The following is a 72089-nucleotide window of genomic DNA, read 5'->3' as shown; positions in this document are numbered from 1 at the left end:
TTTTGGGCAGAGGCTATCAGTTGTGCCACACACATCTAGAATCAGGTTCCTCACGAACCTTTGCAAGGTATTACTCCTTTTGAAGCTTGGGCTGGTAGGAAACTGATTGTGAGACATTTGAGAGTCTTTGGGTGTCCAGCATGGGCTCGTATACCTCTGCAAAAATGCAAGGCATTGGAACCTCAGAGTCGGCCTTGCATATTTGTTGGATATCCTGAGGGTGTTAAGGCATATAGATTGATGGATCCTGAGACACATGAGGTCTTCATTGAGAGGAGTGTTCACTTTGAGGAAAGCTCTCCTAACTTAGCCTCTCTACCTCCTCCACCTTCCTCCATTTTGGATAGTGATGTTAGTGATTCAGATGATGAGACTCCTTCAACTCTAACTCGCAGGGTTACACCTCCACAGGGTCCACTTGCAATTGAGGAGCCTCATTCTCCACCTCCACCTAGACCTCGTTGGGCTCGAAAGACACTTGAGTCCATGGGTTCTCTTGGTGGGGATCCTTCAGATACACGGAGAACTCGATCACAGCATCAGGATCTACCACATGCATTCATTGCTATCGCTTCCGATCCACAGACATTTAGGGAAGCATCAGGGGTTCCTAAGTGGGACCAAGCTATGGAGGAAGAGTATAGTTCCTTGATGAGTAACAACACATGGGATTTAGTCCATCTCCCTAAGGGGAGAAAGATGGTTTGATGTAAGTGGATCTATCAGACCAAGTTTGCAGCAGATGGTAGTGTGGATAAGTATAAGGCTCGACTTGTTGCGAAAAGTTTCTCTTAGGTTGTAGGTGTTGACTATACTGAGACCTTTGTGCCTGTAGCCAAGATGAACTCCATTGGCTTGACACTTGCTATTGCTACGGCTCATGGTTGGGTTGTACATCATATGGATATGAAGAGTTCTTTTCTTGATGGTGATCTTGATGAGGGATTTATATGGAGCAGCCATAGGGTTTCATCCAGGATACTTCCTTGGTTTGCAGACTAAGGAAATCTCTCTATGGCCTTAAGCAGGCCCCCAGGGCTTGGTACGCCAAGATGGATTCCTTTCTTCTCTCAGCAGGGTTCACTAGGTGTCATTTTGATCCGAATGTCTACATTTTGTGACAAGATGACTCTCACTTGATACTTGTGCTCTATGTTGATGACTTGATCCTTATAGGGAGTACCGCATCCATCATTAGCAGGGTCAAATATGCTTTGCATGACAGATTTGCTATGACTGACTTGGTCTTTTGCACAACTTTCTCGGGATCGAGATTTCATAGTCACCTTCCAGGATTACACTATTGCAACCCAAGTATGCTCTTGATCTACTTGCATACTTTCATATGGCTGATTGTAAGCCTGCCCCGACTCCCTTTCTTTCAGGAGTCAAGCTTGAGACTTAGTATTCTTCTCCACCAGTTGATGCCACTTTGTATCATCGTCTTGTGGGTAGTCTCATCTACTTGACCCATACACACCTTGATATTTCATTTGCAGTTGGCATGGTTTCCCGCTTCATGCAGGAAACACATGAGCTTCATTGGAAAGCCTCCAAACGCATCCTTCATTACATCCAGGGTACACATCACTATGGGATTCACTATGCAGCAGGCACAAGACTTCGCTTGGCTGGTTACACAGACTCTAATTGGGCTGGTGATCTTGATGATCGTAAGTCTACTTCCGGTTATAGTTTTCACCTTGGTTCAAGCCCCATTTGTTGGCAGAGCAAGAAGAAAAATGCTATTGCTCTCTCTTCGACTAAGGTTGAGTATCGAGGCACTGTTAATGCAGTGACTAAGACCATTTGGCTCTAGCAGATTCTCACAGAGTTTGGATTCACCACTCCACGGTTGACAGTTCTACATTGGGACAATCAGAGTGCTATTGCAATCTCGAAGAACCTGGTCTAGCACCAGTGGACCGAACACATTGAGATTCATATGCACTATATCCGAGAGTTGATTCAGAAGAAAGTCATTGATTTGCAGTATTGTCCTACAATGGAGCAAGTTGCTGACATATTCACCAAACCTTTCACCGAAAGTAAGTTCTAGCAGTTGTGAGCTCTCTTGGGTGTGTGGGATGTGTCATTAGGGGGGGTCAGCTAACTTCTCCTTCGTCTCTTATGGGGGGGGGGGACTTTTTCCTCTTTGAGGTTTTGTCCTTCTTCTTTGAGAGTCCTTTGTACATTCATCTCTCTTTTGGGGGGGAGTTTTTTCCCACTGGGTTTTCTCCCTTTCTCCATTTGTGAGAGATTTATTTGCATAGTTTTGCTTGCATTTGCATATTGTACATGGGTACCTATCATGGCCTAGTAGCCGGGACCCATCTTGCATTATTGACTTGAGTCTTTATTTCCCTAAGTTGCACTTAAGGGGGGGTGTTGGTGTAAATAAATATTCATCATGGATATTATTACACTTTACTTAAGTTAACATAGGATAATGCATCTCTTCGTAGTTTGGATTTGAGACACTTAGGGAAGTGTGCACATAGGGATAGAGCTTGTAGGAGAAATTCCACCTTTTGTGGTCTTGTTTTGTTGTTACACTCCACATTTGGTGGGTCATCCACCTCTTGTGGAATATTATATTATTTCTCCTACCTACCCCTAGTATTTCTTACCTACCCTTGTTTCTCATTGAGCCACATGTCATAATTGTGTGCTCGTACATCCATATGGCCTTGCCTATATAAGCAGGCCTATATTCATTGTATTGGTATAAATCCAGTTGATCATTTGCATATTGATGAGAATACAGTTTTATTCTTGTCATTCTATTGTCTCTCTTTTTATGCTTCACAAGGAAAATCTTAAAAATCCTAAAAATCAACAAGACAGACAGAAGAAGGACAAATTCGAACCAAATTGGCTTGGTCCTTACATCATTATAGCAGCCTATGGATCTGGTGCATATTAGCTTTCCACTTTAGATGGTAAACCTTTGAAGGATCCTATCAACAACATGCACCTTCGTAGGTTTTACACATAGCTCTTCAGAGTATCCTAATTCAAAATACAAAAAAATAAAAAAAATTCAAAATACAAAAAAAAATCATAAACACAAAAAATAGTTACTTGGTGAAAACCTGGCAAACAGGCACCTTGTGACACAAAAAAAATAGAAAAATAAAAAAAGTAAAGAAAAACAGTTTCGTCCAACAGTGAAAACCACTTTGGTGGCGTCCTGGACAAGTACCGTGGTGAAAACTGGGTAACCAACACCATGTGTAGAGACATTTCTCCTCCCTTCTTCAAGATTCACTCTCATCCTTTCACTTTGCACACACTGACAGCCTGTCTGTTCATAATAAACTTACCCATTCCCATCATGGCTTGTTATTGATCTACCCAAGAATGGTTAGCCATTCATAATAAACCTCCCTTTTCACCCTTTCCATCTATAATAAATTAGATCCTATCTGTGGCTAAGGCAAATCCTATATCTAGTGATGGGTGTGGAACTGAGAGCATCACATGTTTCGAGGAGTACAATTTCTTCCAACTTTCTTCAGTCTATCCACACACAATCCACAATAAAGCAAAATTTGCATCGCCAATCCGCAATAAAGTTCCATCTTCTCCACAATAAAGTATCAGTTTCATGGATTCAATTAGTTTCAGATGAGACACAACAACAACAATGGGCTTCAACAAATCAAATCTTTCAACAGACTCAAACAACATTATGGTTCAATGCTATCTATCCTTTTGTGAAAGTAAACATTGTGACCACAATCAAATAGACTTATACAAGTGACAAGAGACACTAAAGTTGAGGACTATAGTGGATGTTGGTGTCGAGTCTTGGTTTTCTTTTGATTTTATCTTTTGGGTGACATGTCTTTTAGCTTTTATAGGATGTCTCTGACTAGAGATTTTATCTCCAGGATGTCTTTGACTAGAAAGGCGAGGATGGGGTATCGTCACCTATTTTTGATGTCTGTGGATTGTCACTTAGTAATGCTATGACTTGTCCAAGGATATGAGGACATTGTGAGTCTAGTATGAACTGGGGCATTCTTTGTTTGCAACTATCTTATCTCCATGCAAACGGGTACAATGATTTTCTGGGTCGAACATATGCCTAGATTTTCATAACCTATTTTGCCATAATAAAGCTCAATGATGATAACGCACAAGAAGCTCTTTCACTTTCATATCTTCTATCTTCCATCCCCCTTTCTTGATTGACCTCCATAGTCCTTCTTGAGTCTGTGTAGCTTGCTATCACATGATTGAGTACAATGACACACCAAAAATATTTTCATTTCATGTAGTTGCATCTGCATTACCACATATTAGCATTTCATACATACATATAGATATCACAATTGCATCACATCCTACACACACAACACATATTAGCACATTTTACATTTTCATCATGTAAATAGTCATTTGCAGTATCATATTCATCTGCATTTCATACATTCACATCGGCATAACATATAAAACATAAAAGAACAAAAATATTGCATTGTATCATATACATATTTGCATCCATATCATAAGCATCACATAGAAACATACATCACATAGGTACACATGCATATAGCTGCCACAAAAATGATTCATCTCATATATATATATATATATATATATATATATATATATATATATATATATATCAAAATCATAAGTGTTATGATACAATAATGTTAAAATACATATGGCTACACAGCCAATCCTCATGTCGCCCTATCTAGACAGAGGAACCCACTGATCACTCCTACCAGTACTACTTGTAGTGCTAATCCTATCCATGTCATGGTATCCCAAGCCACGTGTCCATCCCTCATCTCCAATCTTGAATCCTGGAACACTTGTCTCAATACATCCCTATCTCCGTCTCGATCGTAGGGTACTAACTCCCCATTGATCGGTATCCACAGTATCCTGTATACATCCTCTAAGGTGACTGTCATCTCACCCATCGGCAAATGAAAACTACAAGTCTCTGAGTGCCATCTCTCAGCCAGCGCAGTCAGCAACCCCATGTTCGCCCGAAACTCAGGCACATACAAAATATGTCATAGTCCCATAGCCTGAACCACTGCTCTCTCATCAACTGTCAACTCTACTCGCAAACTCTTAGTCGATGGGAATCTCTACCATGACTCCAGCATAGGTAGGTACTCCTACAGTCAATCAATCATGTCAGTCAAAATGGCATTCCCTATTCATCATAAAATGATGCTTTCTATCCTAGTGCTTATATTTATCATATGGCGCTCTATCCTAGTGACACTCACTATTCATCACAAAGTGTTGCTTTTTATCCTAGTGACACTCCCTGTTCATCACAAAGTGTTGTTGTTTATCATAGTGGTACTCCCTGTTCATCACAAAGTACTACGTGTTTTGCACTCCTTGTTCATCACAAAGTGTTGCTCATATTTAGTACTCCATGTTCATCACAAATTACTATGTCTTGGTACTCCCTGTTCATCACAAAGTGCCTTAATCTATTCTAGTCTTCCCTAGAGGATCTGCTTGATTGTATCCTCTCAGCAACGTATCCAATCGACAACGTATGTTCATCACAGAACTATCGATTTGGCCTAGAAGACATAAATGCACTTACATACTGCACATACGTGCCTGCTTTGCACAAACACGCCTGACATACATAGACGTGCCTTTGTTCTACGTAGACGCATCCACATAGCACAAACGCGACCATATAGCACAAAAACACCTGCACAACACAGATGTGGTCGCATTTGACACAAACACCTTTTCTTGAACAAACGTGCCTGGCACAAACACAGACGCGCTTGCCCAACATAGACGCGCCTGGCATTAGCATAGACATACCTTAGCCACAGATAGGATCTGATTTATTATGGATGGAAAGGGTGAAAAGGGAGGTTTATTGTGATGATTTCCTTCTTCTGTCTGTCTTGTTGATTTTTAGGATTGTTCCTCTTTAGCTTCACAAATCAATTTAACCTGGCTCATGCTCTGACAGAGGGACCCTAGGTATTTGGATCCTCAAACTACCTCTCGCTATTTAAATGGAAACCGAATCTCGACCCTTGGTCTGATATGTGTGCTATGGCTCCAACCTAGATTCGCCTGTCGAGGCTTCCATTGGAATTTTGGAACATTGAGATTCTGAAAGGGATTGCAAACTCGTTTGGTATGTATTTGTATATTGGTAGTATTACAAAAAGTAAATCCAGGCTCTTATTTGCACATGTTTGTGTTGAAATGTGGCAATTAATATGGTCTTACCCACCAAAATTACTCTATAGTCCAGAGTTGGCTCTTGGGTTCAACAGATAGAATATGAGAACTCAAAGGCTTTTTGTCAAAATTGTGGAAGATATGGTCATCTAAGTACGTCATGCAATAGAAACACTACCAAGAAATAGCAACTGACCACTAACCCTGATAAGTTCCACCAAATGGAGAACAAAATTTTGAAGTAACCACCTCGAGTTAATAATGATCCAAAGGGAGTCTCCTCTCTGATTGATGCCACCCAAAATCTGGTAGTTCCCTTGCAAGAGGATATTATGGCTACTCTATTCAAAGAGAAGAAGAAGAGTGTGGATTACCTCTCAGCTTCTACATCTGGTGTTGAGTTTCCTGTGGTGGATCATTCTACTTCTATCCCCTTGGAGGAACCTATGAGTTTGAATCCCTCGGCTGCTAATGAGATTATTATATACTTGAATCAACAGGAATGCAAGGAACAAAATAAAAAAAGAAAGAAAGAAAAATGTAACCTTACCCAAGGAAAATGTGCTCTATCTTATATGATTCAAGTATGGAAGTGAGGAATACCTTGATGGTGACTCCCAAGAAAATGTTCAATGGTGGTTTTGGTAATCTAAAAGAAAATTTATAGATGGTGGGTTTTTCAGCTACTCCACAAACCAAGACAAAACTTTGGTTTGAGGAGGATGAAAAAGAAGACAAAGGATGGGAGCAAGTGCCTATCAAGAAGAAGAAGAAGAAAGGTGATGTGGGGAGTAACACCAAAATGGTTTGACCAACTAACAAAGACTCTAGACAGAAGGAAGTGGACTAGGAGATAGCAATAGGAAAGCAGTCAACCTTGGATGGAATACCAGATAATAAGAAAAAGAAGAATCAACCCAAGGGTTGGGGATTATCCCCTATTCAGGTGAATAGGGTTGTTAAGACTTATATTTTTATGATTATTATTCCTTGGAATGTTAGGGGCCTTTACAACCCTTTAAAACAGTATATGCTTAAAAGTAAAATTGTGGAACAATAGATGGATATTCTTATGATTCAGGAAACTAAGATGAATAAGGATAATTTTAAGAAAGCTATTAACTCTTTTTGGCCTTCGGCTCACTTCTTGAGTAATGAATTTGATGGTACCTTGGGGGGAATAGCTACCCTATGGAACCCCAACCTATTTTAAGGAACTTTGGTTTCTTCTGAAATAAATTCGCTTATTGCTAAAATGAGAAACATTAAGTATAATTTACAATGGATTTTGGTTAATGCTTAAGCCCCAAATGTGCACAATATTAGAGACAACTTATGGAAATCCATAAATTTACAAATTGAAAAATAGTTTTGATGAGTTATGGATGATTTATGGAGACTTCAACTCTCCCCTCTACCCCTCAGAGAAAGCTGGAGGAAATGCAGATTTTTCAGACAGTATGAATGAGTTGGCTAAGTTCATCTCTTCCTTTGGGCTCTTGGACACCCCTCTCAATGGGTCATAATTTACCTAGGCCAATAGAAGGCAAGGGGTTATATTGATTCAAGTGAGACTGGATTGGGTATTGGTCTCCTCTAATTGGAATTGTCTTGATTCTTTCTATTTTTGGTCTTCTCCTCACTCAAGATCTGACCACGATGCTATTCTCCTTAGATTGGATGATCCTGGGATTAGAAAGCCTTACCCTTTTAGGTATGAGTTGATGTGCTCTCAACATGAATAATTTAGAAGGTTGGTTGAAGAATGGTGGAATACTCCTATGGTGGGCACCTTGATGTTTGAAATTACCAAAAAAACTCAAGATCCTTAAAGATAGAGTTGGAATAGGTATTCCTTTGGTAATATCTTTGAGAAAAAAAAACACATAATTAATAATCTATAGGTTATCCAATCTAGAATGGAAGATCAACAAGATAAGGAGGAGGATTCCAAGGAGGAATTGGATCTGAGAAACCAGCGGCTTACTTTCAATAGAAACGAAGAATTGTCCTGAAAACAAAAATCGAGGCTTCAGTAGCTAAAAGAAGGGGATAAGAATACAAATTTTTTTCATCAATCCACTCTGAAACATAGAAGTCCAAATAAAATAAGATATATTCTAAGAGAAGATGGTACTAAAGTGGAAGATGAAGAGGATATTGCTTCCCTCTTCATTGATTCTCTTAAATTAAGTCAACTTTTTGACTCAGAGTACCAATGATAATATGAATAATATGCTAGATATTATACCTAATGTCATTGAAGACTCCGATCTCTTGGACCTCAATAAAAGATTAACCATGTAGGAGGTGAAGGTGGCTCTCTTCTCTTTCTCTCCTAATGAGGCCCTGGGCTCAGATGGATTTATGCTTTCTTTCTTTCAAGACTTTTGGGATATAGTTGGGAGTGACTTATTGAATTCCATCAAAGACTTCTTCAGAATAGGCAATCTCCTTAAACAACTAAATGCCACCTTTTTTGCTTAGATTCTGACGAATGACAGTGTTGAATCCACCAAAGAATTTAGGCCTATTAGTTTATGTAGTATTATTTACAAAATTATTTCCAAAACCATGGTTAATAGGTTAAAACCTTTGCTTGATAAAATGATATCCAAACATCAAAAAGGTTTTGTGGAAGGAAGACACATTTTAGATGTGGTCATTGTGGCCCATGAGCTTGTTCATTCCATGGATAGCCGTAAGAAACCTTCAATGGCTTTAAAAATGGATATTTCTAAGGCCTATGATAGAGTGTCTTGGGATATTCTCTTTGAAGTTCTTAAGAGATTTGGGTTCAAAGTAAAATTCTTAGACCTAATTGAGAAATGTGTTTGCACCCCTAAGTTCTCAATCCTCCTTAATGTCTATCCCAAGAGCTACTTTTCATGTGGCAAAGGGCTTCGTCAAGGTGATGCCCTCTTCCCTATCTTTTATCATTGTTGCTGAAGTGTTAGGGAGAAATATTGAAAAACTTAGATGTGAGGGTGTTATAAAAGGTTTCAAAGTTTCCTCTTGTCTAAACCCTACTACCCATCAACAATTTGTTGATGATACCATTATCTTTGGTGAAGCTTTTATTTCTGAGGCAAAGCAATGGAAAAAGACCTTGGATAGATATGCTATCATCTCAGGCCAGCATATTAACTTTGTTAAGAGTAAACTATTTTTTCTAAATGTCAAACCCACCCTCCAAATTAAAATATATATATATATCTTTCATTATTGGTTTTCAAATTGCCACCCTCCCTGTCTCTTATCTTGGGTTGCTCCTTGTCTCCAAAAATCCTAATCTAAATTTTTGGAATAGTTTGCTTGAAAGATTTCAAAAGAAGTTAGCTCACTAGAAAGGGAAGCTTCTTAGCTTGGAAGGAAATATACATCTGGTTAAATCTTGCCTTCAAAATTTGACCATTTATTACCTATCTTTGTTCAAGATACCTAGGGTGGTTGTTGAAAAAATTGAAAGGATCCAAAGGAAGTTCCTATGGTCTGGTATGGTAGAAAAATTAGACTCTCCTTGGTCTCTTGGGATGTTGTCTACAGACCCTAGAAGTGTGGCGAACTGGGCATAAGAAAGATTAAATCTTTTAATAAAGCTCTTATTTCTAAAATTGTTTGGCAATTTTTATAGGAGCAAAAAGATTGGACTGAAATTTTGAAATCCAAACACTTACAGAGTAACCAGGGGGACAAATTCTTTAACCAAGAAGAGATTCCCTTTGGTTCTTCTATTTGGAATAGTGTGGTTAAAATCAAACATGACATCAAAAGAAATGGCAAGATGATTATAGGAAATGGAAGAAAGATTGATTTTTTGAAAGACATTTGGTTGTTGGATCATTCTTTGGATTTCTTCCCCCATTTGGTGAATATCAAGAAGTTCCTAATTAGACATTGGGGGGAAAGGTGCATGATTTCATAGCTTGGGATAGGGGACATGCTTCTTGGATTGATCTAAGTGGTTTTGTCTCATCTAGACCGGAGGTTCAACCCTCCACTAGAAGGCTAATTTTGAAGGAAGTTGTTGATCTCACTAGCTTGCTTCCTAACTTTTCTCTTTACACTCCTAATGGGAAGGATGAATTGATTTGGGAATAGAGTGTGTCATGGAATTTCACTGTGAAGTCTTCTTACCACCTGCTAGAGGAAAACAATGACATAAATTTATTATGGAAGGCAATCTAGATTAAGGGGCTAATTCCAAAAATCAACTATTTTTGGTGGGCGACTTCCCATGGTCATATTCTTACTATTTATAACCTAAATAAAAGGGTGTTTTCTATGGTGAATAGGTCTGAACTCTGTTACATTGAAGAATAAAGCATTGATCACACTTTTCTACATTGTATCTTTGCTCAAGAGATTTGGGAAGAAATATGGAAGAAGCTTTATAATAATTGGGTGCAACTCAATTACTTCAAAGACTTCTTGGAGGCATGGTAGGCTTCCCCTTACTCCCACAAAATTTCCAAGAGTATGTGGCATAAAAATCTCCCCCTCCTTGCTTGGAACATATGGAAAGAATGAAACAACAAGATATTGAGAGAAGAGTTTAGAGAAACAGTAAGATATTGGCCACCATCATTATTCAATAGAGTAAGGAATATATTAATGCAGAGTCTACTGGTTTCTCTAAAATCCTTCCCTCTATTCTAGATCTCAGATTAAAATAAGTTTGCAAAATTTGACACAACTTTTTGAATATTAATTGGCAAAGAATGATCCTGAGAAATTCATGCATGTTTATGGAAATCTTTTGAAATTGGATTGATTAAGTGCAATTTTGATGGTTTCTCTAAAGGCAACCCTAGGATCTTGGGGGCAGGAGGTTTAATTCATGATCATAAAGGCTTCTTGGTTGTTGGGTTTGGTTCTGGTCTAAGGACAACTACTAACAACAAGGTGGAAGATTGGGTGGCCTAGATGGGTCTTTAGAGACTATATGATATCACTGAAAAGAATGTAATTTTGGAAGGAGATTCCAAACTAATTCTTGACTACCTCAATTATGTCATCCCTCCTTGGTAGATCAGAGAGATAATAGACTAATGTAAATGGTAGATTGGACTATTTGAAAACAACAAATTATAGTATACCTACAGAGAAGGTAATAGGTCGGCTGACCTCATTCCCAATCAAAATTTTCGTATGATGGATGGGCAGATCTTTAAGTTTGAAAATAACTCTAGATAGTTGAAGGAAATCCTCGCACAAGAAAGAGGAATTTTAAAAAAGAAAGCGAGAAGTGGGATTACTGACCTATTTGAATGAGCTTTTTAATTTTATTATGCTTGCGTTTTTTGTAATTTTGAATTGTCAGTTGGGCCCACACATGTGGTGGGCTTACAAGGAGATGACTCAACACCTTGATGACTGGGGTTACACTAATAGTTGGATGGCCTACGTGGATGATGACCTAGAAAGGAGCTTTCTCGATAAAAGCATGATGGTGATGGATGAGATCTATGCGCAGATTTGGGATGATAAAGTATTTATTAGAAGGGCTGTGAAAAGGACTCATTTTTTCACTTCGAAGAACACAAAAAGGAGTGATTTTTACATTGCTTTTATGGGAAATGATGATCCCAAGTGTCACACATGTGAGAAATATCATTTGAGGGCTATCAGGAAAGGCATTTTTAAGTTCTTCCCTTCCAAAAGATGTAATAGTTATCATTTTTGTTACTTTCTGCTCAGTCGCTTTCATAGAGTTTGTTATTGTTGTTATTTTTCCTTTGACAAGATGGGGGGCCCTTTGAAATGCACTGAATCAAGTAACTATACAGATTTGAGATATAACAAAGACCTATGGGAGCTCTTTCAAATGACAGGATTCACTCCTTTCTTCTTGGCTATGAAGGGCTACAATAAGGAGCTCTCAGCCAGGGTTTGTAATTCCTAGTAGAATGGTGTGGTTACGATGGGAATTATTACCTTTACAGGGTCACCTGAGTACATAGCAGAGGTGACCATATTGCAGAATGAAGGAGATAAAGTCGAGAAAAAGAGCACGAGAGACTACAGAGGCTTCATGAAGAAATTATTTGAGAAAGGCAAAAAATCAGTTCCCTTCCAAAATGGGTATATGATCATTTGGCCTTTCCTAAGCCTTTTCCTTTGGTCAGTTATCATGTTATGAAATATTTTATCTTAGAGGGTCATTATCCTACCGTCCATGGCTATAACTTCCCCATTTTGAACCACATTGATGTAGAGTATTGGTATAGGTATAGGATAGGTTCCCCTAATCCAAGAACACACCAAGGACCCTAGCAATCACACAACACTCCTAGGGGTTAAGGAATATCAGTTTGACAAGTCCCACATCCCTTTCTTCCAAACAAAAGACTACTGGTACAAGGTCTCTTTCATTGATCGGTACAAGGACCCTACGGTCAACGATGGTTTGGTCCCTTCTCCAATGTAACAATGGCTATTTAAGGTTTCATTTTAAGTCCCCTAGGTCAGGGAGACCTCCTTCAATCATTGAACTTAGGTTCCCTCTACTGGTTTGGGTAACTGCTGCAACAAGGCCTACAAAACCTAGTAGCCTTGCTAGACTAGTTTTCCACACTTAACTCTTTATTTCTCCAAAAGACCAAACAACAAATCTCAGTTTTGGATACCATATTGGAAGTTACAAAACATATCCTAAGGGTTCTTACCGGTAGGGAACACAAGAATCCAAACCCTACTTTGGTTAGGAGACCGGTATAGCCCAATTAGACCTATTTTACAAAGGAGTGTGTAGACACAGACCTTAACTCACCAAAAAAACTCAAGGAATATTCTTAAGCCATTGAAAATACACCAATTCCTAAGTCTTAGGCCATGATCAGACCTTTAACCCTTGATGTGAGACTTGTTTGCTTACACTTGCACGGTGGCCACATGGAGTTGCCCACCTTAATACATCAAACCCTCGCCTACAACTGGTCCTAACCTAAAAAGGGCCTTTAAAATCCTAAAATAAATTGGCCATACTTGCATCCCCTCCAAATCCTTGAACCACCAATGAAGGATCGGGAAGGTAAGGCCATTTCTTTGCAAAACCCTAGACAAAGCTGTCAAATCTAGAACACTTCCAGAAATTTGTCGATTTCTTCCTTGTCTTGGTGAATTAGGACCTTAGACTTGATGCATTTGAAAGGTGATTGGCCACTCTAACACATCCCAATGGTTTCCTAATTCTTAAATGATCGTACAGTACGGTACACCGCGTAGAATAACGAAATTGCAGGAAATTCTCAAAAATATATTACTTCGATGATGCCAAAAGTTTACAAAGTCATTCTCTCCTCCAAATGATGATTCAAGATGAAATTTTATACCTTCCTCAATGGTTATCAACCATCTTTTGAACCGAAGTGACCATTGGAAGGAAGTTGCTATTTGCAACCAAAAGTTGTAATTAAAAGTTGTCAAGTTTGAGCAACTTTTGACATATGTTAAATCCACCTACCTAGAAGTTCTTCAACATGCCCTAAACCTTCCTAAGACACATCCAACACATAAACACCTAGAAAAATACTCAAGGGTGGCTGCAAGAAGTTGAGACCCACTTTTGGACAAAAAGTGGAAGTATTTTCTCTATTTTTCAAATTTTTTGTTGATTGATGTCAAAATTTGATGCACTTAGAGATTGAATCTCAAAAAACTTCAGTAATAGAAAATGTAGTGCTCGGAGTCTAGTTTTCAAATATGTAATTTATTTTAATACCCAAATGCTAGAAATCCCTTTTAAGTAGGCATGTTTAAAAACCAGTTTTTCAAAATGCTTGTTTCAGGACCATACCACACGTGTACGACCACCCTTTTTTGATGCAAATAATTGAATTTTTGCAAATCCTTTCGCGAAATGATACCTAAGACACCAAATATTGATGAGAATATTTTTTCTTATTTTTTTATTGAATATATTTTTTTTATTAATGTTTAACTGACAATAAACTATATTTTCAAAACATCGGGTGTACGACCACTGTAATTTGATGAAAATTTCATATTTTTTAATTTTATTTTTTTAAATATTCAAAATAATTGTATGTAGATCGATGTCATATAATTTATTTTTCTAAAATCCTAAAAACAAAAAAGTTATTAAAGTTTTAGTGAAACTTGGTATTTTAGGTTTAGGTTCCACTTTTGATTAATAAATAATACAAAATAATAAAAGTAATCTTATCACTATGAAATTTACATTTCTGAAATCAGGACGCCGAAAACTCTAATGGGTTTTCGTTTTGTCAAAAAATTCAATCAGAAAGGCCCTCAAAAAATTAGGCCAAGGTAGAAATCTAATGTCATTTTACCTTGGTCATTTTTTTGGAGGTCCAAGCATAGGCTTGGTGGACCAAGCCTATCTTGAAGCAAAAAACAATGCTAAGGGTTGTTTCTCATCCCTAATTTTAAGAAACGGGCGCTCGTTTCACTTTGTACAGTTGAAAGAGAAACATGCGCCCGTTTCTAAAAAGATCCGTTGGGCTAGAATCTGGCCCATGAGCACAAATCCCAATGGTTAAATGATTTTTCAATCATTGCCTGATAGGTACGATCTGCAAAGAGAATGTTTTGATTAATCATTCTCTTTTTTTGTCTTATTATCAATTTGGTAAGGAGATCGATTAGAATTCAAAATTTGGTGCAGCCATGGGATCAAATCAATGTAGGAAGAGGCAAAGGAAGGTTCTAACAACTGAGGAGATTGCAGCAAATAGGGAGAAGGAGGCAATATGTCAATGAGAGAGAAGATCAAGAATGAGACAAGGAGCTTCAAGTTCCACAATCATTTCAAAAGAGGACAACATCAATGAGACCATAAATTCTGACGAAAGAAACACAATAGAACCATTTAATTCAGGTGCATCTTCTAATCCATTATCGGATACATGTATGTCTTCACAACCCTATGTTTTTTCTCATGAAGAAATTGGTGATTTAGTAGAAGCAGGTTACTTATTAAATTAAACACCAATTGAAAATAAAACCCCAAATGAAATTAGAACACAAGTTGAAACTAAAATTGAAATCCAAATTGAAACCCCAAATGAAACTAGATCTCAACTTGAAACTGAAATTGAAACCAAATTTGAAACTCCAAATGAAATTGAAAATCCACCTGCAACTAAAACCAATAATATGTATGTAGACATGGAAACACCAATTGAAAATGAAACATGTTTGAATGATAATCAAACGAATGAAAATTTTGAAATTAAAAGTGATGTACTAGACAACCTTCCTAGCTTGGTTTTATGGAGACAGATTAGGACACATGCAAATAGATTGTTTAGACATTTTTTTTATAATAAGAAATTTGGGTTTCAATGTCAATTAATGGTACAACTAATTAAAATGACTAAAATTTGAAAAGTGATGAAGAAGTTAGACTTTTATGTCAAACCCAAGAAGAAGGACAAGTCTTTAAAACAAGTTGTATCGACTGTTGCTAGCGCCTTTCATACAATCAGAAAGAAAAGTCGTTCTAAAGATAAAACTGTGGCACGACGGGCTATAACAACATCTTTAGTAAGCCAAACAACTTCTAATAAAAGACTGATGAGTAACATAAGTGGATATCTTAATATTCATCGTAAAACTTTGTCAAGCACTGTAAAAAGAAGAGTTAATTTTGAAAGTGATCCGACAAACAAATTGTGGACTTTTAGTGGTAGACTACCAAGGTCTGATATGAAACTTACTTGTAAAGTCAAAAATTTGATCGAAAAATTCTGGCACGATAATACGAGAGTATCACCTAATGTTAGAGATGTTCTTAAATTAAGAGTTGGGTCAAAAATTTGTGATCTACATCCAAAACACCTATTGGACATGACTCAAACTGAATTGTACAAAAAAAATTTGGATGATAAGGTGTTGACTATTAGCATTTGTCAAAGGTCTTTTGAAAAGTGTAAACCTTGGTATGTTCGAATTAACAAGGAAAGAGTCACATTTTGTTGCAAAAGTCATGTTCAATTTCGCTACCATTACGATATATGTTGATATATATGTGTTACCATGCATAGTAATGGAATGTTCCAAGAATTTGGTATAAATATACCACCTGAAACTATAAAGGAGTTTATATCAAGTTTGTTTTGCAACCCACCAAATGAGCAAAATTTTATTTTCAATGCATGTGTTTCCGGTGTATGTGATATATGTGGCAATCTTGCATTGTTAGATGAATGTTTGCATGAAAATATTTCAAATGATTTTGGACAACAATTAGTTGATGTTAAAAGATTTAAAACTATTGAGTATCCACTGGAGGATGGAAAGGGTGGAAGACGATGCGATCTAATCACTAAAAAAGTTAGTGTTCATGCATTTATGAATGAATTTAAGAGTAACATCATACCTAAATATGTTAAACACACTCAAAATGCTAGATGGCTCAATGGTCAATTTTGAATATGTAATAATACATTTCCTATTGGTAGTATACTTTCAGTTGTTGAATTTGCAGAGAACTACATGCTTGCACCACAAGATGAGGTCCAATCATAGTACTACAATTCAGTGCAAGTATCGATTTTTGTCCATATTATCTATAGGCATGCACCAGATAGTACAAAAGAGGATCACAAAATTTTGTGAGAGTACCATTTCTATATGAGTGATAATAAATTACACTCATCTGAGTCTGTCCAGGTATTGCCTCAAGACCTTTTTTCAAAATTTGAAAGAGGGAGAAATTTAGATGACACAACATCTAATATGGTCTGATAATTGCACATGGCAATTCAAGAATGCTAGAATGTTTTATTGGTTGAGTAGGATTCATAAAGAAACTAATATCAAACACATGTGGAGTTTTTTTGAGGCTGGACATGGGAAAGGAGAACATGACGGTGCCGGTGCATGTGTTAAGAGAGCCCTTTGCAGAGAGCAACTCAAATTCGAGGAAAAGGCTCAATTTAAAAATGCAAGTGCAATTGTGGATTGGTGTAGTGTAACTTTATCCACAGGATCAAGTCAGAACTCTACAATTAGACATTTCTTCTGGCTAGTTAAAGAGGAGAATATCCTTCCAAGATATGATTGTGATACAATCAATGGGTCAGCTAGATGGCATTCATTTAAGAGTTCTTATTCTAACACTTGGACTATATGGACTAGAAAGCTTGCATGTTTTTATCAATTTTGTGTTGTAGGTGAATGGGAAGAATGCGAGAATATGAAATGGGTTGAAGAATGGCAACACAAATCCTTAACACCTAGTGAGACACAATATCAAGATGTTAGAAGAAATGAAGACCCAGATCATGCATTTGCATCAGAAGATTATGATTGTGTTTCATACCTCATACAACCTAGTAATTTAATTCAATTTCTTATTTATAACTTTAAATTATATATTTTTATGTATTGTCATATAATTTATTATTGTGTTTGAATTATAAATTCTAACAAGTTTTATTTCTACATGTACTTAAATTTGTTTTCTAGGACATGTGTATACTATTGTTGCACCTGAGGATAATGATGAGCAGGTTGAGTATTGGCTAGCTAGATGCATAGAACCTAAGAAAAAGTTGATATGTGATCAAGTAGATGATGATGGTTTTTAGTATCCAGTTGGGTCTATTGTGGTAGTTGGTACATGGCTACGCAAATACTTAACAAGAAGGAATGGCTTACTAGCTTATGAAGACTATCAATCAGAAAATAAGATTATACACTATTCTCATTTGGTGGTGGCAACAAACATCAAATTAGAAAGATACAAAGGTAGACTTGCTAATAAGGAATTGTGGACACTTTCAGTACAAGAGCATGAGGCAATCATAGACGCATTGTAGAAGAGAGAGGATGCAGATGGTACATTAGGTTGAATCAAATTTATATGCATGTAAGTCTGTGTTACTTGTGTAAACTCTTTTATATTTAATCATGATAATTTCTGGTCTTTGTCCCTTTAAAATTGTATTTGTCTACATTTGATACAAATTTGGTTTCATAAACAACATTGTATTAGTTATCTTCTTCTTAATGTTATTTTGTGCACATTGTAATTGTGTTACAATCATTCTAATTTTTTATGATATATTTATTTTATTGTAATCTCTTCATAGATTAATTGTAAGTTCTTGATTTTATTATTATTTTAAGAATAGGATGTTATTGTAAATTGGGATAATTATTTTATTGAATTATAAACTGTTGCACTATAAGATAATCAATCACAATGCTAAAATCTAAAGTCATAAATAGATCATATATAATCACTAGAGGGCACCAAATCGCAAAACAACATCACATATATATAATCACAAGAGGGCATCAAATCACACAACAAGACCTGATATCATAATAGCAATGAAATGACATAATAAATAGTCCTATATATAATCACATAACAATTCATGATGACATAATAACAAGTCTTGAAAAAATAATAATAAGGAAATGACATTAAAACAAGTCCAAATAACATAATAACAAAACAACATCACATATATAATCACTAGAGTGCACCAAATCACATAACACGACCTGATATCATAATAGCAACGAAATGACATAATAAAAAGTCCTATATATAATCACATAACAACAAGTCCTATATATAATCACATAATAACAAGTCCCAGGATAACATAACAAGTGTCATCATAAAAAGTCCATAATACAATAACATGACATGATCTAAAATATATAATCTAAGAACTCGCGTGCATCTCAGCTACAGTCCTCTTCACTCCACGTGAAAGTGGCTGAGATGAATCATCCTATTGCACGTGGTTCTGAGATGCACCATCCTGTGTGTGTGCAATATCAGTATCTCCACCCTCTTGTGCAGTATCAGTGTCTCCACCCTCCTGTACATTATTAAAAGATTTTACATGAGAAGAAGATTTAACATGAGAAGAAGTTACTTGCATAATTCACTTATAAAGTAATTAAATACTGAAAATTTAAAATAAATTACCATACGACCGTGCTCTACAATGCCCTCACTGGTACGTGGAGGTCCACTATCATGAACAAAAAAAGTGGTTGTAGTCAAGTCCTGCAAAAAAAACATTGTACATCAATTTTGATAATCCCTATAAAAGCCAGGTACACAGTATAAATAAATTAAAAATTATTTTTCTAATCATCACCGCAAATGACAATGTCGAGGGTTGCATCTGGCTCAATCCCATAGCCATACCAATACTGGTAGTGGTATCGATTGGTAGTGGTATCGACCTGAACAACATTTATAAAGCATGAATCAAACTTGTATATATACATAAATTATAAAGTATATATATAGACTACAAGTTTATCGCAGAAAAGCATACATGTGATGCAGGCAAAGTAACTGATGGGTGAAGGTGTACATGTGATGCAACATCAAACAATCCAGAAGCCTACAATTGTAAAAAATAATGAACATGAATCAAAGTTGTACATAAATTAGTAAGCATATAAATACTTCAAATTAATGGATGAAAAACATACTAGTGGTATATGAGGCTGAGCCTCAGCGGTCCACGGGTCACGTGAAAAACTACTCACCTTGGTGCTACACGAAGCACCCTACAAAATTGAAAAACATATCATACACATCATTACATTAAAAATTCTATTGTTTATTTTAAATGTACATATCAATACAATGTATCTAGATGAAAGTGCATACCGTAAATGGGGCACCAACATCTCTACGTATCGAGGTAACATGATGTCGGTTCCTCAATGATGTGGTATGATCCATCCTCTGTTCAGAAAAAATTGACTCATGTTATGGTTCATATGTGTATATATAAGGAATTTAATATTGCATTGTAAATTATATAAATAAATTTGTACCTCTATAGGTTGATCATCGTCTGCCCACAGGAGATCAATATATGAAGAGATGGCATCAACATGTGCAGCCTCCTTGACATCATCATAACCACCATGGGCAGCATCAGCATCATCAAAATCACCATCTCCTCTAGGGGCAGCCTCACTCTGTGGACCCGTATAGACATCCCCGTAGCTCATGCAAACATGTGCTAAGCTGGGGGTAGCCCTCACCTCGCGCAACTGCTGTACCAAATTGCCCGACATGGCACTCAATGAACCAAGAGAAGAATCCATTGCTCGATGATGGGCAGGCGCTGGAACAACTGGTGTAGGAAGAGGAACCAAGGGATCATCGCGCACATGGTTTCTAACCCTATCGCTCAATTTGGCTCCCGACCTATCCTGGGGCACGCCTCTCCTGACCCCCTAAAATTGTCTAATATCAAAGTAATTGGGCTTTTTACCCAAATCAAATTCGGCCCATAATTTTTTCAAAAAATACATCGGGAACTCATGATTGGAGTGTGGTGGATAGTCAAAGACCATCCACCATCACTCCCAAAAGTGTCTGCTATGCCTAGGTGCCTACACCATCGAATTGAGATCCGTGGCTTGTTCTGATCTATATCTTCACCCGTCTTAGGGTTCACAAAATATTGTTTCAAATCCATTTTTGTTATTTTTAATTCATTGACTTGTTAGTATGTTAGTCCATCAACGTAAAATGCACGCAATCCCTCCCGCCAACTATGATAGCTATCCAGTTCGCTATTTAAAGCCTGTACAGACTGTACAATCCCTTGCATACTATCTGCAAGGCCTAACATATGCAGATAGTCTGGTTGATTCCCTTCTGGACTGTGTGTGTGTGTGTGTGTGTGTGTGTGTAAGGCATGAATAGTCTGGTTGATTCCCTTCTGGTCACTGGGATAGAGATAATTCCTTCTCAAATACTTTTATTACTTTTATTCATTGGAATTTTGATGCATGGTTTATGAAATGTTGTTATTGACGATGCTGGAGAATTAAAGTGCCCTCATGTAATTCGGCCTTTGGGTGGGGTTATGTGGCTCTTTGGTTATTGAGCATTTTAAGATTTTAGATTTCAATCTTGGTTGATTCATAGTATCTCTTTGGTTCTATCTTCAATATGCACCAGTAAAGGGTAGATGATTAATTCCTTCTCAAGTAATATTATTATTTCTCTGGCATTCTAGATTTTTTTGTTGTTAGTTTTACTCTGATTTCAGTAAGTTATTGCTTATCTCTAATGAGATTTATGCTTGATAAGGATGGGCATCTTATTATGGTTATCTTAGTATTTCATAATTGGCCCATCTATCTTGAGTCTGTCTTGAGTATAAGTGTTAACATATCAAGGTTGGATTAAATTTCATATTATAGATGGCTAAACATGACTTGTTATTTTCAAGATGGTTTAAATTTCATTTTGGATGACTGAAAAATTATTTCAGCTTGAGTAAGGATAGCAGATGATATGGATAGGGTGCATAATGATATCTATTTCGCCTAACCCCTACTGTTGAGCTGTGAATTTTTCAGCATTATAGGATCTTACAAGGCTTCAGATGACAAGATCATTTTAGATAGCTTGTCAGGGCACCTCTCAACTTTATGATTATTTGGAATACTCTACGAAGTTAGATTATTTGCATGGTTTTATTTGATGACTACCAGCCGATCTAGAGTTTGGAAGTTGTTTTATTTTTTGGCTTTGGAAGTGTAGGGAATCACATCTATCACAAACTATTGATACTATGAACTCGAGATTCAAGAGTTTAGTTTCCATGGGAAAGATAAAGCAAAGAACAACAAAATGCCTTATTGGGGATAAACAGATAGGGGCTATGCATCTTGCTACTTCATAAGCTCAAATTTATGGCAATACCTTGTAGGGTGAACTCACAATAATGGTTCCCACTTTTTTGCCACTTTTGACACTAAGATGTACATTTTTAAAATAATCTTCAACTTCCGAGAACTATAACTTTTAAACTATTAAAAATTTGAAGATGATGTAAATTAGTGATTTCTAGCATTTTGTTTGTAGATCCTATATACATTTTTTTCAAATTTTTTTGAATGATTTTTTTAAAAAATTTCCATCTCCCTCGAAAAGTAGTTTTTTACAACAAACTACATTTTTTAAGAGTGAGGTGCCTCCCGAAACGTATAACTTTTTTTCTATAAATGATAAAAACTCAATTCTTTTGAATTTTGCTTTGTAACATCAATATCCAGGGCTTGCATTTGGTTTTATAGTAATATGTTCAATATTTTTCATTTTATAAAGTTTTGAAGGCCGACTAGTCATAATTTAGACATAGGTTTACGTTTGAACACATAACTTGTTCTATATAAATCGAAATTCAATTTTATTTTTTTTGTTAGAAAGAAGACATCAATACCAGGGGCATAGATATTTTTTAGAATTTTTTTGAATTAGTTTCTTATTTTTCCCAATGCATTGAACATAGAAGTTCATGTTCAATGAAAAACCAATTTTCCATAAAATTAAAAAAACAAGAACATAATAAATTCAAAATACAACAAAATTATACTCGTTGGAAAGTTTGCTCTGAGTACTACAATCTAATATTTTTGGGTTATCAAGATTATTTCATTCGTGCTTTGAACCAGAGCTCCGAAGTCATTAATTCTTCAGAATTCTGAAAATTTTTGGGAGAAACCTCAAATTAGAGGGTTCAAATGAATAGTACTTCGAGCGAATGGGGTTCGCTCGAATCCATTATGGTTCGAGAGAACCCCCATTCGCTCGAACCAATAGGCTTGATTTTGGCCCGTACAAAGTCACCTACGGTTCGAGCGAACCCAGGTCCGCAACGTGGTTCGCTCGAACTCCGAGGGGCAGTTCGAGCGAATACCACTATTTCACTCGAACACCTAGAAAATCGAAGTTCCCACTTTCACCAAATTCCTTCATTGGCAAAAGTGGGAACCAGCTTTGTGAATTCACCCTAACATATACAGACATATGATTTGTATTGTAACTAATTAGCCAAATATTGCTTGGCTTGATGAATGTATATTCCTCGAAATTGTAAAGAAACAACTGATTGCATATTCTTTTATGGTGCAAGACCGGAGGTTTTCTCCACCCAGCTCCTTCCTACCATTGCCCCTAGTGAGTCGGGTTGTATTAGGTTTCAAAAATTAATAAAATTATGACCTTGACCTTTTACCAATATATATATATATATATATATATATATATATATATATATATATATATATATCTGTGTGTGTGTGTACACACACATATATGTATATGTATATGTATATGTATATACATATACATATACATATAAATATACATACATATATATATATATATATATATATATGTGTGTGTGTGTGTGTGTGTGTGTGTGTGTACACACACACACACACACACACACACACACACACACACACACACACACACATATATATATATATATATATATGATATAATGAAATAATCTTACAAAATATAGTTATAATAAAAATTAAAAAATAAGAAAAATATTCCACAATATTTCCTATTCCTATATTGTGTTTCCAAAAAAAATTGAAATGTTTTAGGTCTGACCAAAAGATATTGTTTGCCACCCCACCATACCTAAAATATCATTGGGGATAAGGATAAGAGTTTGAGGGTCAAGAATGCATTTCCATAGGTTAAATATGTTTATTTCACTACAGGAATTTTTTTAACATCATTAGGATGGATCATGGAGTGTGTTTCAACACATTGATGCAAAAAAAATTCACACAGTTAAACTCTAAAGTATCAATAGTAAATATCTCATGGATTGCAAACATACTAACATTAGTTAAACATGTTGTCAAAGTGCCATTGTATTTTGATTTCCTATGAAGTCATATCTCATCTATTTTCTACCATGTCTGGTTATATTCTTCACACACACACACACATATTTATGTGTACTTGAAATTTCATCTTATTGTATAAAATTATGTTAAGAAAATCTATGTTGATGTTCATATTCAACAAAAAAAAAAAACAAATTAAGTTAAACAAAATAAAATACAAATAGTTTACAATTTAATTTAAATAATATAAATATTATATATTAAACTTAAATTATGTATATGGATATGCATATGCAAACAATAAAAATAATGAATAAAAGGTATAATGTTAACATAAGAATCAAATAGATTCCAAAAAGAAAATTAATTCTCTATACTCTATTTTTTAATACCTGTCAACTTTACACACGAAATCCTTCTCACACTATTGTTAACATTAATAATCATTAATTGTAATTTGTAATGTTAACTTTAATAATTTTTAATTTTTAACTCTTGTTTAACATTTATGAAATAATCAACTTTAATCTTTTTTTTTACAGTATGCAAAATAATCTAGATGGATTTTTTATTCAAAGTTAACATTTAGGAAAATTCCGTACTATCATCGTTAATTTTAAACTCTCATTATTTCTTATCCTTAGGGAAAACAATATCAAAACACAAGTGTATGGATTTAGGTGGGCCCACAAATGGATTCTCAACTCCAAAAGTTCTTTTTTTGGGGGATGTTCAAATGCAGAGAGTGCTTTTTCGTAGTCATTAAAGCGAGCATATAGACGTATTGCTGTAGCAAACTAAAATATTGACAATGCAAATGAATGACACACAAAAATTAGAGAAAGAGTATCAGTAGTCGTTATAGCTACCTTCATGCATCCACAGATCTTAAACGGTGCATTGGATTTTGATTTTATTTTTTGCACACTCAGATCTTAAACGGTACATCGAATTTTGATTTTATTTTTTAGTTGTCTTCATATGCGACTTAACTGCTTATAGCTATTGATCTGGCTTCTGGGTAGTAACGATGCACACTGTGTAATCAGTTATCCACATAAAGGTCAAAAACTACACATTTCAAAGTGTCGCCTGATACCTAACTAAAGATTAACCATCAACTCAAAATCGCTAGTACTTGTTGACAAATGTCCCAATAGTGGTGTGCACAAATGTTCCAATAGTGGTGCACAAATGGACTAATTAATTACAAAAAATGATCGGCTATTGGTACAAAACAAATTTATTAATGATGTTTTCACTATGATGGTTATTGGGGGGTCAACATGACAATAAGATGATGGTTATTGGAACTATGTTATCTATTAGTGATCTTCCCCTAAACCGACAGCCAAAAAAGAACGGAAAATAAACCGACATCCGACATGAAGAGAATCCAATGGGAGTTTCTCTCATATAATAGCCTATCAGCTAATTATAGCATACATATTGTTTGGTAGGCAAACTTTTTCAAACATTGTGCATCTCTCTATAAGAGTAGGTCACCAAATAGGAAAAGATTGTTAAAATTAATAACAGACAACAAATATCAAATTTAAAATATAAAATTAAAGCAGATAAAGATCAGTCATTTATTCTTTATCTTAAAAAATGGCGAAGGTGCAGACTAAACTTTATAAAACTAAAATAAAAATCTGTCTTTTAAACAATTAACAAAATAATAAAAATAAAAATAAAAATTCAGGTGTCATTTTTTATTGGATAAAGAAGAAAACTAACAATCTTATATTTAATTTTTTATTGGGTAAAGAAGAAAACTAACAATCTTATATTTAAACACAGTCCACAATGAAAGTGAAAGTGAAAGGGAAGTTGTTATTTGTAATTGGATAAGGAAGAAAACAACAATATACAGAAAAAGGAAAGTTATTATTTGTGATTGGAGAAGATGATGGAGACATTGTAGAGTTACGCCTATGAATAACTAGAGTTGGAAAAAATTGTAATTCTAAATTTCCAACTTCCATTTTTCATCTTCCATAAACTTAAGCAAAGAAGAGCTTGGTTTCCACTCTGGGGATTGAAGTTGAAACTGGCTGTACTGTTTCCACCATGTCATGAAGCTACTCTGCTCCAAAAAAACCTCAGCCGAAATGCTCCAATCTTCGATCATGCTCCACACACGACCTTCAAACTCTTGAAGGCTTTCTTTCAATTGGGTATTCATGACTTGATGTTGGTCTTGGTCTTGTTGGAGATTTGTTAGGGTTTTAGAAGCCTCTTCCAGATGGGCCCAAAAACAGGAATCCTGAGTTAAAGATGCAAACTTTGTGCGAGGTTTGTTGTCTCTAGCAATGCGAGTTCTGTCTTTTTCTTCCATCCATTTCTCCAGAACAATGTAACGATGGGGTCTGCCTCCTTGTGAAAGATAGCTTTCATTACCTTTGTGTTTTCGATAGAAGTATGCAATGTCCAGAGGCTCCACAAGTCTTCTGTAGGTAGTGCCAGCATTGATCCATTTATTTTGGAATTTAAAGTCACTGGGAAGTTCATTGTTCTCCACCATTTTAACAATGTCATCCCAGAATGATCCCAAAGATTTCCTATACAAATTTGCTTTGAAATCCTTCTTGTCAATTTGCTGTTTGAATGAATCATAATAGCCAATGCCTTTGTCCTTACAACGCCCTTTATACCACTCCAGTCCTGCCATAGATTTTTGGTTTTTTCTTAACATGTCATTTAGTTCCTCAATCTTAATGTCATGCTTGTTTTTCATCTCTCCAGCTTTTCTGAGGGCAAGGAATGCATGATCGACCTGCTTAAAATTCATAAGCCATCAATTTCAGTGTCCAGGCAAAGAAGATAAACTCAAACTGAAACAGGGCGTACAACTGAGCAGTTAGCAAATGTAGCCAAATAAGGCAATGAGAACAACTATAAGGATGCCAGGTCACTGGAGATGGCGAAGATATATCCTTAAGACTCAAGCTGTGTTATTAGAAATGCAATGTGGTGGCCTCGTTTCAATTTTGAACTGGTGAGATTGATGGTAGCCCACAATTATGAGGATCCCACATTCGGAACAATGGCTTGGAGGGAAGGTAGACAGGGGACCAAGGGCCTAAATTTGGGGATGGCAAGGAGACAGTGGTAGAGAGGCATTTGGGGGGCAGCAATGATATTAAAATTCAGGTGAATTGAAATCTTCCAGGCAAAATCAGCAATACATCTCTGCAAGTGCCCCCATGAAAGGCAAACTAACTTTCACAAAGTGAAAGGTTGCGATCGGTATGTAATGGCATGTGCTGTATAGCAAGCGACCTGGCAGCATCCTCAATGGAGGTGGCAGAGATGGTGGTGTCATGGAGGGGCATTTACCCCAAGTCCCCAAATCTCGCAAACATTCCCGTACAAGGGACATGGGGATTTTTGGGGGAGGACGCGTCCCCGTGGAACAGTGATTGATATATTGAACAATTACTTTTTGAAGTCTGTTTCACATGAGTAATATATACAAAAAGGAGTGGAAATAATGAGATTACCTGAGCCCCAATACCCATTGCTTCCAATTGTAGTGCTATCGCCATCTCAAGGGAGGATTTTGTGATGGGATTTGCAATCCTGATTGTGTTAAATAAGTGTGCAGTGACAAGTTCCAACAAGTTACCATAATCAATATGCTCTGAAATACAGGCACCTGCAAATTCATCAAAAGACATTCCTTCTTTGCTTTGCATAGTAAAATGAAGCATCTTCAAGACAGCTTCACTGTCCTCAATACAAACTGCACCATGCTTTAAACAGAACATATAAGTACCAAAGGGTCTATAAGGACTCCGAAGATCAGATTCTCCTACATAATTGTTTGCTATTGTAGACGTGTACTGCAAAACATTGTTAAGAAGAGCCTTGCAAGCTTCTTGAATGGAAGGATGTGATACAGCCATGGAGGCATTTCCCATTAAGCTCCCATAGTAAGGTAAAATTGCACTTAAAGGCTCAGAAATTGATTCAAGTGGTGCAAGGAGTATTCGAGAAACAATATCATTCTTGGCGACAACATGACAAAATTTTCCTGACCAGTTCTCACGGCCAATTGCTTCCTCAAGTCTAACATCTCCCACCAAAGGAGAACCAAATGTAATGCAAAATGGTGAGATTTGTCTCACCCTTTTTTCTAGAAACCAGATTGTTGCCAAGGTTGCTACTGCAGCTCCCATGGAATGACCCGTAAACACAATGGATTGTTCTCTTCTTAGCTTAGTAAAACTCTGCATCTGATGAGACAGACAAATAATCTGGGTTACATTAAATTTTAGAACTTGATCTCTCTTGAACCAAAATAGATACTATATAGGTTCCCTCTCAAGATTGATTTCCACTTCCAGTTGTATTTAGTGAACAAAATATTTTCCTATACCTTGATATTGAATTCATGTTTTCCATTTGCTAGGTGAAATTGCTTTTTTTTAAGGTAGAAAACTGGTAATTGCAAAAGTTCTTAGCATGGCAAATAAAACTCCCCAAATTAACCAATATAATATGTATGGATGATGCAAAATATTAGCATTCATGGTCATGGAACTTTGCATAAAACTTGGAGCAACATGACATATATCACAAGTTTTTATCATTATGGTTTTAGGGATAACAAGGTGCTGCTTCTTGGGCTTCTGCATTTAATATCATGGAAGGAGCCTCAGTTCCTAATTAACAGAAAGCTTAGTGGTAAAGAAATGAAAATAAGCGTTGTCTGGAACTTCTTCAAGGACCCTAATTTTCGTCAAGGATAATGTCTATAGTTTCTAGATAGAAGTTTTATTAAGGACAGTCAATATATTTGGCAATGTTTGTGTTTTCAGCTAATTGTAGACTAATTAACAAGATATATCAAAAAGGTTTTTAACATGTATCTTCATTTATCAAGAGAAAAAACGTAGGATATGCCATACATAACCCTAGCAGGCCTAATATATATAAGCAAAACAGAAGAACCTTTGGGTGTTGTCTTTGATCATTCAGATTTCCAATAATCAAGAATGATAAGCGTTGTCTGTTACTTCTTCAGGGGCTCTAATTTTCGTCAAAGCTGATGTCAATAGTTTCTAGATAGAAGTTCTATTAAGGATAGTCAATAAATTTGGATAGTTCCTGTGTTTTGAGCTAATTGTAGACTAATTAAAGATATATCAAAAAGGTTTTCAGCATGCATCTTTGTTTATCAAGAAGAAGAGAAAGGATAAGTCATGCATAACCCTGTGAAAAGCAGGCCTAATATATATTAGCAGAATAGAAGAACCTCTGGGTGTTGTCTTATCATTCTTGATTTTGTCTTATCATTCAGATTTCCATAAATCAAGAATGATAAACGTTGTCAGGAACTTCTTCAGGGGCTCTAGTTTTTATTAAGGATGATGCAAATACTTTCTAGATAGATATTTTATTGAGGATAGTCAATAAATGTGGATAATTCCTATGGTATCACCTAATTCTAGACTAATTAGCAAGGTATATTAAAGTGATTTTTAACTTGATGTTTATTTATCAAGGAGAAACAAGGATATAACATACACGAGTCTGTGTGAAGTAGGCTAATATATATATAGGCAGAGTAAAAGAACATGTGCGTATTCTGTGCACATTCAGATATCCCATAAATCAAACACATCAACTGCAAAGAAAATGGTATACACTCAAAATTGCAGGTGGGTATGTCAATTGTATTTTAGAACTGCTAATACACAGATGCCACTCACAGAGTCCAGACTGTGAAAGATAAATCAGGTTAATGGATCTATTTTCAAACAAGTAAAATAAACTAAACAAAATTACCATTACCATCACTTAAGGCCACCATGAGCATCGTCCACTAACCCCAGTAGATTAAATACCTTGAATCCTTCAGAAAAGAAACACCCTCCGTACAATTAAAGGGTTTTATCGAGCTATTTACCTTGTCTTTGAAATCTGAATTTTCCAGAATATATAGGAATCGCCTGAGAGCTCCTTTGTGAACAAGGGCAGGCTGATCATCGTTGCCCTTGAGGCAGGGAGAGAAGACCCTGTTCTCGTTCTGTATCTGGCACTCTCCATATTTGCTATCTTTAACAATGAAATCCTCTATGCCCAGGGAAGAAAATACCACATATATCACACCTTCATACTCTTTCAGAACAAAAGTATCTACATTATCTACAGAAGCACTGCGTATTTCTTCCCAAGCTTTGTGCAGGAATCCAGAGGACGCAAGAAACGTCGAAAGCTCTTGGCCGACAGAGAACCTGAAACAACGATTCCACAAATTAAAACCATATGGGCACAACAGAAATTAAGACTTAAAATTTCATAAAAAGGGCTCAAATTTCAACCAAACATTTGGCTGAATTTCTAGTGAAGCCATCCAAACTTGCTGTAAATGAGATTAACATTATTGGGTTCACTAATCGCTTAAACAATGAAAACAGAAGTAATAAGTCGAATTATAAAATCATACCCTAATGGAAATTTACAAGCTCATACTTACAGTGGAGAGGATGATTCTGAATCCATAAGCAGCAATCTAATAGTTGATTAGTTCCAATGGGATGCCTGTTTGAATTTCATTACGGAATGTATTTATAGAGTATGGGTGTGAATCGAGGAAGCAAGCGAGCAGCATCAGGGCAAGACAAACATCTCACGACATTGTTAAAGGGGCAGAGAAGAAAGTGAAAGGAAACAGGCAGAACATAAGAATGTCCGTGTCCAATGGAAAGGAAAGAGCGCAGAACATAAGAATGTCCATATTAACATAGTCGGAATTATTATTTTTTGGATGGATTTGATATTATCCACAAGGAACAGGAACCTGAAGGGAAAGAGCAAGGAACCTGAAGGGAAAGAGCCCAAATGGAATAAAGAAGGGAAAATCGTAATCCAAGGGAAGCTTCGTTGGACATGTTGCGTCAAATTTTTAATAGTTTTTTTTGGTTCGTTGGAGGCTTTGCAGACAATACTTGTAAATTGCATACCTATGCCCTTTCCTATAATGTGGTGGGTCCTTATTGATTAAAATATTTTAAATGTAATAATTAATAACTTTGTGTTTTTGTTTTTATTTTTTTGAATAAGCATTTTTATTAATATTTAAATAAAAGTACATTATTCACAAAAAAAAAGGGGATACCGGATCATCCTTTAGTAGTCAGAAAGGTAGCGCTGGGAGAAAGCATTAAACAATAAAAAAAAACACAAGGCAGTGTTTGAAACCATAAACAACATAAAACAAATCGCTAAGCAGCTAAGGCAATGGTAGTTCAGGAGGTGGAGGGGGATCACGATCGTCCTTGGGACCCATACATCAAGATGGTCAGGGTTGTCATCCGAGAGGGGCCACCCTTCTTCAATTGTTGTCTCTTCATTCTCCTTCTCCTTCCTAATCGGGGAGATAGCCAGGGCCAACCACAAGTATGCTTTGGAAGAGTTGGGCCATATTATCATTGTCGTTATTCACCAAGCCAAAACCACCACTAGCAAAATAGTCAGCACCCCTTGTGCCCCACCTGGAGGTAGAGCCACCATGTGGCAAAGAGACTAAACAACACCTAATGAGACTCTACAACTGTTGGATTGACGACAAGGAATCTAGGCCTGCAGAGGCTATAAACAACGAGAAGAGGAGTTGTGGTTGCGTTGTCGGTCACGGGGCGAAGAGTGATCACGGGAGGCAGAAGGGTGTGAAGGCACCTGTGCAACCATACAAGGGGCATTTCGCTAATGATCCAAAAGAACTTGCAAGTGGACCACCTCAAGTGCAACCTTGTTGGCTTGCACTTGAATCTGAAGCATCACATTATTACAAATACATGCTTTAATAAAAATCGAAACATGGATATCAATAGAGCTATGAGAAAATAAAACAACATGTATATCCTGAATTACACCTCTTCATTGTCTTTGACCAAATTGTATTATTTGATTTCACCTTAGCTACCACATTGCCTTAAAATATTCTATTACATCATAATTATTGTATCAAGTCAATGATGATCTTTGTGTATGATTACTGTGATTTTGTTTTGACACTTCATTATTTAGGGATCACTATTTGATAATAATCTCAATCTTTTAATAACTATGTTGGTACCTTAGCAGATCGTATTCCTTCCTTATGTTGGGATTAATATCTCATATCTATTGTATATTACATCATTGCCTTCACCAATATTAGTTCGTCTTAACCACTAACTAGACAACAGTTGATTTCATCAATTATAAATAATTTTTCAGTTCTTGTATAGTTATTTCATTTTTGTTTGCTTATAATTGACTAAGGTATAATAATCACTTGCACGTCTTCTCCACATAAGATTGATTATCTTAATCCAATTCTTCTTCCATGAAGGTGGTCTTCTCATGAACATGTTACTTGCTATCTTTATTTGAGATGATGGTCTTTAGCGTGATGGTGTCGATGGAGACATCACTATCATTGGATTCTGACCTATCCCTTATATAATGTTACTAGGGAAAACCATCTTAAATACATAAGAATTCATGATTTTATGGATATCTTATTAGTCTAAATATCTATGCTATGTACTTTTACTTCTCACCTCCTTCTAATTATCTATAGGTGATAAAGGTAATTCATAGTGTGGAGTTCATGCCAATTAACATAGATATTAGAGAATTTATTGGGTTGCTTTACAAACATGTTGAAATTTTCTTTGAGGGTCTACCAAATGATGTTTTTGATTGGGCTTACAAAGTTTGTCATATTTTCTCTATTGTTACTTTTGGAGGATAAGGATTAACAAGGTCATATTTGGAGGTAGGTGGCCTTTAAGGATGGATGATTTCCCCATTATTTATATGAGGCAATTAATCATACAAGTATTATACACTCATTATGCATCCTTGACGAGGTTTGGGGCGACAGCCTGAGAAAGCGGGGGTTCAAGGGCGCAGCCCCCAAGGAATTTCTTTTTACGTTTTTTGTTGAAAAAAACCAACATTGAAAAAAGAACCCTAAAATAGCTGACTTTGTATGTTACCCTAAAAATTGCATATTATAAGCTGCTGGAATGAAAAAGGCATTGTAATGGTGTTGTACTGATGTACTGGGTATTAAGAAAATATTGGATGACTATGTTCTGTGGATGTAGCCCATCTTGGGTGAACCACGTTAAATCTCTATGGTATCTATGTTATGCATTTTTCTTCATCTTTTGTGATTGTATCTGCATATAATTGTTAATTTGTATTTGCTTTGGATCTACCTAAACCCTAACACCCATCTCAAGCTAGCTTCTCACTTTGAGATGGTGCTTTGCATGAGAAAAAAATTTGGATTTATATTCCTATTTTCTTTTTAGCTTTTTCAGTTGGTGCTAATGGATTTAAAGAATACATGTATTGTGAAGTTTAATTTTTATAGATAGGTAAGGGATTGAATGTTGGGATCAAAAAGAAATATTTTCTAATGAGTTTATGAGATCGTGATTGGGAATTACGCTCTTCTAAAGGTCATCAAACAACTTGATAGAGCTCTATCGTAGCTCAATATGTATTTTTTGAAATAATTTAGAAATATATAATTTGAGAGTTCAAAGACTGAGAACTCAGGAATTCATCTCAAAGCTACACCCTTCCAAGGATTATGAGGTAGCTTGATGGAGCTTTGATTGATTCATGATTTTTTTTCTTGAAAGAAATATCTTCTAAAGAATTTGTATTTATTTTATGCAATCAACAAGTTTTATTGTATAAGCCTTAAGGGGGATCTCTTGGCTAGGTGAAATTTGAGATTTCAAGGATATGTTTGCAGGAACAGTGTAATGAGGAGTAATCTTATCAAATGTTAGCATATTAAAATGTGTAGGTAGTTATATTACATTCTTATGTTAATTACATAGTGGTCATGTTGAGATGTCGAGTGACAGTATTGGTTAAACTAATCAACTCTTCCTATGCATGGTTAAGTGATAAATGAATAATCAAGTTTTCACCATATTTCTACTAACTAACACATTCCAACTCCCCCTTTTTCTTCATTTAATTTTACTCTAAATCTCATATTATTTCTACTACTTTGTTCATCTTAGATCTTTTATTCATCTTATTGTTTCCTCAATCATGTCACCTAATTTTCCTCAATAATCATGTCTATTTGGATCTATTTCCATTTCTATGTCATTTCCTTAGAGCTTAGTTACCCAAGGGCTAGCACTTAGTGTGAACTACCACACCTCTTGATAATAACTATAAGATCACTATCTAAAAGTAAAATTAATCTAAAATTTCATTTTCACCCAATTTGAGTTACCACTAATTTATTTCTTTGGTATGGTCTCTTGCCTTATGCAACAACTTAGTCCTTGACAATAAAATCAAATGTTGACATTAAAACCTAGGTTAAAATTAAAGTTTTAATAAAATAATCCCTAGATGTGATTGAACTAGTATAGGGAAGTTAGATATGCAATAAGTAAAGTAATATATAATTAATTATTTAATTCCTCATGCTACCATTGATATTAACATCTTCCTTGTTCTTAGACATATCTTTCTCTTATATCTCAAACACTTATGTTTACACACATATAATTAGTATGATTCATTATCTCATTTCCCACTTTTCCCTTATATATCCTCTTAATACCTCTTCATCATGTATTTCCATAATATCCTTTTATAATAAAATCTAGTTATCTTGATCTAATGAATTTAAATTTTACTTTTTATTTTTAATATTTTAATTATTTTTAGGAAAATTATAGATGCTTTACAGATCTTGAAGTGGTGTTGGTGTGTGTATGTATGTGTGGAGGTCCAAAATGACCTAAATAAAATGTATGGTTGATTCAATATTTATTTAAAAAGCATATAAAATATCTTGTATTTTATTTGAAGACTATGGATTAATATAATATTTCTATAAAAGAACATATTAACAATGATATATATACTATTGTATCAATCTCAAATGTCTATCTAGATACCATCAAATCTAATGAGTGATCAACTACAACAAAAAATAGTTCTTAAATCTTGAAGATGATCAATTCATTTCTTTTATTTACCTATAATTTTATCCACACAATTTTCGTAAAGTATTATGCATTGAATCGTTGAAAATCAATGTCATAGGTCATTGATAAGTATAAGAATAACATTTTTCGGCACAAAATATATACATCATAGAAAAATACACTAACAAAAAGTTAAAATAGTTTTATGTTGACCTTGAAGGAATGTAACTGGAGTTTTAAAATCTATCCACAAATGATTACATGTCATATACAATAGTAGAATCAACAATACTATGAATTTTAGGCAATGAGAACTCATCTTTAGAGGATTCCTTATTGAAACCAATAAAACTAGTATATATGAGGAAGATACATTACTTTGGCTAATGACTAATAAAGATTAATAGAATTCCATGTCCTCTACATAAAAAGCTACACGATATGATATGTCGTGTCTTTGTGAAACTATTCAGAAACAAATATATTAAATAAAAATACTCAATAAAGTTCAAAATACAAGTTAGTTGACCAATTGGACAATTAAGTTGACCCACAGATAACATATGAAGATTGAGAACGAAAACTATAATGAAAGACGGCCCATGGCCTAGGAACTCAATATCATACCGGTGAACATTACACATAATGCAAAAATCAACTCGTTACATGAGAACGCTGACAAACGTTATCCCGATAAAGTCTATCTATGAAGTTTAAGGTTAAGAACGAGCTTAACGGGCTTCTGTGTCTGACATGAGAGGACCGGAAATTTTACGTTTGCTCTTTGCATAAGGTAAGCTAGTTGAGGATGACCCGGCATAAGAAATAAGAATGTCGGCATACACAGGTACAGGCATATTCAGGGGAAGATACGGCAATGGAGAGTCAAATTCTAAGATTTTTAATACCTCTCTCATCGTGGGTCTTGCTTTTGGGTCCGGATGAGAACACAACAATCCCACCAGCATCAGCACCTCCATTTCCCAACTACTGAAATTCCCCTCTAGCTTTTTGTCTGCCGCATCCAAAAGCTTCCCTTGCCTACGCAAATCCCATACCCAGGCCACCACTTTTAAATCGTATTCTTCTAAGCTGTAATCAATGGGATGTCTTCCGCAGGCAATTTCCAAAGCCACAGCTCCAAAGCTACACACGTCTGATTCTGAACTCGCCTTGCCACTTTCTATATACTCTGGTGCCATATATCCACGTGTCCCTGCAACCATGGTTGTACGTGAGGCGGCGTGATCAGATTCTACCACTCTTGCCAGACCAAAATCGCCCAGCTTTGCTTTGAAATTCGAGTCCAGCAGCACAATGCTAGCCTTCACGTCTCTGTGAACTACGCGCTGATCCCACTCCTCATGAAGATAAATAAGAGCAGAGGCTATCCCACAAGCAACGCTGTACCTTCGCTGCCAATTCAAACAATCCTCCTTGCTTCCATTGAATATATACTTATCGAGACTTCCATTTGGGAGGAATTCGTAAACAAGAAGCAACTCACCTTGTTCATGGCACCATCCCAACAGTCGCACAAGGTTACGGTGTCTCAGCTTATTAATTATGGTAACCTCTGATATATACTCTTTTCTTCCCTGCCTCGATCCTTGGGCTATTCTCTTTATGGCTACTGTCTCATTGGTTGTAGGCAAGATGCCCCTGTATACACTTCCGAAGCCTCCTCTTCCCAGTATTTCGTCATCGCTGAAGTTATGGGTAGCCGCGCTGAGTTGAGCATAAGAGAACTTGAAGGGGCCTTGAGCGAACTGTTCGTCTAGCTCTATGTCTCCTTCCTCTGGCCTTGCTTCTCTCTGTTTGAAATAGCACCGCCTGGCAATAAACAGAAAACAGCAGATAACCAGGAGGCAGACAAAGAGGGATATCAAGATAATTTTCCAGCTACTATTTCGGGTTCTTGATGGAGCAGAGGAAATATCCAACGAATATGTACAAGAACAATTCCACGCTGAGACTGTGTGAGTTTCAAATGCCAATCCAGTGGATGCGCTGAGGCCAACCGTGACAATTTCCGGAATATAGTCACGCAGATCTATGTGATAACTCAAAATCGGGCTTCTGGGTTTAGGAATATTATACAGATTAGCAGAAGGGTTATATAAGAGAAATACCTGTAACTGCTTTGTACTCCCATTGTAATCCACCCACGAGTCCCAAGCTTGCCCATTTTTTAGAGTATTGTTTAGGAATTTACCTTCCGAGCTAAGCGAAACGTTCGCCACAGAAACAGCTGAATTGACGTCTATTCCGACATGGTTGTCATTTGGGTCAAAGCTGTCCTGGAATGTGTCGAATTCGACTGCCACTACTTGATTTGAAAGTATACCATCTGTGGTTAGGTTAAAGAGGCCCAGCCATTCGCCCCAAGAATTTGCAGGTGGTTTGAAGTCGAAAGGGGCAATAAAGAAAGTGAGTCCGTCGGCAGAATTCGAGCTGGAGTTTCTGATGAGGAACTGAAAATGTGATGTAAAACTTGCGAGAGCCCCAGAAGACTTCTCCCATAGCGGAACTGATTGGTTGTAAGTCGCCCAGCCTACGCTCCATCCCAAATCACCTACGAATTCATTTCTGGTGAGTTGTATTGTGTCCCCTTGAAAGTAAGCATCAGGATCTACTTTGATATCTGTTTGGGGAGGGAAAGAAAAGCTAATGTTTCCTGCGCATTCCACAGAAGAGAATAGAGTGACGATCAAGGAGAAGAAAAGAAAGAGGGTCCAAGCAGAGCGTTTTGCCATGGTAGCGTTCTCGGTAACAATCACATTTTAATCACAGCATACCACTCTATTACGTGTAATCGCCCGGAGAAATGCTAGCGTAGAATTCAATGGTTAACAGTAACTCTAAAACTATTGACTTTTAACTATCATACGGACAACATTAAACCTCGAGGGAGGTTGTTGAAAATGGCAAAAAAATAGTATAAGAAATTATTTGCGTGAACCAAAGAAAACCTCGAGTGAGGTAGTTGAGAAGTAAAGAAAGTTTAAAATAAATATTTATTTGCATGTAAAAGTCTTTCTAATATCTTAAAATTAAACTAGTATTTTAGATTTTTAATGAGTCAAAATAATTTTGCAATTTGTATTGTTCTTATCTACAAGTGACTAGATACTAAAGTTGAACCAAAGAAAATAACCTCATTCCATACATTTCTTTTCTTGAAAGATGAATAAATTCATTTTGCACGTTGAAACTCTACTATTTAATTGGGGGCCACAATAAGGTAGTTGGGAACTAAAGAAAGTCAACTAAAAACATTTATTTGCATGTAAAAGTCTTTATAATATCTTAAATTAAACTAGTATTTTATTGAGTTAAGAGGTTAAAAAGACCAAATACTTAATAGATCAATGCTAAGAGATTTCCACAATCCATAGTATAGAGAAAAGTAGTTTCTAGATTTGATTGCGTATAATACTTTTGCATCAACGCTTCAAATCACACTCCATGATCTATCATAGTGTAATGAGAGCAAAAGTAATCAAATCCTTTGGCTCTCATTATCTTGATGATGGATCACAAAGTGTGATCTGAAACGTTGATGCAAAAATATTATACGCAATCAAATCCGGAAACTACTTTTCTCTAGACTTGATATATTTTCAATGGGGCCACAATAGGTTTGCAATTTGTATGGTACTTATCTACAAGCGAATAGGTAATAAAGTTGAACAAAAGAAAATGAGCTCATTCATTACATTTCTTTTCTTCAAAGATTATTAAATTCATTTTGCATTTTGAAACTCTACTATTTAATTAGGGCCCTAGTAAGGTAGTTGAGAAGTAAAGAAATTCAACTAATGTAAAAGTCTTCCTAATATCTTAAAATTAAACTAGCATTTTATTGAGTTTTAAAGAGGAAAGAATTAATAGATTTTCAATGGGGCCATAGTAGATTTGCAATTTGTATGGTACTTATCTACAAGCAAATGGATAAGTTCAAGTTGAACCAAAGAAAATGACATTATTCCATACCTTTCTTTTCTTAAAAGATGAATAAATTCATTTTGCATTTTGAAACTAAATTATTTAATTAGTGTTGGTTATTATTATTAGTTTGTATCAAGTTAATTACTATAATTTTTAAATTAAGTTAATTGATTAATAAATTAAAATTATGATAATCATTTTGATTGACTTTTATTTCTTTTATCTATGTATCTTCTATATAAAATTATTAATGTTCATTATGTTGGATTTTATTGTATCAATTAATTTATTGCAAAACACTCTTCTTTCACATGGGGACTTCTAGATTCCTAAACCTTTTCAAATATATAATTTTAGATATCATTTCTAGTTGTATACATGGTCAAGTAGATTTCTAAATTTTTGATAAGTTTGTTCTTATCTTTGATTTCAAGCATCCTAATACACAAAAACACCCTCATCCTCCACTTATCTAAGCATCACGACCTAACATAAATGAAAAAATTAGGAAAATTCTTATCTCAACAAATAGTAAAATATTGTTTGAAGTTGACCCCCCTCTCTCTATATGTATGTATGTATGTATGCATGCATGTATGTATGTATGTGTGTATGTATGTATGTATGTATGTATGTATGCATGCATTATGTATGTACGTATACATTATGTATATATTTATGTGTGTGCATTATTTATATGCTAAGAGGCTACAAAATGATGCAAACAAATTGCTTGAACCTACAAATTAAATTGCAAAGAAAAAGTATCATGTTTTGTGTTAACTTATGCATGTTAACAATATCAAAATGGTAGAGAACTAAAGAATCATGAAATCAACTATTCTATATCCATTTGAGTTTACAATAAGTTATTTCACATTATACTTGATTTACATTATGGATTCAAAGAACAATACCTAGCATTCAACCTACAACATTGTACTTTCAAACAAATAATTCTACAACAAACTCAAAATGAGATGTATGCAACTCCAAAAAGATAATTAATTTAATATGGAGTCCAAGTTTATATAAGTTAACATACTACCATGAGTCGTCACATCCCTTAAGGATTTGAAATCAATAGCTAAATGTGAATAAAATAACAATAAAGTCAAAATTAAAAATTAAACATGTATTTTTAGTACCCCAACTTGGTGGGGCCATAACTTTTAGCTTGATGGATAAAATATAAACCTATTTAAATCATCAAAAAGATCTTCAAGGGCTCTAGTTTCAATCAACTATTCAAATTAAGGGGCTGACAACACTTTCAACCCCAAATTTCACTTTGAATGCCTCTAAAAATGTAATTTGCTAAGTTGTAGAAAATACCAAAAATAATTCAATTTATAATATTTTTCATCTCTACTTGTGCCGATGCTATCCAAGTGATTCTAAACTATGACTAGATCCTTCCTCCTCCCTTGAGAGGCGATGTGCCCATTAGATCAATACTTTATAGTAGATGTGGAAATTGTGCTTGAAATTTCTCCCTTGTCAACCACTTACCTTGGATAGAAAATTGACCAGATTGAACAACGTGATAGAGATGGGTTTGCTATGTCTTGAGACCCTTCATATAACCTCCATGATATGATCACTTTCTAGTGGAGAAATTTTCCTTGAATTCAATTCTGTACTATGAATACGCTCAATAAATTTTTAAATAACTAGTAAAAGAGGAAAATAAGGTCTTAACAACTCCACATTCAAGACAAGATGGCATATGAAAATGACAACAAACTATTTTGAAATCTATTTTTACCAAATTTCTTGATGATGGTGTATGGTCCAAGCAAAGTGGTCAAGGCTTCCTATTGGGCCCCTAAAGTCACTCTTATTGAAGATACTACCACACCTTATCTCCAACTACATACATACATACATACATACATACATACATACATACATGCATGCATGCATACATACATAAACATATGGATTTTTTTTTGAATTATAACAACATGCAAATTTCTAACTCATATTACATGTACACATTAAGGCTTTGTCTTAGGCTTGCATGACAAGGTTCGAGCTTGGGAGCTTCATTTCCTTACTATTTATGTGTTTTCTTCTTCCAATTTTATTTCTCAACTTCCTCCTCATCAGATTTACATGTTATCTAGTTGGTATAATTTGTAAAATTACCACCATAATTTCAAATGTCTTTTGATCTTTCTAACCATATATTATTTATATTTGAACAACATTAACATATTAATTCATAATTTCTTTTACCAATGTTTCCATAATTCTTAGAGACATATGTGTACGATTATTTTAATAAATTTTGACCTAATTGTCCAAATTATATATATATATATATATATATATATATATATATATATATATATATATATATATATATATATATAATTGTTCTACAATTTATTCTTTACACTTTCAATTTTTAGTTTGTATTCTTTTATCATTTTGGTCCAAGTTATGTGACTTGTACAGATAGGTATCTTATTTTTACGATGTGTTTACTTTAAAAAATCACTAAGAAAATACTTAAATAAAAAATTACAAAAAAGTACACAACTTCTATTACTCACTCTTAACAATCTTTCTACCAAAGGGTTTTTCAAACTACTAAATGGAACTATAACTTTTTTGACACACACACTAGACACTATGTTATGTTTTATGGAAAAAAGAAAGAACACTTTTATGTGTGGGTAGAATTTAAGACTCTTAATCTTATCCATTTTTGAAAAACTTTAGTAGTTTAGATACTAGATTAAGAGTACTACAATTCTTCTTGTTTGGGTATATTCACATTTTGAGTGCATGAGTCTCAAATTTATCCTCTAAGTTCAGGTTTAATTGATTTAAAAAGAAGTGGCCACTTTTGACCCCCCTTTTTGTTCACCATCTTGGTACACATACCCATTGTAAATAAATTTTATTATGATTTATTCTTGTAGATGCATTGATTTATATTTATATGATAGTTATAACTCATTGGTAATTATGCTATGCCATCTGACTACATAGCTCTGAGTTATTCCTCAACAATGGTTATTTCAATGATGTTACTTTGGACCCACCTTTCTATTATTCCTAATTTTAATTTTATTGAGAATGATTTGTGTCATATTTGATACCATGCTAACCATGATTTAATTTAAAGGTTAATATAGAACCTACATGAATAAATATCTCTTTCGATTAAATAGTTTAGAATATATTAATAAAAGTGGGAGAGGCCCAAACCTTACATATCCACAACAAAGGAAACAAAACCAGGGACTCACAAGGAGTGAGAACTCATAAATAAAAACTTCCTACTAACCATATCCAACATAAACTAGAACACTAACAAACCCAAAGACTAAAACCTAAAATCAAACACAACCAGACACAATAAAACAACAAAGTAAACACTTTCCCACCCAAAGCATGAACCAATGGCTTGTCGGGTGGGAGAGAACTCTACCTTCCCATCCACATATTTTTTTACCCTTATTTAACATAGAGTTTTTTTAGAAACTTTCCTCAAGGAAATAGCTAGGGAGTCCAACATAGCTTTCACCTTTGAAACAGATTCTTCAAGCATCATTGTAGATGGGGACTCTAGATCTCTTATTTTCTTGGCTCGCCTCCTTGCTATCTCATCTTGAATATCATGGGGAGAAGTAGAGTTCATCGTAGATTGATTGATTGAAAGCCCAACACAAAGAACCAGACCCAAACTAGAGTTAGGGGGATTAACATTAGGGCCAATGGAACGTGTTAAACTCAAATGGAACTTAAAGAGACGCAAAACAATCCCTTGATGCTGGGGAAGGGAGTGCTTAAAGTTAGCAACCTAGATAGATTGGGAGATAGAAGGAATAATCCAAAAGGGAAAATTCATCCTTACACCAAGTCGAAGGTGACTGAGCATCAGGAACAATTGAGAGTGAAACCTTAATCTAAATTTGTACCATCATGATTAAGAAAAATGCAAAAACATCTAGTGAACACCACTAAGAAGTTTTCTGAAATAAGGATTTAATCTAGCTATTTGGATGAACATAAATCAACTTAGATTAAAATAATTTTTTTAATAATTTAAATGAAAATAAAACCTCTTAGGCGTTGCGCAAAGAGAAGTGCAACCTTTTATTATACATGAGAGTTTCATTTTCATACAAGAGCCCTTGCTTCATGGAAAATCTTAGTTATTGAGGAAAAGGACATCTTTTGCAACCTCTTAATTATTGTGCAAGTGAATGCTACCTCTTCGCGTGAAAATATGAGTAGATATTGATAAGGTAGTGTTACATGTGTGTGTGTGTACACACGCAAACACACACACACACAGACACACACATATACATACATACATACATACATACATATACATACATACATACATAAATGTATATATACATGTATATATATATGTATGTATATATGTATATATGTATGTATATATATGTATATATGTATATATACATAGATACATATATATACATACATATATATATATACATATATATATACACATGTATGTATGTATATATATCTATATATATATATACACATGTATGTATGTATATATATATATATACACACATGTATGTATGTATATATATATATATATACATACATACATGTGTATATATATATATAGATATATACATGTATGTATATGTATATGTATATGTATATGTATATGTATGTATATGTATGTATGTATGGATGTATGTATATATATGTGTGTGTGTGTGTGTGTGTGTGTGTGTGTGTGTGTGTGTGTGTGTGTGTGTGTGTGTGTGTGTGTGTGTATACATACATACATATATATGTATATATAGATACATATGTATATATACATGTATACATATACACGTGTATATATGTATACACACACACATATGTATGTATGTATGTATGTACGTACATACATACATACATACATACATACATACATACATACATACATATATATATATATATATATATATATAGAGAGAGAGAGAGAGAGAGAGAGAGAGAGAGAGAGAGAGAGAGAGAGAGAGAGAGAGAGAGAGAGAGAGAGAGAGAGAGAGAGAGAGAGAGAGAGGCCTAACTTTACACAATATTTTAAACTTGTTTGTCTATATTAGGTCATGATGAGGCTGTTTTTTTTTCATTAGGATTATTGAAATCAAAGATTAAAAAAAATTGACAAGAAAAAAGAAAATTTCTTTAAATATGTATACAAATAGATATGATATCTAAAGTTATCCTTTGAAAGGGTTTATAAATCTAAATTCCACAAGTGATAGAAGATGGTTTTGAAATATTGTATATAATACTTAAACATTCAATGCAATGAACATCAACACATCAAATAGCATGCAAATATATAAAAGTGTGTAGACAAAAGAAATAAATGTCAAGATCATGATGGCTCTCACAATTTTAATTTATTAATCAATCACCTTAACTTCAAAATGATATCGATTAGATTGAGAGAAACTAATAATAATCATCAACACTAATTAAATAGTTGAGTTTTCAATTTCATTGAATTAAATGGTATTTCAACAAATGTGTGGGATAAGAGTCTTAGTGGATCTTTATCAGATATTAAATAACATGATGTTTTCTTTTCTCCAACTTTATTATGTATTCCCTTCTAGACATGTACAATGTGAATTACATACCCATCATAAATCCGCTTAAAAATCTATTAAAATCTTTCTTCTTATCCTCCACAACAAAGTGACATGTTTAATAATTTAAGATATTATAAATATTTTTATACACAAATAGTTTGTTTTAGTTAATTTTTTTCTTTTTTCAAATATCTGACTCGTCTATTTCATTTAAATAATAGTTAATAGTCAATAATTTTAGATTTACTTTTAAAAATTGAATTTGATGCTACCATTTCTTAAACCTAATATCTATAATAATATATACTCTAATTAAAATGTGATTGTTTCCAAAAATAATGACAAACTGTTCTACTTAGACACTCTTCCTTCCCTTATGCTCACTACTATTGTATTTTATTTTAAAATCTATTGAATTTAATGATTTTTCAACAAAACAAATGTGTGAGATGAGATCATTTTCTTTGGTCTTCTTGATGAGTATCATGTAAATTTCAGACCCATCATAGACCCACTTTGAAAATCTATTAAATCTTTCCCCTTTTCTTAGTTAACAAAGTACTAGTTTTATAAGTTTAATAACTATTTTTCGTTGACTTTTGCCCTTCCCCATCTACCCATCTTGTGGTTTTATTTGGTCCATTTAGATAGTAGTCAATTGTCAATAACTTTAGACTGACACCTAACGATTGAATTTGGTGCTACCATTTCACTCAGCTATTAACGATAATAGAGTGGGGTACTCTCATTAAAATGAGATTGTTCCCAAGAATACTACTATGGCAAACCGCTCCATTTGGATGCTCTTCCTTTTCTTCTCCTTGATCGTCACTCTATTCTCTTATATGGAATGCGTAGGAAAAATTAGCTTTGCTTTCCCTCCCCAAACAGGTATCAAACCAGATCCTGATGCTTACTTCGAAGGGGAAAAAATACAACTCTCCAGAAATGAATTTGTGGGTAATTTGACACGGAGTGTAGGCTGGGCCACTTACAACCAACCAATTCCTCTTTGGAACAAGCCTTCGGGGGCTCTCGCAAGTTTTACATCATATTTTCAGTTCGTTATTGTAAGCACCAGCATGCTTTCAGGGGACGGACTCACTTTCTTTTTCGCCCCTTTCGACTCTAAACCACCTTCAAGTGGTTGGGGCAGTTTGCTGGGCCTTTATAATCGAACCACAGATGGTAAAATTACAAATCCTGTAGTGGCCGTCGAGTTCGACACATTCAAGGATGAATTTGACCCCGATGATAACCATGTGGGAATTGACGTCAACTCACTTGTTTCCAAGGCCATCTTTTCGCTTAACTCTGAACCTGAATTCCTAAACAAAACTCTCAAAAATGGAAGAGCTTGGGACGCGTGGGTAGATTATGATGGGAGTACAAAAAAGTTACAGGTATTTCTTTTGTCTAACCCTTCTACTAATCTCAATAATATTACTAAACCCAGAAGCCCGATTTTGACATATCACATAGATCTCCGTAGCTTTTTTCCGGAGGAGGTCAGGTTTGGCCTCTCCACAACCATTGGAATAGCTGCAATAGAAACCCACACAGTCTCAGCGTGGAATTTTTCTTGTACATATTCATGGGATATTTCCTCCCCATCAAGAACTCAATATGGTAGGAGGAAAATTATTATGATATCCCTCTTCGTCTGCTTCGTGGGCATCTGCTATTTTTTGTGTATTGCCAGGCGGTGGTACTTCAAACTGAGAGAAGCAAGGCGTGAGGAAGGAGACATAGAGCTAGACGAACAGTTAGCTCAAGGCCCGTTCAAGTTCTCTTATGCTCAACTCAACGAGGCTACCCGTAACTTCAGCAAGGATGAATTACTGGGAAAAGGAGGCTTCGAAGGAGTCTACAGAGGCATCTTGCCTACAACCAATGAGACAGTGGCCATAAAGAGAATAGCCCAAGGATCGAGGCAGGGAAGGAAAGAGTATATCTCAGAGGTTACAATAATCAGTAAGTTGAGACACCGTAACCTTGTGCGACTCTTGGGATGGTGCCATGAACAAGGAGACTTGCTTCTTGTTTACGAGTTTCTCCCGAATGGAAGTCTCGATAAATATATATTCAATGAAAGCAAGGTTTGTTTGAATTGGCAGCGAAGGTACAGCGTTGCTTGTGGGATAGCATCTGCTTTGATTTATCTTCATGAGGAGTGGGATCAGCGCATAGTTCACAGAGACGTGAAGGCCAGCAATGTGTTGTTGGACTCAAATTTCAATGTAAAGTTGGGGGATTTTGGTCTGGCAAGAGTGGTAGAATCTGATCACGCTGCCGCGAGTACAACCATGGTTACAGGAACACGTGGGTATTTAGCACCAGAGTATATAGAAACTGGGAAGGCGAGCCCAGAATCAGATGTGTATAGTTTTGGAGCTGTGGCTTTGGAAATTGCCTGTGGAAGACAACCCATTGATTACACCTTAAAAGAATACGATTTCAGAGTGGTGGCCTGGGTATGGGGTTTGCGTAAACAAGGGAAGATTTTGGATGCGGCAGACAAAAAGCTAGAGGGGAATTTCAATATTGAGGAAATGGAACGGTTGATGTTAGTGGGATTGTTATGTTCTCATCTGGACCCAAAAGCAAGACCCAGGATGAGAGAGGTATTAAAGATCATAGAATTTGACTCTCCATTGCCGTATGTTCCTGTGAATATGCTTGTAGTTGTATATGGTGATGCTCTTAATTCTTATGCTGGGTCTTCCTCAACTATGTTGCCTTCGACACCCGAACCTCGGTCGTCCACATAGCATATTATCTTTTAGTTTTTATTTAATATATTTGTTTGCGAATTGTTTCGTCCACATAGCATACTATCTTTATTGCTTTCTATATACATATAGACATGGAAATTTACCAATCTAGTCATAAGACTAAAGTAATAAGTAATAAGTAGCAAGTGATCTACAATCTTTACCTATTATATAGTCATCAGGAATAGGCGGTGGATCTAGTTTTCTTGGAGATAGAATCAAAATGCTAAGAGATGTGGACATAGGAGGTTAACAACCAATATGTACTTATAAGAAACTACTTTAATTTTATAATCTTCAATTGTAGAAACTTAATTATTATAAAGGAAGGGTAGACAGGTCTTCCCCAATGGCTTGAATATATGACCTACCAAGAAAAAGATTGTATGGAAGAAAATTGATCATAACATTAGTGAATGTAGGTAAATTCATCAGTACTACCATAATGAGTAGTGTGATTGTATCTAACATCTATTGACCCATATTATCGAAGACATGAATACAAATAGATTAAGGTTTAATAGGAATTGTATCTACACCAATTTTACATATTAGATATATATATATATCTTACTTCTATTTCAATTAATGACAACAATGATAATGAGAAGATCATCTTATTGTTGAGCTTCTGTAGACAATGTATCATGTTGTGATTATACGACGTCCAATCTTCTTGCGTCCATGCAATTTAATAGAGATGCTACATCATTGAATCTAACAAAAGATGGGAAAACTATCTTCTATACAATTAAGATTAAAGATGATCTATTTGAGGTTTACAGTGAGTTGGTAAACAGATTTGTCACTTAAAAATCTTAACTATGTGCCCAATGGAAGAGTGACAAAGAGTTCCCAACAGTTGGAGAGATCGTTCTCTGGAGCACGATCTTCCTCTGCGTTTGAGAGGGGCAACTCCCTCGTATGATAAGGGTATTTGTATTTGTAGACACATAAATTTGTCCACTTAATTAAATGAATATTTAGTATTTATTTGATTATTTAACCATCAATCAATAATTAATTAAATTAATATATTTAATTAATTCATCTTAACCCTCTTCTCCTATTAATTAAATAAATTATTCAATTTATTAGATTTAATTCACTTAACCAAATTCAGACCATTAATTAAATAAATAAATCATATTTATTTAATTAAATCTTCTCTCACATTTAAATAAATTAATATTTATTTAAATTCCCCCAAAATCCCACCTCTCACTATTTTAAATAAATCATTTATTTAAATCACCTTTATCCTCCACCCACTTGTATTTTCCTACAAATGCAAGTTGAACAACTATTTTAAATAAATTATTTATTTAAATCACCTTTATCCTCCACCCACTTGTATTTTCCTACAAATGCAAGTTGCACAACTATTTTAAATAAATTATTTATTTAAAATCTTATTTATCCTCACCCACTTGAAACCTTTAATGGTTTCCCTTAAAGTCTTCAAACTTAATGGCTTCCTTCTAGAGTCTTCTTAAGCCTTTAATGGTTTCCCTTGAAGTCTTCAAACTTAATGGCTTCCCTTAAAGTCTTCTTAAGACTTTAATGGTTTCCCTTAAAGTCTTCAAACTTAATGACTTCTTTCTAGAGTCTTCTTAAGCCTTTAAAGGTTTCCTTCAAAGTCTTCAAGCATTTAAATGCGTTATCTTCCTTTTTCTCATGTAAATAAATTAAGATTTATTTAAATCCAAAATTCACATTCACATTTAAATAAATTAATATTTATTTAAATATCTATCCAAATGCAAATTATGCCATTTAATTGAAATAAATGATTTTATTTTAATTGAAAATCCCAAAATTCCTCCCACTTGCATTCTCCTACAAAACCCACTTGCAATCCTAACCCCCTTCTAGATTCTTCTAACCCCTTCCTAATTAGCCTAATCCATCCCCTAAATATTGTCACATTCCTAAGCAACTTGGAGTCACTTCTCAAAGCCCTCAAAGTCTTTGAAAGATATTTAAAGCTTTAAGTCTTCAAATGGTTAACCTCTAAAGTCTTCCAAACCATTAAAGGCTCTTACATAACCATTTATGGTTAACTCACCTTTTACCTTTGGTTAGAGACTTTCCTCTAACTTAACCATCCTTTTGACTCATGGGTCTCTTCAAAGCATTTATTTCTTTGACTAGGGTAACCATCATGTCCCCTCAAACATTTAATGCTCCTTATCTCTCCTCTCAAGCCTACTCATGGTGACACTTGTCAACATGGGATTGGGTTGAAAGTCTCACATGGATTGAATATCTTTCAATCCTAACCCTTGTTAAGATTGCTCAATCTTAACCCTTCATTTCCCCATTTCTTCTATAAATAGAACCCTTCTCCTCAAGCAAAGGAGGAAGTATTAGAGTATTGTTGTTATACTGGCATTAGCATAGAGATTTTTTATAGCATCACTATCTTCACTTGCATAGTGTTTGTTTATCATATTCAACCATCTTGAATCTCCATATGGCATCCATGGCTAGTGCTAAAAGCTGAGAGCTACACTCATGTGGAACTTGGAGAGGAGAGGAACAAGGCAGGAGCAACTATGAGCATCTTGATTAGCTATTTTATTCTATGTTTGTATATTTTCTATTTCATGCTTAATATCTCTCTTGATATGCCAATTTAGGATAATCTTTTGTTGCTAACACGAACATTTGTTTCTTGTGCTCTTGTGTGTGTTGCCATCAAACAAATTTTCTAATCTTTTTTGCAGAGCATCATTTGGTGAACCCGATGTGAATCCAAAAACTTTTTACTAATTTTTTGACTGTTTAGCTTGACTCACAGGTCATTCTCTTGCGCTTTTGTTCTCAGTTTAGTGCCTTCCCAAATTGATACTTAGCGCTATTGTCTATATTGTTTCTCTTTCGTGTTAAATAATACTTTTGTTTTCACATAGAGTAGAGCTATTGTAATAGAGAGTTGTAAGAAAATTTCTTGTAACCGAAAACCAAAATTTTTAGGCTTGTAGAATCCCACCAAAACATGCAGATTTTTCTAACTAATTTTTTTTTGTGCAGGTTTTAACTAACCCCTACAATAGGATTTTCTCTAGCAATTTTAGCTTAGGAAATAAATTTGTTCATATTTCTAACTTTGTCTTTCAAGTTAGGATAAAATAAATTCATTTTCCTTTTGGGTTAAAATCAACTACACTTTCATTTGGAGTTTTAAAAAGAACCACATCTTTCATTTAGAGCTCTAAAAAGGATCACACTTGTTCAAAGTTAAAAAGAATCACAAAAACAAACACACAAATTTATTTTTTGCAAAGTTAGGAACAAATTCTTTTGGTGCTTAAAATCAACAAGGCAAGTTTTATTTCTTGCATCAAACTAAAATTCACAATCAACACTTCATTTTGTGCAAGTTAAAAAGAATCCCTAATTTGTCAAAGTTGTTCTCAAATCGATTTACTTCAAGCAAAACGTCCTCGTAATTCAGTTGACCAGGATTTCCAATTCCTAGATTACAACACATTTTTCTATTGAACGATAAAAAGAACACCATGACTGTTGGAGCAACATCTCCAATTAGATAGAACATCATTGCAATGACAAATTAAAAAGAACAAGTGCATTTCATGTTTGGCACACTTGTGCAAAAGAGTTTGTCGAGTGGTCCTACTTCTAACACACACTATCCTCTCCCTTGGCTTTCATTGTCCTAGGTGCAAGAGAAAAGTGTTAGTAACACTCAAATTTTTATCTTTTTAAGAGAGACTTGCCAAGGGATCGATTACTCTTGGGAATGACCTCGTGCGGTAAATCCTTCGAGCCGCTATAGAAATCAGGTGAGAGCGAAAGTTGTAGCCTTGGGTATAGTTGTTCCTATAGTGTAACTTGCCGAAAGGACAAATGTGCCCCACCACAAGTTACAAGGCTCTTAAGTGAGTCATTGTAGAATGAACTTATGTCCAAAATATTGAATATTATTAAACACCTTTAAGTAGTATCCCACCTATTCTATTGATTGAGGATATTTGTGATACAATTCAATGCAAGAGCATAGATGGTTTTGCTCCCAAGATACTCACCATACATATTTCCTTGAGTAGAAACATAGCTTTTTGAAAAGTCACTTGTGGCTTGATGAAAGTGGTGACTCCCCCATCATAGGGATCATCTATTTGTTATGCTCGTGCAAGACTTAATATATCACATCCTTACCTGCCACGGTAGGATTCATAAGGTATGTAGTACCAAAGTCGAAGAAATATCAAGATGTGGGCTGAATTTATCACAACTGGCCATTTGACCTTAGGGATAAAAAGTGTTTGAAGTGTTTTCATTTTAGTCAAGACCAAGTGCAAATTGAGCCAACTTCAGGCTTTGGAAAAACACCTAAAATAAATTTGGAAGAAAGGGTCATAAAATTCCAAGGATTGGGTTGATCTAGACCCACACTTGTGCCTTTTGAGGCAACATTCTTGTGTTTGTGTGCTTGCTTTGTTTTCTTGTCAAAGAAACACCAAAAATCAGTTCCAAAAACTAAGTGATTCATCCAACATAAACATTTTTAAAATGCCAACAAAAAGATCAAAAACAAAAAGCAAGAGTATCAAATTTTATGACCATTCTCATGCCTTTGCTACAATCAACATCTCCAAAAGGACACAGGACTGTCCTTATATCTGCCTCCTCAATAACTCCTATTAATGGAGTATGTAATGGCTGCCATTCAAGTGCTTTTACCAACCATAAGTCCACCTCTCCATGCTGCATCACGTCACCAAAAAAAAAAAACTCACCTTTGCCTCACCTAGGAGTCCTCTCCTTGCCTCTCTCCCTAGTCTCTTGGCAACCAATGGACCATCCCTTTGGCCCTTGACAGACCTTCCTTGTCTGCCTACACACAACACCAACTTCCTCTTGCAACTAGATGGACAAGCACCTGCAACCAAAATGCATCAATAACACAACACACAAACAACTTGCTCAGCCCAGATCTTTTGCTGAGCTCTGATACCAATTTGATGCAGAGCATCATGGAAAACCAACTCACAACCAAGGATCTTACTGATCCAATCATCATTACAATCATTAAGTGGCAATGCAAATGGTATTCATCCATTCTACAATGCAATCACAATATAATCTTTACACAAGGGTTGTCTATCAAATACTTCCACCATATGCCACCAATCAACCCCAAACCACTTTAAAAGGTTATATTCCATCCCTACAGACCTTAATTCAATATTTTAGATCATAAAATTCACCAAAACATGAGACAACAAATTCTTTATTCCCATGGAGTACCCTAGTTCAAGGTTTCATCCTTAAAAACTGTTTTCACAAAAATAACCACAACTTCTTCAATTCTTAACCAAATTAAGTGAGATAAAAATAAATTTAAAGAGGGTTCAGAGACCTTTCCAAAACATATATCCTTTCTTCATCATTATTCTTAATTTGGCCATATCAAATGCTGCAACAGGACTGCTCCTGTCTTTACCAGTCTGATTTCACAATAAAATGCAGATGAACAGTCATTAATAACTTTTTACATATTGAAAATAAATCCAATCGCTTCAGTCAGATTGTAGATAGGTCAGATAAACAACTTTTTCCCAAGTGATAGACAGATCCAATGGTTAAATAAAAAGTTATGAAGCTTTTCCCAAAACTGGTTAACCCTAGGCAGGGTTTTGGCAGTTACAAACTGTTTTCACCAAAACGTCCATAACTTTCTCAAATCTGCATGAAATAAACTAAAACAAAAAGAAATGGAAAGCTTATTCATTTTTATACACTATCCAATTAATAATACATAGTTTTCTAGGCTGTACATGGCCGTACAAGGCCTGGAAACCAGAGGAAAACCTTTAAAACACCAAAATAACAAATTGAAAAACCAAGAACTTGTTAGCAAATTGATTTCAATGCTTCCCAATGCCTTCCATTTCCCTCTTTTTCATGGATTACAATCCTTAAATACATAAATCAACCTCTTGGTTAGAATTCCCTTTGAAAATTAACTAAATAACCACCTTTCAACCAAATGACACCTCCTCTATCTAGGTTTTGTCTTGACAACTCTTTGAGTTTGCACTCAAAACTTGTTAAGATATTACATGGAAATTATTAACACCTTATAATGGACCAAATAGCACAATTTACATCATTTTCCCCCTTCATGATACTTTTACACAAATTTGACCTCATAAACCCAATCAAGACTCAAATACACAACTTGGGCAACTTTGGACAAAATGGCTCATTTAGCCTTACATATTATGATTCAATGGACTCAAATGACCTTAATACATTATGAATGACTCAAATACAATCAAATTGTTCACATTATGACTTTTGACCTCCTGGTATGCTTGTGTGCTGAGGTGCTCTTGCACCAATATTCATCAACATTTCAACTTGAAAAGAAGACCATTAAGCTCAAAGGATTTAATCAAAATGAGGAAATTCTTCTATCTTAATAGACAAATCTTTGTCTCTCATAGAGCCTTCTTGAGTCACATGCGTCTTTATATTCAAGGAAAATCAAATGAATTTGATCAAGAGTTATTAAACCGCAGAGCTTTTATGCAATATAGAGCTTTGAGTTATCACAAAAACAAAGGAGGCAAGATCAACCCTAACTTCTTTCCAAACATTTGTATCACCTACAACGTAGCTCGGGAAATGCCACCTATGCCCGAAAGGGAAGAGGTAGAATTTGTCCCATATGTGACACAAAGCTTTTATTGAAGTTAAACATTTCATCCCATTCACACATCATCTCATCCATTTCAACTCTCAAAACACCAAAAGGTTTTTATCCTAAGTTCTCTTTAGATATTGCTTGAATCAAACATAAACATCACTTTTTAGAGTGTCTCGACATCTAGGATAAACTCATTGTAAAGAGGCATTTCTACGCAGGTTAAAACTAGTCTTTGAGTGAATCCTCTCATTACTAGGTAGTTGAATCTGTAACACATCTCAGATCCCTCTAAACCTTATCACACCAAACTTTGTCAATCAAACACAACAAGCAATTAAAGAGAGGAATTTGGTAATATCTACCTTTAGTGCTAGAGATTCATATGCAAAATACTCCACCAAACATAAATCTCTCATTTCATCAACAAATCATCATCATTTTCACCCAACTTCAGCAAAAACTTGTAAACAAAATGGCTCATACCTGAACACGGTCAAGGCAACGAGAAATGGAAATAGAAGAAGAAGACGAGGAAAACATCATTGAATTCCAAGAAGCTCTTGGAGGGAACATGAATGAAAAAAATCCAAGTACTCCTACTCCTCTAGCAATAGAAAGGGCACAACACAACCCTCTCTTTAATAGACTCTTTGATGAAATACTCAAGAGCAATGCTCATGCTCACTTTTTGAGACTTGCTCAAGAGGGAGCCAAACTACACTCAGACTTTGATGTTGCACAACTACGACAAGCATCATAATGCCAAAGTCGTAATGAGGATGAAAGAAGATGAGATCCCATCAGATACAACCTTCATCAAGGTAATCCACCTCCTCCTCCTCCTAATGGTATAGACATGTTGTGGCAACAAGTCGAAAATCTTGCCCAACAACTTCGCAGTGGTGTGAAAACAAACCAATTTTCACTTGACGAAATTTGTCCCTATCCCTTTGATAGGAATCTTCATATGCCACCTTTTCCACGAGGGTTCGAAACACCCAAGTTTGAAAAGTATAGAGGAAAAGGAGATCCTCATGATCATGTTCGAGAATTCCATTCAGCATGCCTAGAAGTGACATACGAGGATACATACCTAATGCGATTTTTTCCCCAAAGCTTGGGAGGAACAACCACCTCATGATTTTCCCAATTACCAAGTGGCATTAAGACCTTTGAGGAACTAATCCAGAAGTTCCTATCGCATTACTCACACAACATTGAACATGATGTCACAATGGTTGTTCTGTGTAACACTAAACAAAAACTAGGTGAGCTATTTTCAATCTTTCTGCAACGATGGCATCAAATGTCTAGCAAATGATCACTTCAATTACCAGAACGGGAATTATTGGAAATATTTATTTCCAACTTAAATGACGAAATGGAATTTCACCTGGACCTCAAAGACACAGATTCCTTCAATGACATGATCACAAAAGGTTTAAAGTGTGAATAGGTTCTCATAAAAAAAGGGCTAATCAAAATCTACAATGAGCCAAAAGATGCCCCTCGTCCATGCTTCAATAGTGACAAACCAAACTTTTGGAACAAAAACAAGAATGCCATCAACGATGGGGTTGTGGATGCAAGAACCATCAAAAGCACACAACCTATGGTTTGATTTGCAGGACAGAATCCCACACCCAAGACTAACACAGTTGCTCCTCCAAATCAAGGACACATAACATCTCAAGATGAACCCAGACAGCGTCAACAAAAACCCAAACGAACATACACTCCCTTAGGGGAACCCATCGAAACTGTGTTACGTCAGTTGGTTTCTCAGAATCTAGTCACCTTACCCAGAACATCCAACTATGAACCTCAAATCAAACCTCCATGGTGGAGAGACACTGAACACTATGATTTCCATCAAGGAAAAGGACATAAGACAAGCAATTGTCACAGATTAAAAGATCTTATTCAAGATCTTATTGACCAAGGTGATATCAAAATTGAAGGACATGACCCAAAGATGACAAACAACGATCATCAAATGTTCAAAAATCCACTTCCATCACAAGATCAAAGGGGTCCTTCCACTTCCAGGAGAAACATTGATACTACTGATTACATGCAAGCAATTTATAATTACACAGTAAACCACCTATATGATGCTAGTGAACAAGTTGCCACCATTACCATCAAAAATCCATCTAGTTCCGATTGCAATGTTGTTACACATCGCGGCAAGGTTACCATAAAAGCAACTCCACAAGGTATCACCTCAATCCCAAAGCAGTATAACCTTGTGGATCAATTAGATAAAATGCCCGCACTGATATCTATCTTAGAGCTATTGTGCCTATCTCCATCTCATAAAACAATCTTGGACCAAGCTCTCCAAGAGGCGTCAGTCCCTGCTAACTTGAATTCAGATCAATTCCAAGCCATGGTTGGAAGTCTAAGATCATCACCTTATCTCACTTTTTTTGAAAGTGACAATTCATCCTTCCAACAATAGCATAACGCCTCACTCCACATTGAAGGATTTATCAACCAGCATAGGATCAAGCAAGTCTTGATCGATAATGGAGCAGGCCTGAATATTTGTACACTATAATTAGTCACAGCTTTGGGATATGTAATTGAATCAGTGGATCCCCGCAAGAAGATCACAATCAAAGCTTATGATGATGCAGAGCGTTCATCCAAAGGAGCTGTTGTACTACCAATTCGAGTGGGCTCTGTGGTGAAGCATATCATATGTCAGGTTCTGGACCTTCCTTTTCCATACAAATTATTGTTTGGAAGACCTTGTATACATGCCATGCAAGTTGTTCCATCCACTTACAATCAGTGTATCAAGTTCCCACATAATGGTGCAGAAATCATGATCCTGGGCGATGCAAACCCTTTTGTATATTGTCATAACATAAATCATCAGCCAGAGATTACTGTTCCCAACAACAAAGAAGCCATCTCATCCACCTCATATGTAAGTCTAGCCTCTCTTTCCAGTTCAAACACCACTATACCCAAGCAAGAGAAGCTCAAGATGAAAATAGCGGAGGAAGGTCCTGGAGAATATAATCTAAGCCAACTCTTTTGTGTTGGAAAAATGCCCACATCTCCAAGAACTCATGGTAAATCTCAGCAGGTACTTCATACACCAACAGTCACACCAGCATGCACTTTGACACCTTTCATCCTTGGAAAGAGTCAAGAAGAAGAGACCAGAGTTGAGGACTTAGCAGAATGGATCTATAAAGATCCTATCACCATGGACATCTCACAAGCTAAGCTTCCCACATATCAATATGGAAAAGGCCTGCTCATTATGCAAAGAATGGGTTATGATGGTCAAAGTGCTTTAGGACTTTGCAAGCAAGGCCGACATGAGCCACTACCGACAGAAATGAAGCCTAAAGATAACACAGGCTTAGGCTTTCAAAAGGAGAACTTTCCTAAACTCAGATTCAAAGGGAAACCCAGCACACCACTATATCAGCCTATTACAAAGAGGTCACCTTTGATTATCAAAGCAACACCACCCATCACTCCAATCAAAACAACAACCCCATCAACAACAACAATAACATCAAAAGCACCATTAGCAGCAGCCACTATATCCGAATTCCCAGCAGTATCCACAACACTGACAATTCCAGTAGAAGCAACAGAGTTAACAAAAATAATGCTCCCCGTATCGGATTCATTGATCCCCATAATCCTTCCTGCAGCACCATACTTGTAGTATTTGACTCAAAGGATATCCCAATATGGTACAGTAACTGGTTACTAGAAAGTGACTCAGAAACTGACTCACATGAGTGGGAATTTGATTCCGTACAACTTAACACTTCAGATGAGGAAGACACATCACTACCTCCACCCCGCAAAGACATCCCTATTTATGGAGAAGCACAGATAAAGACTTCTTGGGTTCCTGAGCTGGAAACTTCTTCCATAGACCCTACGTCTCATCCTACGCTTGATTTTGACAGGGAGAGTGCCATCAATGACCTTCACCATAACATCTTAACCCTCACTGATACATCTAACAAACTTAACCTAATTGATGAGATAATGCCCATTATCCATCTTGAACTCATCGAATGGAACCAACCTAATCCCTCATGTCTTGACCACTTCCAAAATGATGAGGTGATCATTGACTTCTTGGACTTACGGGATAACATTTTAAGCAGGGATCACAAAGCTGGATTTGCCATAGAGCTTAATAGCGCATCATACTTTGGGGCAGATGCCAAACCTTTCAGCTGCAAAAATATAACAATAAAACATGGATCTTCTAGTGAAAACCACACTGTGGCACTGTTTGATCCCACAAAAGTAAAAAGAAAGAGCGAATTGAATGGCGAAAACTTCTCTGAGGCGCCTGAGGGTGAAAGGTTTGATATTCTCCCCTCTAGTACACAGTAGGAACGATCAATGATTCTGATCGAGGAAATAAAAGAATACAATGTGGGGACTCTTGAAATGCCTCACCACATACATCTAGCATCTCTTTTGACTTCAAAGGAACAACCCAAGTTTGTCGAATTCTTCCAAAAATGCCAAATCAACTTCACAAGGTCATATGCAGACATGCCTGGTCTTGATCCAAATTTAATCATGCATCACCTCACAGTAGTAGAAGGAGCTAAACCTATCAAGCAGAAGCTTCGCAAGATGCATCCTCAGATTGCAATCTTAGTCAAAGAAGAACTTAAGAAACTTTTGGATGTTGGTTTCATAAGACCAATTGATTATGCAGATTGGATCTCCAATATTGTGCCTATCGGTAAACCAAATGGGGGCATCCATATCTGTACTAACTTCAGAGATCTGAACAAAGCATGTCCTAAGGACGACTTCCCCCTACCCAACATCGACATCATAGTGGACCTAACAGTAGGACATGCCATGCTTTCACTCATGGATGGCTTTTTAGGGTACAATCAAATAAAAATCGCACCAGAGGATTAGCACAAGATAGCCTTCACATGTCCATGGGGAACATACTACTGGAATGTCATGCCTTTTGGTCTAAAGATTGCAGGAGCGACCTATCAATGAGCAATGACTACTATCTTTCATGATATGATGCATACCGTAATGGAAGACTATGTTGATGATTTACTAGCAAAATCACTCACAAGAGAAGGTCATCTAGACATATTAGTGAAAATCTTTGATTGACTAGAACAATATCATGTTCGACTCAACCCAAAGAAATGTGTCTTTGGAGTAACCTCAGGGAAACTTCTAGGATACATTGTCTCAAGCAAAGGTATTGAGGTCAATCCGGCAAAAGTCAAGGAAATCATGGACATGCCACCTCCAAAGAATATCAGTTAGCTAAGGACACTACAAGGGTGACTTCAATCCATTGCACAACTGGCAGATAAGTGTCACCCATTCACACACCTTCTACACAAGAACATTCATTTTCAATGGGATGCCAAATGCCAACAAGCATTCCAAATGCTCAAAGACTATCTCACTAATACGCCATTGTTGATCCCACTAGATCCAAGTCGGCCTCTATTACTCTATATTTCAGCAACCAATATAGCATTGGGAGTGCTATTGGCTCAACACAATGCATAAGGGAAAGAGTGTGCTATATACTACATCTCTCGCACACTGGTCAGCTATGAACTCAACTACACACCTATTGAGCGAGCTTTCCTACCAGTAATCTTGGCAGCAACAAAATTGAGGCACTATCTGTTGACACATAAGGTACAACTCATTGCTAAGATCAATCCACTAAAATACTTACTTAGCAAAGCAACATTGACTGGTCGTTGGCCAAATGGGTGATGATTCTAATTGAGTTCGACATTGAGTATGTGGACTATAAGGCTATCAAAGGACAAGTTATTGCAGATCAGTTGGTCGATACACCCCTCATAAGCGATCATCCTCTCATTTCCAATTTTTCGGATGAAGAGCTATTCATGATCACAGAAGCACAACCATGGAAGCTGTACTTTAATGGTTCATACACTAGGCATGGCTCAGGGGCAGGCATTCTCTTTATCACCCCTTAAGGTGATAGCATCCCGAAGTCGTACAGGCTCACATTTCCATGCACCAACAACATAGAAAAATATGAGGCCTTGATCACAGGACTCAAGCTTGCCATACAATGGAAATTAAAAGAGTTACAAGCATATGGAGACTCCCAGCTGATCATTCGACAAGCAACAGATGAATATCAAACCAAGGATGATAAACTCATGCCATACAAGCAAATGGTGGATAGTCTAAAGGCATCATTTACTACTATCACCTTTGAGAAAATACCTAGAGATTAGAATCGGGCCGCTGACGCTATGGCTACCATCGCATCTCTCCTAGATCTTCCATAGAATTCAACATGCTATGAGTTCTAACTTTGGATTCCTGCTTATGATATCCCCGAATCTGAGATGATATGTCACCTTGTTGGTTTTGAATCCCCCTGGTACAGTGAGTTCTACACCTACCTCCATGATCACACACTTCCTCTTAACCAATCGAATAACCAACGTAAAACCTTCATTCCCCAAACCGCTCGATATACCATCATTGTTGAAACCCTATACCGACGTAGTCTTGATGGTACTCTCCTTCGATGTTTGGAATAGGATGAGATAACAAAGGCCTTGGAAGAGGTACATGAAGGAATTTGTGGAACCCATGCAAGTGGCCCGTCACTAGCTAAGAAGATCATATGAGCTAGATACTATTGGCCATCAATGGAAAAAGACTCCTACTACTTTGTCAGAAAGTGCAAGAAATGCCAAGTTCATGGAGATCTGATACATGCACCAGCATAGGAATTGCAACCAATCACAACACCATGGCCATTTTGTCAATGGGGACTTGACCTTGTGGGTAAAATCCATTCATCTTCATCCAACGGTCATAAATTCATTATTACTGCCACCAAATACTTCACAAAGTGGATCAAAGCTGTTCCACTTACCCAAGTCACTGGCAAGTAGATCACCTCATTTATCCTCAATTACATCATCTACCGGTATGATGTACCCATGTCCATCATCACAGATAACGATCTTCCTTTCAAAAATTAGGATGTCTGTGAACTCTATGAGAAATTTCACATCCAACACCGGTTTTCCACTCCCTATTACCCACAAGGAAATGGTCAGGCCGAAGCATCAAATAAAACCATATTGAGAATCCTCAAGAAAATAGTCAATGATGGTGGCCATGATTAGCATGTTCAAATGAATCCAACACTATGGGTGTATCGAACTAGCATTCGGACCCCTACAAGCGCAACTCCTTATTCATTAGTTTATGGTCCAGAAGCTATCTTACCTATTAAGGTTGAGATACCATCTCTACGGGTTTCCTTGCATAATCTGATAGATGATGAAGCATACAGAGTATCACATCTTCAAGACTTGGAACTACTTGATGAGAAACAACAAGTTGCATACAACCACCTCAAAGCCTATCAGCAACGCATGAGAAAAATCTATAATCATCAGGTTAGACCTTGTACATTTGAGGTAGGTTATCTTGTTCTCCAAGAATATCCTCGTAACCAGCCAAATAGAGAACATAAGGGAAAGTTTGAATCAAACTGGCTAGGTCCATATGTTATCACTCCTATATTTAGGTCCGGGGCATATCAATTGGCTACTTCTGAAGGAGAACCGCTAGCAGATTCGATCAACAACATGCACCTCAAAAGGTTTTATACCTAAAAGATATACAGAGCATCAGGCTCCCATACATACTAGAAAAACACGAAAAACATTTTGAAAAATGTCCTGAAGAAAATACAAAAACATCAAAATAGTAAAGAAAAATCTTGCATCCAAATGGTGAACGACCACTCTGGTGGCACCTTGGGTAAGTGCGATGGTGAAAACCTGACAAATAGGCACCACTCGTAAAAGGATATGGCTCCATTATCTTTCAAGCTTGTTGCGATCACATTCGTTACATACACACATCCATCCGTCCACACCATGGCTTGTTATTGATCTGCAATAAAGAGATAGTACTTCATGTGTCTTGCATCCCGCTTTTTCATAGTCATGTCTAAAAATTGGGGGCAATGTCCTTAACCTATTGATGGAAGTGGATTCTACATTACTTGTGATTCGTTGGGTTCTTCATTCAAAATTGTCTCACAAAATACCAAAAACATTCAAAACAATCACAAAATCCAAAAAACATTAGAAAACATCAAAAATCAAACAAAAACATGGCAACACCTTGTACATACTCATCCGAGAAGACACCAAACAAACATTGTGCAATACTCACATGATGATCACTTATTAAATCTATCACACAATCAACATCAAAACACAAACTGTCTTCAACAAGGATGCATCCTTCCTTATCAAAACAAAGACATGATACCGTTTTCTTTGACAAGAAAATTTTGTTTAAGCTATCAAATACTTGGTTGATTTGTAGGCTATTCATTCATTTATATATATCAAGTTCCTACACTACTCCGGGATATCCACAAGTGATTAGAGTGGCCGTAATGGTTCCTAAGCATTGTTTGTATGTCTTCTGTAAATTATTCTGATGAAATTATGGGGCATGTACTAATAGTGTCTATGTGGGAAGTTCACTAAGTTACGTGATCATATGCAAACTTCAGTCATAGATCACTACGGCTTGCTGACTATAGCGTATACCTTGACCATATGAGCATGAACCATTATCGAGGGTCCATATTCTTTATTCTTTGTATATGTTGTTTGTTTGTACGTACGAATGCTCTTTCTTTGGTTTCTTCTACCTCATCCAACTGGATAAAGGTTTTATCTTTTACTATGGTATGAACTTGTCTCAGGATATGATTGGCAAAAGATCAAGGAGGATGTTCCAAGTCATGCATGAAAGGAGATAATCCTTGTCTACTCTACAAGCAATGCTCAGGTCAACTTGATCCATTATATCAAAGTTGCTTGTATTAACTTGCTATATCAAAATCCATGTAAGGAATACTCAGGTCATCTTGAATCATTATGTCAAGTTGCTTGTATTTTCTTACAACATTTTAAAGCTCGATGATGAAAAATAAAGCACCATGGATCATCATTTCATCTCATCTGTATATATTGCATTTCGTTGCATTCCATCCATCCATACATTCATAAATAGCTGCATATCATTCATACATGGTAATGACAATGGATACTCTATTTTCCTCTTCTTCCATAGGAATGAGTCATAGGTCCTCCATTTCTTCTATCTAACATCGAACCCCCCCTCACCCTCCCCATCTCGATAATCAGCATCACATACCCTACATAATTGTCCATCAACCCAATCAAGCACGTTACTCTATTTGCATAGGTACCTCAACTCACGCACACCTAGACTATCAACAAATACTCTGATAAAGTATCTTCAGGTCTCAATAGTTAATCAATTATGGCAAACCTAGACTACAACAGGCATTTATCATAATGACCTAGTCTCAACAGGATTGCTATGATTCACCACAATCATCCATCCCACACACACACTATCAATTGATCAACCAATCAAACACAATCCAATGGACAATTACATCACTTGTCTAAGTCTCAATGAGTATTTTTCTTTATATACCTTGACTTCATCAGGCAATTACATCAATTGTCTAAGTCACTATCCGGTCACTTTGATTCCCTTACTCAGACTTTATCTTGTCCAAGCAAACAACTGAAATCAACTGTCATACTTTGACTCGACTGGGGCAATTTAACCAATTGCACCAGATTGTCCAACCATTTTGATCAATTATATAGCATCATTCAAAATCACAACACCACATTTGCACCGTATCTTCTGCATAATCTACGGGTACTCACTGGGTTGCCATTTCTCCATATTCTCTCTATTTTCTTCCATTCTTTGACCGTTATTGCTAATTTCTTCTATTCTACCTCCCCTCCACTTCTCATTCATTTTCGAGAGATCGCCTGATTTTTTGAAAATTTTAGGCCCATCTCTCGAGGAGGCATACCACCCACTAAATTAACATTTATGGGGCATATTTCTTCACACCTATTTTTCTTTCTTTGAAACAACGTGATAAAACCACATCGTCTCAAAGAGGAGCAAATGTAGACACATAAATTTGTCCACTTAATTAAATGAATATTTAGTATTTATTTGATTATTTAACCATCAATCAATAATTAATTAAATTAATATATTTCATTAATTCATCTTAACCCTCTTCTCCTATTAATTAAATAAATTATTCAATTTATTTGATTTAATTCACTTAACCAAATTCAGACCATTAATTAAATAAATAAATCATATTTATTTAATTAAATCTTCTCTAACATTTAAATAAATTAATATTTATTTAAATTCCCCCAAAATCCCACCTCTCAGTATTTTAAATAAATCATTTATTTAAATCGCCTTTGTCCTCCACCCACTTGTATTTTCCTACAAATGCAAGTTGCACAACTATTTTAAATAAATTATTTATTTAAATCACCTTTATCCTCCACCCACTTGTATTTTCCTACAAATGCAAGTTGCACAACTATTTTAAGTAAATTATTTATTTAAAATCGTATTTATCCTCACCCACTTGAAACCTTTAATGGTTTCCCTTAAAGTCTTCAAACTTAATGGCTTCCTTCTAGAGTCTTCTTAAGCCTTTAATGGTTTCCCTTAAAAGTCTTCAAACTTAATGGCTTCCCTTAAAGTCTTCTTAAGACTTTAATGGTTTCCCTTAAAGTCTTCAAACTTAATGACTTCTTTCTAGAGTCTTCTTAAGCCTTTAAAGGTTTCCTTCAAAGTCTTCAAGCATTTAAATGCTTTAGCTTCCTTTTTCTCATGTAAATAAATTAAGATTTATTTAAATCCAAAATTCACATTCACATTTAAATAAATTAATATTTATTTAAATATCTATCCAAATGCAAATTATACCATTTAATTGAAATAAATGATTTTATTTTAATTGAAAATCCCAAAATTCCTCCCACTTGCATTCTCCTACAAAACCCACTTGCAATCCTAACCCCCTTCTATATTCTTCTAACCCCTTCCTAATTAGCCTAATCCATCCCCTAAATATTGTCACATTCCTAAGCAACTTGGAGTCACTTCTCAAAGCCCTCAAAGTCTTTAAAAGGCATTTAAAGCTTCAAGTCTTCAAATGGTTAACCTCTAAAGTCTTCCAAACCATTAAAGGCTCTTACATAGCCATTTATGGTTAACTCAGCTTTTACCTTTGGTTAGAGACTTTCCTCTAACTTAACCATCCTTTTGACTCATGGGTCTCTTCAAAGCATTTATTTCTTTGACTAGGGTAACCATCATGACCCCTCAGACATTTAATGCTCCTTATCTCTCCTCTCAAGCCTCCTCATGGTGACACTTGTCAACATGGGATTGGGTTGAAAGTCTCACATGGATTGAATATCTTTCAATCCTAACCCTTGCTAAGATTGCTCAATCTTAACCCTTCATTTCCCCATTTCTTCTATAAATAGAACCCTTCTCCTCAAGCAAAGGAGGAAGCATTAGAGTATTGTTGTTATACTGGCATTAACATAGAGCTTTTTTATAACATCACTATCTACACTTGCATAGCATTTGTTTATCATATTCAACCATCTTGAATCTCCATATGGCATCCATGGCTAGTGCTAAAAGCTGAGAGCTACACTCATGTGGAACTTGGAGAGGAGAGGAACAAGGGAGGAGCAACTATGAGCATCTTGATTAGCTATTTTATTTTATGTTTGTATGCTTTCTATTTCATGCTTAATATCTCTCTTGATATGCCTGTAGATTTTCTAATCCTTTTTACAGAGCATCAGTATTTTTAAGAATAATTAACCTTGCAAATCAAAATAGAGAATAACTATGAATGGATTTAGAAGGAATCTTCACAACAAACATACGATTGCCACTTGGATTCCATTGACTTTTAAACTTGTCACTATCAACTCTAGACTACGCATGAGGAGAGAGGGATACAAAACATTTAATTTGAATAATGTTTATATATTTCTGAGATACCAAAGAAACTTGTAACGTTATATGACCATTGTCTTCATGAAACTAGGAAAGTAATTTGCAGGCTTTCTATTGCAATATCATACAATAATCACATAACATCAAGCAAATGAACAATTAACAATCATAGGAGCACTCCCAATTTGCCTTGTATTAAAAAATGATGAAAAAATACAATCCAAAATTTTCAGTTGTCCCAAAATCATAAAATCCAAAATGTCCTTCTTTCATCTACGTTTCTAGCATTTATAGTCTCTCAAAATAACTACCTCATAACTAACTTGATTCTGAGTTAGTAACTAACTCATTTCTGCGCAAATTACAATAAGTTAATAACTAGCACATTTATGCATAGAAATAGTCAAACTATTAACCTTGATTCTATGCTATGGAAAATCACAACATACACAATGAAACCAACAATAAACTAAAGACTAACCAGGTATCACATAACAAAAATATACAAAGATGTGAACATGGTGTTGCTTTTCGATATCCCAAAAAGCATGCTAACTGATTATTTTCTTCTGTTAAATTGGTGCTTTGGCCTTGAATGACTTGTATGCTTTGAGTGCGTCCACCATGAACTTGTACTTGGGAATGATCACATTATCCATTTTTAGTTTGGCAGTTGCTTGGTTATCTTGAATATTGACCAAATCCCAAAAATATGAAGACATATCACAAGCCTCTAAGGCAACTGAAACAACATTGAGTCTCTTCATCTTATTTGCATCTAACACCTGTACAAGTGTTAAATCAGAATTAATTCTGTCATGAAACTTGATTAAGAGTAGTTGCTTATCCATTTGTTGAAATTGCACTTTTACCGATACATCACCAATGATATTCATTGTATCTTCTTTTATCTTCATCTTTGTTTATTCACAAGCTATCAAGAGTTTTTGATATTCATCCAAGCATTGCTTGATATTCTCCATTTTCCAACTTATACTTTTGCACTATGTATGGGACCGATTTTCCATCTTTTGGAATTTCTGTAAAGTATCTTGCTAAGACATCATTTGCTCTTTGGAATTCTTCAATTTTGCTGCAATTTCTTGTTCTTGTGCATCCAACTTAATGTGAATATCTTTGGCCTTCTCAATAAAATCTTGTGCTTCAGACTTCATTTGATTAATCCAGTCTTCTACCATCCTACTCTATTTCTTGTATTTGTGTATATCTTCCATCACCTTTTTCTCAATAATTCCTCCTGTGTGTACCAATGTAAAAGTTGAGGCTGACTCCAATTGTGTATCTGAAGAATCCATAATTGATTTGATGTAGGATGAAAGAACTTGAATTTGCTACTTAAAATGATCCGTAGTTTTCTTATCTTTATTTGCCTTATCGATAAGGATAGCTGCTGAAATCTGAAAATTATGAACATCTCCCTCATGTGTTGTAAGACCTAGATCCAATTGTGTCATACTAAAATCAGCCTCATTAGCTTCATTTATATCTTTTTCAACAATGGGCTGAGCTATTTCAACACATAAGTTTCCTGAGGATGGATTAATCCCCAATCTGGATGCAACTTTGGTTTTCTTGGATTTAGCTATCCCGTGAAGTACATTTGCGACTGCATCAAAACTAGGAGTTACCAGTTGAATATTTCTCTTTTTATTCTGCAAACTCTGCTGTAACCAGAATGATGAGGATGATGGTAATGATTCTTGATTGTTCACATATGCAGAAGTTAAAGATGCTAAATTATTTGGGAAGGGCGGAGATTGAATTTTAGCTTGAGCATCATTTATTTCAACTTCCTCATGAATATCAAAATCATCCTATTGGGGTGAAGAAATAACGGTAGTTGGTGAGACGGAAGGAAATTGCTGACTTTCAATATTGGGAGGATGTTGGGGTGAAGCAATTTCTAATTCATCTTCAAGCTCTTGGACAAGATTCACCATTTTTCCCTTTATCTTTGATCTCTTTTTCTTAATGACAGAGCTGACATCACATGCCTTGGCAAGATCCTTCCCTTTTTTTGGTTCTTCTCCATCGTCGCCTTCTTTGGAAACATTTTGGTGTGAACCCATCCCTGGATTAGATCTTTGCGAATTAGTTGGAATGGAAGAACTTCCCTATGCCCCATTTCTATCCTTTGAGGAATTAGCTTTATTTGAAGGTCTAGTTACCGTAGACTCAATCCTCTTGCCTTTAACCCATTCGAAAGTCCTTTGAACCACATAAGCTGATCTTTCTTGAACACTCCTTATTTCTAGAATTGACTAATTGATGGGTGCAAGTGGAAGGAGCTGAATCCTTTCAAAGTAAAAACCATCGATCAAATCAGATTTATCATCTTCAATGCCATTTACATTTATTTCAATTCTATAATCAATTATCTGCTTGATAGAAAATATCATGCAGTCTCTTTTCTGCACTTTAAACTTATCTTCATAGTCTTGCCAAAAATCTTCCATATCAGGAAAGTGTTCAAATCTAGAACCGAGCTCTAACTCTCCTGTAGCATATCCATTGCTATCAAAGGGAAATCTCATCTCATAAGGATACCAGTGAATCTTTGCTATAGACCTCTTGATACTTTGAGCATCTGAATGGCTCTCACAGCTATAATAACCAAGTCCAATGGGAAAAGAAATGATACCCTTTCTTTTATTCTGGCAAATTTTGTTGACTTGTGCAATCTGTTGGCATACCTCGATGAGGACCAACTTATCTTCAACAAACCTTGGCAACATGAGAGGGCAGCCATCATAACCTCCTATCCGAATGTATGTGAACTTCAGAAACTGTATAAAATAACTACCATATTTCTGAATCAATACTGATGCTTTTGAGGATATTTTGAGTCCAATATTTCCCTGCAGTTCTCTTACTGTCAACATTGTGAAAGCATCATTAATTCTCCTAAAATGATGATAACTTTCCAACAACTATAATTATGGATGATAATTGTAAACTTGGGTCATATCATCATAAATGCCTTCAACATTTAATCCTGGCCATTTCTTCATCCCAGCAATAGCATAGAAGAGGTATGATGTCATGTAGAAGTTACGATTGTCCTTTAGTTTGAGTAACTAATCGCAAATATCATCGCTGATAATCTTGGACCAATTAATGAATTGTATGCCCTCACATATGATATTAATGAATAAGAAAATCCATCCTTCCAAGTCATTTGAGTCTTCTTTTCCTATGACCCGATTCAAGAAAATAACCATATTAGCAATATCTTCCATCAGCAGAGACCTGTGGATTATTTTAGGAAGTTGTGTTTCTCCTTTCCTTGGTTTTGCTAACCACTTTCTGGCTATGTTATTCAAGCACTGGGTTTCATTATTGATAAAATAACTTTTGACATATTCCCTATTTACCACCATGAACTAATCTCTGAAAGGTAGCCTGAAAGTTATAGCAATGGAAACTGGATCAAGTTTGGCGACCATGTTACCTTCTGCCATCCTAATTTCTTGTCTCTGGATTAAATACTTTCATGCATTCCAAAACTAACTCCAGACATTGTACCGATGTTGGATATCCTACTGCGTGAGCTAGTCCACTGTCTAATAATCTCTGAGCTATCAAAGTCTTATCCTCCCTTTCCATTATTTTCCTGAAGTCTGCAAGACTTACATTTCCCAATTTGGTATCTCCAATATCTGAATATGAACATTTAAGAATGGGAGCATAATCATGGCTATGAAATTTATATTTCATTATGCCAAAATAAAAATGATGCCCTCAAAGCCCTATTTTAATGAACATCCACAACTTAGCCAAAACAATTTAAACTATTCTTTATCCTGAATGGAATACAAATCTTTTGAAATAGGAGCCATTCTAATTTCTTTCCTCTGTGCTCCGTGGATTAATCTTATGCGTACTTTGCAATAATTGTATGAAATGAGACTGTTTGCTTTGGGTATTCTGTCATACTGTTATCATGCCTCCCCTAGGCTTATACAATTCATATTCATGCCTACCGCATCATTAAAATTGTTCTTTGACGAATGTCATAACATGTTCCAAACTCCACCTCGGTGCTCCTGTGCATTGTATTTGTTCGAGAGTATCTACTACCTTTTCACCAAATTCATTTTTGTGCAGATTTCACAATGAATATGTTCCATGAGGAAACCTCTCTTTGAGCATTCAGTAAAACAACTCGCTTGCCTTGTTTATACTTCTACACTCATATTCATTTCTATCTGTGCAAATGTAATTCCATTTTCTTTTATTAGAGATTATGTTGTGGATCAATTAATTCTATCTTATCGTTGGCAAGGAGGATGCTGGAAAAGGTTGTGAAAATCAAAATTGCTCATTCACATGCCACGAGACCATGTTTCTTTGAGGAAGTCTATCAAACAGTTTACATGCGTGGGTCTGTGCATCCATATTTTCCACGATCTGCAACATCATTGAAGAATTCTGTCAAACAATTCATTTGCTGGTATTAACATCTACCATAGTCTACATGCATTGTCATATGTTTATTCCATGAGACCACGTTCCTTTGAGGAATTCTGCCAGAGCATACATGTGCTACCATGGGTGGTTTACATGAGACCATGTTTCTTTGAGGGATTATGACAAACAATTCACATGCATTGTCTGGACTTCTATGTTGCCTTGAAACCTGCCAAAAAAGTTCACATGCATTGTCTGGACGTCCATGTTGCCTTCAAACCTACCAAAACAGTTCACATGCATTGTCTCGACTGTGAAGGTTTGCAACGTTGAAGTGCATTGTCTGTTCAATTAAATTCTGCTTGTATGAAGATCAATATATGGCTGGCAAATGCGAGAACATTTTCAATAACTCCATTGTGTGTATGAACTGCAATTTTGATAGCCATAAGATGACATCTCTGTGAGGCACTATGTCAAATTGTTTGTATCTTGTCTATGCTTTCCATATTTCGCATACATATTTACATTTCATGGCATGTGAATGCTTCCTTAATCTGCAATTATGTCTTCCAGTGTAACTGCAATTTTAACATCTGATGAACTCCCTCTCTTCTTCAATTAATTTTGAATGCTCATAACTTGTTGTTTGCAGTCTTCTTTCATTTTTCTCTTTTTTTCCTTTTTAAAATATTCTTCTTTGATAAAATCTATAAGAGTTTAAGAATGCTAAAAAACTGAGCATTTCTAACCTTCTTGTCAAAGTGGGGCCCGCAAGGTTAAGAAATGAGGTTAGAAATGCTCAATTTTTGAGCATTCCTAACCTTTTTGTGATAGGTTAGAAATATGGGTTAGAAATGCTCAAAAATTGACCATTTCTAACCATCTTCACAAAGGGTTAAGAAATGAGGTTAAGAATGCTCACTTTTTGAGCATTTCTAACCTTATGGTTCAACAGGCTATCCTTTACACATTGGAAACCATTTTTCACTAAGAATGAATTAAGGAATAATGCCACCGATGAATGAAGACAATTTTCTTATCGCAAATGACCAAACATAATGAAATAATTTAAAATATTAAATTATCATTTGAGAAATAATTGAAATATTTTAAATATAACGCTTTGGCTAGAGAAAAATGGCATAACTTTCAAATGGTAGGGAGTTAGGTCCTAAAATTTGAAACACACATCAACAATAGGGAAATATATCCACACAATTATTTATGCTTCATGATGAAGCCTTAAATGGGATATTGTAATCATTTGGGAGCAACAGATACCAAAAATTGAAAGTTTAAAATATGACAAAGTATGAACTGGGTTCAGGTGAAAGTTGAACATGTGATACAAAATGATATTTAAATTCTGACTATCTATTGGTTTCTCTCAATTTGTGGTAATTCTCAAAATTCTTCTATTTTTTGGATTTTGACTAGTAATGACCTTGGACAACACGCTCATTACCTACGCGTAAACACTCGTTAGACCTCTTTCCAACCTTAGGAACAATTTTAAATTCAAATAATAATTATGCCAAATATGAGGGAAACATCTGGCTCTGACTGGGGACAAGGACTGAAAGGACGCAGGGTGAACCTAAATCTCTGGTTTCGTAGGCTAGTGCACAATTCATTGGGTTAAAGAGTCAAGAGAGACACAAGACAAAAATATGTAGAAGAAGGGAAGGACAAAAACAAAACATGAAGGGAAGAAAAATCCTTCACTACAACCCAAAACAAGGACAAAGGCACAAATCTTATTAATCTTATGTACATGGACAAATGACAATCCGCTCTACTGATTATAAAGTTTCAAATGTTTCCCGCTATAAGGAAGGGGCAACTGTGTTCCATCCGTATATGCCAAGTAGAATGAATTCTCACCACAAACCTGCCTGAT

The 72089-nt window shown here is 35.6% G+C and overlaps 4 protein-coding genes across 4 annotated transcripts; 1 reads left to right on the top strand and 3 right to left on the bottom strand.

The window, feature by feature from the left end:
• Positions 1–18802: 18802 nt before the first annotated feature.
• LOC131876421 (uncharacterized) lies at positions 18803–23201 on the bottom strand. Its single transcript, XM_059221770.1, has 7 exons — positions 20008–23201; positions 19838–19915; positions 19657–19734; positions 19497–19565; positions 19314–19401; positions 19139–19219; positions 18803–19028 (listed from the first exon to the last, which is right to left on the bottom strand). The coding sequence occupies exons 1-6, from the start codon at positions 20281–20283 to the stop codon at positions 19188–19190; spliced, it is 621 nt and encodes a 206-aa protein (XP_059077753.1). The 5' UTR covers positions 20284–23201; the 3' UTR covers positions 18803–19028; positions 19139–19187.
• Positions 23202–25663: 2462 nt separating this feature from the next.
• On the bottom strand, positions 25664–30752 carry LOC131876420 (protein EDS1B-like). The gene is made up of 4 exons (XM_059221769.1): positions 30335–30752; positions 29765–30092; positions 27354–28088; positions 25664–26626 (listed from the first exon to the last, which is right to left on the bottom strand). Exons 1-4 carry the CDS (start codon positions 30358–30360, stop codon positions 25817–25819), a joined length of 1899 nt encoding a protein of 632 aa, XP_059077752.1. The 5' UTR covers positions 30361–30752; the 3' UTR covers positions 25664–25816.
• A 4603-nt stretch (positions 30753–35355) lies between these two features.
• Positions 35356–37611, bottom strand: LOC131075127 (L-type lectin-domain containing receptor kinase IX.1-like). Its single transcript, XM_059221768.1, has one exon. The coding sequence runs from the start codon at positions 37577–37579 to the stop codon at positions 35555–35557; it is 2025 nt and encodes a 674-aa protein (XP_059077751.1). The 5' UTR covers positions 37580–37611; the 3' UTR covers positions 35356–35554.
• Positions 37612–45216: 7605 nt separating this feature from the next.
• LOC131075122 (L-type lectin-domain containing receptor kinase IX.1-like) lies at positions 45217–47142 on the top strand. Its single transcript, XM_058011942.2, has one exon. It carries the CDS (start codon positions 45217–45219, stop codon positions 47140–47142), a length of 1926 nt encoding a protein of 641 aa, XP_057867925.2.
• Positions 47143–72089: the final 24947 nt, after the last annotated feature.

The sequence above is a fragment of the Cryptomeria japonica genome, chromosome 5 (genome assembly GCF_030272615.1).
Source record: "Cryptomeria japonica chromosome 5, Sugi_1.0, whole genome shotgun sequence".
Lineage (NCBI taxonomy): Eukaryota > Viridiplantae > Streptophyta > Pinopsida > Cupressales > Cupressaceae > Cryptomeria > Cryptomeria japonica.
This window is presented reverse-complemented; position numbering and strand designations above follow the sequence as displayed.

Coding starts and splice junctions, on each gene's coding strand:
- LOC131876421 (XM_059221770.1), bottom strand. CDS start 20,283: ATGGATTCTTCTCTTGGTTCATTGAGTGCCATGTCGGGCAATTTGGTA. Junction 19,916..20,007: donor ACGATGATCAACCTATAGAG/GTACAAATTTAT, acceptor TTTTCTGAACAG/AGGATGGATCATACCACATC. Junction 19,402..19,496: donor TTACTTTGCCTGCATCACAT/GTATGCTTTTCT, acceptor AATGTTGTTCAG/GTCGATACCACTACCAATCG.
- LOC131876420 (XM_059221769.1), bottom strand. CDS start 30,360: ATGGATTCAGAATCATCCTCTCCACT. Junction 30,093..30,334: donor TCAGAATCATCCTCTCCACT/GTAAGTATGAGC, acceptor TCGTTGTTTCAG/GTTCTCTGTCGGCCAAGAGC. Junction 26,627..27,353: donor CAATGGGTATTGGGGCTCAG/GTAATCTCATTA, acceptor AATTTTAAGCAG/GTCGATCATGCATTCCTTGC.
- LOC131075127 (XM_059221768.1), bottom strand. CDS start 37,579: ATGGCAAAACGCTCTGCTTGGACCCTCTTTCTTTTCTTCTCCTTGATC.
- LOC131075122 (XM_058011942.2), top strand. CDS start 45,217: ATGGAATGCGTAGGAAAAATTAGCTTTGCTTTCCCTCCCCAAACAGGT.